General features: G+C 42.7%; 2 protein-coding genes across 7 annotated transcripts in view; one reads left to right on the top strand and one right to left on the bottom strand.

Annotated features, from left to right (window-relative positions):
• LOC129823655 (enhancer of polycomb homolog 1-like) overlaps nt 1-3,254 on the top strand; it is a 51,993-nt gene extending 48,739 nt beyond the window's left edge. For all 3 annotated transcript variants that reach the window (XM_055882536.1, XM_055882537.1, XM_055882535.1), the window contains 4 exons: nt 394-518; nt 694-835; nt 1,202-1,577; nt 1,855-3,254. In XM_055882536.1, coding sequence (XP_055738511.1) covers nt 394-518; nt 694-835; nt 1,202-1,577; nt 1,855-1,927 — 716 coding nt within the window. In that variant the 3' untranslated portion in view covers nt 1,928-3,254. The remainder of the gene's footprint in view (nt 1-393; nt 519-693; nt 836-1,201; nt 1,578-1,854) is intronic.
• An 11,239-nt stretch (nt 3,255-14,493) lies between these two features.
• LOC129823654 (fatty acid CoA ligase Acsl3-like) lies at nt 14,494-37,196 on the bottom strand. 4 transcript variants are annotated; one of them, XM_055882532.1, is made up of 17 exons: nt 36,997-37,196; nt 36,684-36,769; nt 32,568-32,768; nt 31,795-32,338; nt 31,356-31,533; nt 31,138-31,247; nt 30,160-30,298; nt 29,733-29,883; nt 29,324-29,447; nt 29,096-29,167; nt 28,758-28,897; nt 27,083-27,255; nt 26,801-26,875; nt 26,418-26,609; nt 26,172-26,286; nt 21,772-21,929; nt 14,494-21,563 (listed from the first exon to the last, which is right to left on the bottom strand). In XM_055882532.1, exons 4-17 carry the CDS (start codon nt 32,155-32,157, stop codon nt 21,406-21,408), a joined length of 2,148 nt encoding a protein of 715 aa, XP_055738507.1. In that variant the 5' UTR covers nt 32,158-32,338; nt 32,568-32,768; nt 36,684-36,769; nt 36,997-37,196; the 3' UTR covers nt 14,494-21,405. The 4 variants fall into 4 exon arrangements, with proteins under 4 accessions (XP_055738507.1, XP_055738506.1, XP_055738508.1 ...); XM_055882531.1 differs by lacking the exon at nt 32,568-32,768; XM_055882533.1 differs by lacking the exons at nt 32,568-32,768; nt 36,684-36,769.
• Between the last annotated feature and the right edge of the window lie 34,893 nt (nt 37,197-72,089).

The raw sequence follows: 72,089 nt of genomic DNA, 5'->3' as shown, positions 1-72,089 counted from the left end.
ACAAGTGGATAAACCGGTTAATGTCAAGCCCTGCATGTTTTCATGGAATATAGGCCTACATTGAACACCACACATTGGCTGCTACTATAGGCTGAGTGATAGAACACCTATTTCCATGTTATGGGATGCATTCCCCATTTGTTTTTTGATGGTAGGTTTACATTATGATCATCCACAGTAGCCTACTTGACCACTGTCTGAAACTCTAACTTAAAGTGGGTTCAGGGTCACAGTAAACGCACGCTGGAAGTTGCACAACGTTCAAGTTTGTGCTCAGCAGACCTGAAATTTGCACAGTGATAAAAAGATTGGACGGAAAATTGGTTGCACCCCATATTGATGTGGCCGATCCGTGTGACCGGTTCTTTTTTTTCCTCTCTGTTTCTCCTGCAGCTTTCACCGCCCAACAATACCAGCAGCATCAGGAGCAGCTGGCCTTGATGCAGAAACAGCAGCTCGAGCAGATCCAACAGCAGCAACAAGCCAACAGCGCCTCCTCCACTGCCAACAGCACACAGGTTAGCCTGCTCTCTGACCTGGGCTGTTCAGTATTCGATTACTGATCTAGGAGGGACCTGATCCTAGATCTGCACTCCTACTCTTGAGATGCATGTTACATATAGCTCCTCTCGCTGTCCATCTCAGGTAGTCTCTTCAGTTTTGTGTTAATAAGTTCTTGTCCCCCTCTTCTAGGTTTTGGTCTCCAAGATGTTAGATTCTGCCAGTGCCCAGTTTGCTGCAACTGCCCTGGTGACCACAGACCAGCTGCTGGCCTTGAAGACTAAGGATGAGGAAGGGCCAGGCAGTGGGGTCAACGGGGTCCTTTCACCTTCAGGTAACATTGACTGCACCAAAGCGTTTGTATTAAAAGAAGAGCTTGAAAGGAAAGAGAAACTCGCACATTGCTTTTGAGGGTATCACTTTGGACTTTGAAAACTGACCAATGCCATAAGGCCGGTATGTAACCAATGTCAATCCGGTAAGGTTAGTGTGCAAGTTTGTCTTTTTCTTTCAACATATCATCAAATAATTCCCACGCACCTGCAACAAGTAATCTGGCGTGCAAGTGCTTTTCCAATTAAAGGCAGAGTTTTCACAGAAGCAAACAAAAGGTTGAAACTGATCAGAGGATACTGCTTGTATAGCTTCAGCGAGTACCATTCAGACTTAATGATTTGTGTTCTGTTCTCCCTTTCAACAGGTGTTTTCAAGGGCTTGCACCTCACTAGCACAGCATCTCTGTCGCCTGCTGCCCCCACCTCCACCCCTAGCCCTCTGACCACCACTACCCCCTCCTCCCCCTTCCTATTGCCCAGCACTTTCAACAACGGCACCCCCCACACCAATGCTGCCAAGTCCACCGCCACTCAGGTCCTGATGGGGAACAACAGCCTCCGTCTGAGCATGTCTTCCCCCGGGGGTCCCGCTGGGGGGGCCCTCACCAAGCGCCACATACCCCAGACACTAAGCCACGCCCACGTCGCTGTGTCGTCATCTGCCTTAAAGCTGGCCGCCACAGCTAACTGTCAAATGCCCAAGGTCTCCACAAACACCCCGTCAATGGAAATGGTGCCAAGGTGAGGGAATGGATGTGTGTGCCTGTCACATGGCACCCTAATCTCTTCATAGTGCACTATTGACCAGGGCTCTGATAGAGCTGTAGTATACTACAGACGGAATAGAGTTTATTTGGGACACAGTGTAGAGAAATTGACCAGTGTTCAGATCACCGTAGCTTAAACTGCTGCTTCAGGAATATTACCTACCGGTCCATTTGAGTCAATAATGAATGTAGATATTGTTGAACAGTCTCTGTTTTTGATATGTTCATATTTTCTCTCCACCTGCATCCAGGGAAAATCAGGATCAAGACAAGCCAGCACTAAACAGCATATCGGACAACACAGTGGCCATGGAGGTCACGTAGCTTCCGAACACGGGCAGGACTAAGGGCTCAGCCGGGAACTCATTTAGGTGCTATGCATCGTAGAGTTGTGAATGCAAGGAAGGGGCAGTGGTATGCGCACACACAGCATGCAACACTGTCTCCATGGCAACTCTTGGGACTTAATTGCAATGCTTGTCTTTTTCTCTTTTTACTGTTAATAAGAAATATCAACGTCTGTAAATTATGAATATGGCAATTGTAAGTACAGTAGTGCATATTTGTAATACCCTACCACCCTTGTATATAACATTACTTGAATACAGATATTTTTCATTTGTGATGTTTTGCACTTGGGATTAAACATTTTCAAAAGACAAACTGCAAGTGGTGTGAGGAGTTGTACAACAGTGTGTCGTCACGTCAGTGCATGGTGTGGAACCTGCTGTTATCTATTTATTGTGCAGTGTTTAGAATTTCTTTTCAATTCGTTTTTGTTTAATTGTTTTTTTTTGTAAACTCTTCCCTCATTGGTTCCCGTGCTGTAGTCGATGTGTTTAGGTAGCTATGAACTTCTCTGTATTTTGTGTATTGTGAACATAACCAGGCGGTCCTCACTCACAGATTCCTGGTTGTTGGTTCATTGTATCATGTGGAAACAAATGGTGAGATGCATTCATACAGAGTTGGTGGCTGTGGATTTAAGGCATCAGTTTGTCAGTCGGTGGGTAATCGGTTGCTTAAGAACTTCCATTTTTAATTGTTTTTGAGACAAGTAACAAAATGGGGATGACGTTTCTTCTCAGAAGTCACTGTTGTCTGACTTATCTAAGCACTAGTTTGTTTGGGTTAATGCTGCTTTTATGATTTAGCTCTGGTTGTCGGAAAACCTGTGTTTAAGATGCCTTCCCCAATTATTATTTTGTGAATTTTTTTATTTTTGTATCCCCCTTACGTTTGTTTTTGATAATGATTGTATGCTCCTTAATGAAACTTCATTATTTTGTTACTTGTTGATGAAATATAAGGGAGAAGAATGCAGTAACTGTTTGACTACATGTATCATTCCAGTTTATACAGAACAAGGAAAAATGTATAAAAATAAGTTTCTTTGCTTTTAGAATAATTCTCCTGAAGGCTGCCAGGCCGAGGTAAACAAGTATCGGGTGCCTTCCTTTTGGAAATACAAGCTCTCTTCTGTGAAGAGTACGGTACTTAGCAAGGCTACTGGTTAGTTTTTGTACCACAATCTGAATGCCCATTCCAATGGCATAATTTATCCATGAGGTTTTTTCTTTGAGACCCTCTAAATAAAAGAAGAAAAAATCCTCCTGAATTCTCACAAATAAAACCCAGGGCATTGTTTGGACCAGCATGTCTTGTTTTTTTGTCTCAAATTCACATTGTCCCATGTGTTCATGGTAGAGTGACGTTACCCTAGACACTGATCTTGTTTCAGTTTCGCATTTTCCCCATGGTTAAGGTTAGGAAGCTGATTCTAGAGCTGTACCTAAGGGAACCCTCACCCCAGATCCTAGGAGAAGCTGGGTTGTATTCATTTTGCTACCAAAAACAAGGTCTCATTGGACAAGTTCTGGTGTGTTGGTCAGTTTTCTTCTGTCTGATATTTGAGTGCGACCCTGAGCTTAGTGGTGAAGGGTTAATCTAAACTGAACAGTTTAATAGGGATTTGTTGAACTGGTGATAATGACGTCCCAAATGGCAACCCTATCTAGTAAACTATTTTTTACCAGGCCTCAAGTCGACTAGGTGAAAAATCTGTGCCCTTGAGCAAGGCACCTAACCCTAATTGCTCTTGTAAGTCACTCTGGATAAGAGCGTCTGCTAAATGACTAAAACCATTTCCCCCAAACTAGATCCTGGGGACCCAAAGGGCTGCACTTTTAGTTTTTTCCCCCTAGGACTACACAACTGATTCAAATCAAAGCTTGAGATCATTAATTGAAAAACAAAACGTGCAGCCATTGGGGTCCCCAGGACAGAGTTTGGGAAATGCTGGTGTAAATGTAATAGGGCTCGGCTCTGGTCAGAAGTGGTGTAGTGTACAAAACATTAGGAACATCTTCCTAATATGGAGTTGCGCCCCCTTTTGCTCTCAGAACAGCTTCGATTTGTTGGGGCATGGACTCTACAAGGTGTTAAACGTTCCACAGGGATGATGGCCCACGTTGACACCAATGTTTCCCACAGTTGTGTCAAGTTGGCTGGATGTTCATTGGGTGGTGGACTTTATTTAACTTGGCAAGTCAGTTAAGAGAGAATTCTTATTTACAATGACGGCCTACCAAAAGGCCTCCTGCGGGGACTGGGATTAAAAACACATCACGACAATACTACATAGAGAGAGACTTAGACGACAACCTAGCAAGCAGCAACACACGGTAGCAGCACAAAACATGGTACAAACATTATTGGGCACAAACAACTGCACAAAGGGCAAGAAGGTAGAGACAATACATCACACAAAGCAGCCACAACTAAGAGATTGAGATGAAACTGTTGAGTTTTGAGTGTTGCAGCTCGTTCCAGTCACTAGCTGAAGCGAACTGAAAAGAGGAGCTACCAAGGGATGTGTGTGCTTTGGGGACCTTTAACAGAATGTGACTGGCAGAACGGGTGTTGTATGTGGAGGATGAGGGCTGCAGTAGATATCTCAGATAGGGGGGAGTGAGGCCTAAGAGGGTTTTATAAATAAGCATCAAGCAGTGGGTCTTAAGGAGCATTGGTGGCAAATCTGATGGCCGAATGGTAAAGAACATCTAGCCGCTCGAGAGCACCCTTACCTGCTCATCTGTAAACGATGTCTCCGTAATCTAGCATGTGTAGGATGGTCAGTTTGGCAGCTTGGGTGAAAGAGGAGCGATTACGATAGAGGAAACCAAGTCTTGATTTAACTTCAGCCTGCAGCTTTGATATGTGCTGAGAGAAGGACAGTGTATCGTCTAGCCATACTCCCAAGTACTTGTATGAGGTGACTACCTCTCAAGCTCTAAACCCTCAGAAGTAGTAATCACCTGTGGGGAGAGTGGCATTCTTCTTACCAAACCACATGACCTTTGTTTTGGAGGTGTTCAGAACAAGGTTAAGGTTAGAGAAAGCTTGTTGGACATTAAGAAAGCTTTGTTGTAGAGCATTTAACACAAAATCCAGGGAGGGGCCAGCTGAGTATAAGACTATCATTTGCATATAAATGGATGAGAGAGCTTCCTCCTGCCTGAGCTATGTTGTTGATGTAAACTGAGAAGAGCATGGGGCCTAGGATCGAGCCTTGGGGTACTCCCTTGGTGACAGGCAGTCGCGGAGACAGCAGATTTTTGGACTTTATACGCTGCACTGTTTAAGGTAGTTGGCAAACCAGGCCAGAGACACCAATACTCCTTAGCCGGCCCACAAGAATGGAGTGGTTTACCGTATCAAAAGCTTTGGCCAAGTCAATAAAAATAGCAGCACAACATTGCTTAGAATCAGGGGCAATTGTGACATTGAGGATCTTTAAGGTTGCAATGACACATCCATAACCTAAGCAGAAACCAGATTGCATACCTGAGATAATACTCTAGACATCAAGGAAGCCAATCAGTTGCTTATTGACAAGTTTTAACAACACTTGATTATCAGGGCAAAATAAAAATAGGCCTCTAACAGTTAGGATCAGCTTGCTCTCCCCCTTTAAATAAAGGACAAACTGTGGCTGCCTTCCAAGCAATGGGAACCTCCCCAGAAAGGAGAGAGGTTTAAAAAGGTTGGAGATAGGCTTGGCGATGATAGGGGCAGCAACATTATAGAAGGGTCTAAACCAGATGGTTTTTGGGGTCAAGTTTAAAGAGCTCCTTTATCACCTCAGACTCTGACTGATTGCAGGGTGAAACTTTGTAGCGGGGCATGAGAAAAAGAGATAGAAGCATCGGGAATAGTCGCATAAGAAAGGGTGGGAGATGAGGAAATGTTGGACGGGCAAGGAGGCATGGCTGAGTCAAAAAGGAATCCTGACTTAATGAAGTGGTGATTAAAGAGCTCAGCCATATGCTTCTTGTCAGTAACCACCACATCATCAACATTAAGGGACATGGGCAGCTGTGAGGAGGCGGGTTTATTCTTCAGGTCTTTAACCGTTTTCCAGAACTTCTTGGGGTTAGACCCACAGAGGGAACTGCTCCTTAAAGTAACTAACTTTGGCCTTCCGGATAGCCTGAGTGCACTTATTTCTCATTTGCCTGAACGAGAGCCAGTCAGCCTGAGTATGCGTTTGCAGAGCCTTTCGCCAAATGAAATTATTGAGGTGGAGTAACTCTGTAAGATCACGGTCGAACTAGGAGCTGAACCTGTTTTTAATTCTTATTTTCTTTACGGGGACGTTTGATAAACAATTTTTTATATTTTCAGTGCTATTGTTACCAAATTCTTGATACACACAGGAAACTGTTGAACTGCAGTGTTGCAGTTCTTGACACACTTAAACTAATGCGCCTGGCACTTACTACCATTCCCTGTTCAAAGGCACTTAAATATTTTGTCTTGCCCATTCACTCTCTGAACGGCACACACACAATCCATGTCTCAATTGTCTTGAGGCTTGAAAATCCTTTAACCTGTTGCCTCCCCTTCATCTACACTGATTGAAGTGAATTTAACAAGTGACATTAATTAGGGATCAAACATTCACCTGGTCAGTATGTCATGGAAATAGGTGTTCCTAATGTTTTGTACACTTAGTGAATAGGGTGCTATTTGGGATGCATACCACGAATGAGCAATGTTCAATCAGTGAAAATATACGTATATACACACACCAATATGACACTGGTACATAATTATACACACCAATATGACACTGGTACATAATTATACACACACCAATATGACACTGGTACATAATTATACACACACCAATATGACACTGGTACATAATTATTCACACAAATGCCTAAAGTATACAGTGCAGTCGGAAAAGTATTTAGACCCCTTGACTTTTTCCACATTTTGTTACATTAGCCTTATTCTAGAATTGATTAAATTGTTTTTTTCTTCTTCAATCTATACACAATACCCCATAATGACAAAGCAAAAACTGTTTTTTTATTATTTTTTCCATGACTATTCAGACCCTTTACTCGGTACTTTGTTGAAGCACCTTTGGCAGCAATTACATCCTCAAGACTTCTTGGGTATGATGCTACAAGCGTGGCACATCTGTATTTGGGGAGTTTCTCCCATTCTCTGCAGATCCTCTCATGTTCTGTCAAGTTGGATGGGGACAATCTCTGCACAGCTATTTTCAGGTCTCTCCAGAGATGTTCGATTGGGTTCAAGTCTGAGCTCTGGCTGGGCCACTCAAGGACATTCAGAGACTTGTCCTAAAGCTACTCCTACATTGTCTTGGCTGTGTGCTTAGGGTCATTGTCCTGTTGGAAGGTGAACCTTTGCCCGTCTGAGGTCCTGATCGCTCTGGAGCAGGTTTTCATCACGGATTGCTCTGTACTTTGCTCCGTTCATCTTGCCCTCAATACTGACTAGTCTCCCAGTCCCTGCTGCTGAAAAACATCCCCACAGCATGATGCTGCCACCCCTGTGCTTCACCGTAGGGATGGTGCCAGGTTTCCTCCAGACGTGAAGCTTGGCATTCAGGCCAAACATTTCAGTCTTGGTTTCATCAGACCCGTGAATCTAGTTTGTCATGGTCCAAGAGTCCTTTAGGTACCTTTTGGCTAACTCCAAGTGGGTTGTCATGTGCCTTTTACTGAGGAGTGGCCTCCGTCTGGCCACTCTACCATAAAGGCTTGATTGGATTAGTGCTGCAGAGATGGTTGTCCTTCTGGAAGGTTCTCCCATCTCCACAGAGGAACTCTGGAGCTCTGTCAGAGTGACCATCAGGTTCCTGGTCACCTCCCTGACCAAGGCCCTTCTCCCCCGATTGCTCCGTTTGGCCGGGCGGTCAGCTCTAGGAAGAGTTTTGATGATTCCAAACTTCTTCCATGTAATAATGATGGAGGCCACCCTGTTCTTGGGGTCTTCAAAGTTGCAGACATTTTTGGTACCCTGACCCAGATTTGTGCCTCAACAAAATCCTGTCTCGGAGTTCTATGAATAATTCCTTCAACCTCATGGCTTGGTGTTTGCTCTGACGTGCACCGTCAACTGTGGGACCTTATATAGACAACTGTGTGTCTTTCCAAATCATGTCAAATCAATTGAATTTACCACAGTTGGACTCCAATCAAGTTGTAGAAACATCTCTAAGATGATCAATGGAAACATGATGCACCTGAGCTAAATTGAGTCTCATAGCAAAGGGTTGTGTAGATTGAGTACACTTTTAAAAATGTTTTATCCACTTTAGAATAAGGCTGTAACATAACAAAATGTGGAAAAAGTAAAGGTCTGAATATTTTCTAAATGCACTGTACATAAAAATATTGTTTCCTGATTTTTCTTGTATTTTTCATATTTAGGACAGACACGTCAGAACAAACTTTAGATTTTTGAGGGAATATGTTATTCAATGCATTTCTATTGGCTGACAGTGGTAATTGTCAATGGAAATTGGGTGAATCTGAGGTCAATTTCGAGTCTCATAGCAAAGGGTCTGAATACTTATTTACATAAGGTATCTGTTTCTTATTGGCAAACGTAAAAATTAAAGATAAACTGATTTCTCATTATGGAGTATTATGTGTAGATGCATTTTAGAATAAGGCTGTAACGTAACAAAATGTGGAAAAAGTCAAAGGATATGAATGCTTTCCGAATGCACTGTATATGTCTGTGTTTAGACAGGCAGCCCAATTCTGATATTCTTTTCAGTAATTGGTCTTTTGACTAATCAGAAAAATATCAGATGTGAAAAGATCTGACGTGATTGGTCAACAGACCAATGAGTGGAAAAAACGTCAAAATTGGGCGAGGGTGTGTGTTGGATTGATGTTTCGTGTTCTAGCGCGTGTGTGCGTGAGACAAAACATGGGCTGCGTTTACATAGTCAGCCCAATTCTGATATTTTTTTTTACATCTTTTTTTTTTACACAGATCAGCTCCAATGTGATTGGTGAAAATACCAATTAGTGGAACAAAGATCAGAATTGGGCTGCCTGTGTAAACGCGGGTATTTCCCATAGCTTGAACACAAAGCTACCAGAGACTAAATAGGGTTAGTTTTGCAGCAAAGCTTGGTTATCTGACAGTGGTGATGACAGGGCCAGCCAGGTTAAACAGTAAACACTGTTCTCAATGGCATGTCACTGGCCTTCAGTCAGACTCAGCAGCAGACGCGAGGTTCTCAGTCTGCGTTTACACAGGCAGCCCAATTCTGTTATTCTGCCCAACTATTGGCAAAAGAGCTGATCTAATGGGTCAAAAGTGAGAAAAAAATGAAAAAAAGATCAGAATTGGGCTGCCTGTGTAAAGACGGCCTCAGAGTCCGTCTCTCCGGCTGTTCTCTCGCTCTCAAAAAAAAAAGTCTGGTCTCAGCAATGACTGATCCCCATCTCTAAGTCCAGACAACTGACAATGATGATCAGATGGAGATTCAATTAAAAAGAGTCTGTAACAGAGTAAGAAAATATATCCTGTTTAATTTGTGAAGTTTGCCTAAATTAGTTTCATAATTATTGAATTCATTTTCCAATGTCATGTTTTCATTGATTCCTATTGAAATTGTTCCATTCACGGGTACTTGACTGACATCATGTGGTTAGTTGACAGTGTTGCACCTTAGCTTCTCAATTACTGTTGCTCGGCATCTTGAGATTTTCATACTGTTGGAATGAATGGAGTGCGAAATAAATCATTGAAGTCAATTTACATTACAGTCGGTGTTATGTTGTCTGTCATCCCAGAATAAATAATTTTCATGAGCTCCACTATTGTTCAGGGATGCAAACTAGTCACCTTTCGGCGAAATTCGCCGTTTTGAATCCAAAATAGGTGAGCAACGTGATTCGTGTAGATCCGATGAGAAAAGTTTGTGGGGGGGTTGGATGACTACTGGATGTAAAGCGAACGAGTGATGCGAGTTTGGAGCAATACTGGTGGCTGTGTCCAACGCTCAGCCAATCGTTTACATAACAACAGAATGCAGCGCAGCACTCGACTGAAGAGACAACCAATGTACAAGTACAGTATTGTACAATGTACAGCATCAGCGCACACTCTGGAAAGGCTGCTATCCAGTTACAGCAGCGCATCCCCTGAACGATAACGAAGAGGTAACGTTAGGTGAGAAGCCTGACCACCGAGAGCGGGGTGAGAAGGTGATGAAGAGTACTTCATGAGTTGTAACCGAAAAACTACCAGCATTTGGGACGTTTTTGAGGCGAGGGAGAAAGTGTGGTGGAACAAGTAACGTTATTAGCATTGTTAAGTATCTTGCTAGCTGGATTGAATTCCCCGTTAACCAATCAGATAAATGTTGAGCAACATTAGCCAATTGATCTGATAAAATAGAGTTTATGATGTGAAAATTAGCTTGCTAATAAAGTCAGACAGCGAACGTTAGTTAGCTAACGTTACAAAGTCAGATGAGCTAACATTAGTAACCTAACCAATTTGCTCTAGCTGGTATACGACTCCTTGCCGTTCCTCAAGTTAACGCATTAGTTGCTTACTGGACCCTGGCAATCTGTGTGAAATGTTAACTAGCTAACCATTATCTGTTAACTAATGTTTTCCTTCTACAGTATGTGGTTAATTTTCAGAATGAGAATAAGGTGAAAATGATGCGTTGCTTGTGCATTCAGGGGTCAAGTGTAGCTGGAGCTGGGCCTGGCTTAAACTGGATGCCACTATAAAGGTGAAGGGAACACCACACACTTTACCGCTTTCTCACTTTTGCTGGCACATTGTAGAACAGATGTCCACAGGCAGAAAGTGTACAATGTAATAATGTGCAGTGTAGCCCAAATATATTGTTTTTGTTGTGTTGAACTTGACAGTAACACGTGTGAGTGAGGGGGGGTTCAATTTTTTTTTACTCAGTGAATGTTTTTTTGCACACATGTAGCCTTGTGCACTTGATCGATGTCTATAATGGCCACTATATACACTCTCAAGCAGTCAGTAAACAATACACTGAAAAATAGAAAACACATTGTTCAAAACATACAATTGTCAGGGAGAAGTACATTTTTAATCTAAAAAAATATTCATATTTTTCCATCATTGTCTTTTGATGAACGAAAACATGTTCTATCATAGTAGCTCAAAATTGATCAGAAATTACTACTCTGCTTTGCTCTTTGCAATTTTGTTTTTTGTTCTTCCTCCTTGTACCCCTACTTTTACAGTACTGTACCCTGCATCTCACAAACTTGTCCTTTGTCTCTGTGAGACTGTAATTATTGTTCTTTGTTGATATGAACCTGCAACCAGTCAAAATCTATTGAGCAGTCAGTACTGTTAATACATGGAAAGCACAATGTTCAGGGCCATACAATTTGTCCATTATACAGTATACAGCCTACAATGCACTGTACTACAGTATACAGCCTACAATGCACTGTACTACAGTATACAGCCTACAATGCACTGTACTACAGTATACAATACTAAAAGAGACACAAATCAAAGGAGTTAACATGTGATCAATGTGTTTCTTCTTGTCTTTGGGCTGGGTCGGGCCAGAGCACTTCTTCTTGTCTTTGGGCTGGGTCAGGCCAGAGCACTTCTTCTTGTCTTTGGGCTGGGTCGGGCCAGAGCACTTCTTCTTGTCTTTGGGCTGGGTCGGGCCAGAGCACTTCTTCTTGTCTTTGGGCTGGGTCAGGCCAGAGCACTTCTTCTTGTCTTTGGGCTGGGTCAGGCCAGAGCACTTCTTCTTGTCTTTGGGCTGGGTCAGGCCAGAGCACTTCTTCTTGTCTTTGGGCTGGGTCAGGCCAGAGCACTTCTTCTTGTCTTTGGGCTGGGTCGGGCCAGAGCACTTCTTCTTGTCTTTGGGCTGGGTCAGGCCAGACCACTTCTTCTTGTCTTTGGGCTGGGTCAGGCCAGAGCACTTCGTCAACATCGGGTTGCACTCTAAGTCCTGCTTCCCTCATTGTCAGTCCATGGACAAGAACATGGTCTATAACTGTTGCTCGAATTTCATCAGATATTTCCACTCTTTGTCTTCCTCTTCCTTGCCCTCCCCCTCTTCGTCGCCCACGTCCTCATCCTCTCACATTGGATAGAAGAAACATTCTCAGACTTTCTCCTTCCCACCTTCAACAACCTGTATGCTCTCTGAACTGGCTTATATTGGTTGTGTCGCATCATTTGAAACAGGTTAAATCAATTTTGAGTGGTTGTGTTCAATCAATGACATGTGTTCTCTATTTGTATTTGATTGTTGCCACTTGTGTTTACCAGTATGGATGACATGTGCATTAGAGTGCAGAATGTGAATGTGTTTAGAGTTTTGCTGAAAAGTCTAAGTGAGATCTGCAAATTGTGTTCTACCATGTGAAATGGTTTAAGGTATTGACAACAGACTGCATAATTAGCTAAATGAGTCCAGGCAACTGAAAACTTGGTTCAGCCAATGGGTTTTAGTGTTTTAGCAATTGAGAAAAACTGTAATGGCGGTTTTTGAGCAGTGGCCTTTCAGGTTATGTCGATATAGAACTCGTTTTACTGTGGATATAGATAAGTTTGTACCCGTTTCCTCCAGCATCTTCACGCGTCTCCTTCCTGAGCAGTATGACGGCTGCGTGGTCTCATGGTGTTTATACTTGCGTACTATTGTTTGTACAGATGAACGTGGTACCTTCAGGCGTTGGAAATTTCTCCCAAGGATGAACCAGACTTGTGGAGGTCTACAATTTTTTTTCAGAAGTCTTGGCTGATTTATTTTTATTTTTACATGATGTCTAGCAGAGGCACTAAGTTTGAAGGTAGGCCTTGAAATACATCCACAGGTACACCTCCAATTGACTCAAATGATGTCAATTAGCCTCTCAGAAGCTTCTACAGCCATGACATAATTTTCTGGAATTTTCCAATCTGTTTAAAGGCACAGTCAATTTAGTTTATGTAAACTTCTGAACCACTGGAATTGTGATAGTGAAATAATCTGTCTGTAAACGATTGTTGGAAATTACTTGTGTCATGCACAAAGTAGATGCCCTAACCGACTTGTCAAAACTATAGTTGTTAACCAAAAATGTGTGGAGTGGTTGAAAAACGAGTTTTAATGACTCCAACCTATGGGTATGTAAACTTCCGACTTCAACTGTATAAAGAGAGAAATTTTATAATTTATACTGCTGCTCTTGCGTTTCACGAGAGTGGCGCAAGTAGCTTGTCATCAAAGCTGCAACAGGCTCAGTGTGTGGCAAAAGTTAGGAGATATCTAATAAATGGAAGTTGGAATTAAAATGATTGAATTAAAAGTAAATGTTACAACGACCAAGAGCCAACAGGTAGGCTGCCAGTTAGCTAATATTTTGAAAGGAGTTGTTTCAAATAAGGGCTGTGTTTCGTGTAGGCTACCCTGGTGTGCCGTTTTGATCATCGTGTAAATCTCTCGGACAAGGTGACTTTTGTCAATATATTTGTCTCTATTTACTCTGATTCGAAAATGCAAATGAGCATCAAAGTAGACATCATGCAACACTACAAATCCATGCAAGCTCCTGCACGTCATCTGTAGCTGACACCAACAGGTTAGTGTCAATTTAAAACTTGCACAGAATTGTCAATTTAAGAAATGTAGCCAATTTATTCACTGCAACATTTAGCTAACAGTTAATCGACATTTTTACCGGTTTCTTCCAGATCATGACATGTTGTAGTTCTTTATGATAGCCACATTAGCAGTTAATTAGCATTTCATTTTCGGGGGTAAATACAGGCGAATATATTGCCAATAGTCATCTTGTCCTAGAGAGATTTATACTTATCAAAACGTCACACCAGGTTAAGTTTACACGAAACAGCCCGTGAATTGTTTCTAAAAATCCCCTAAGGAAAAAATGAATGGTGGAAAAACTATTGGAACTATTTCCCTGTTTGACCGTTAGGTTTTATGGATAATATGACTCATACAGTGGTACTCTATGGCTGCCATAGCTAGGTTATTTGTCATCAATATGATTACGTAGTACCTGTCTTGACTGCATCAAACCGGGATGCAGGTTAATCGAGGCATGTGCTTTCTCGACCTACACAGATATGTTTCCATAAAATCCCCTTGGACCGCTAGGTTTGATGGGTATTATGACACCTCCACTGCATCCAACAAGTAAGCTTAATTATTGACGAACCACGTTAATGACAGTATCGATTTAGGTTTTAAGTATCAAGGTGTCTCTTTCGGTTAGAAGCATTTGCTTTTTCAACTGCATTTATTATTTTGGATTTGTGTGCACATGAAACTGTTTTTACCAAGTAACATAAGGAGACACAAAATGTTACGTAGTTACACTGCATTTCTGAGATCGCTATATTTAAAAATAAAAAACTCGTGACACAGCTAGATCCAGAATTCTTACATGGTTCAAGTTCAATGTCTAATTTAACTGATTAATGCTTAATATGACAACTTATACTACCAGAAAAGACAGAAAAGTAAATGTTTTATGTCATACGATTTTGAACAAACCGTCAAGACACCGACCATGATAAAGGGTTAAATCAATGTGAATTTTATTGAATATAGCTATGACCCTCCTTAACTTAATGAAATGAAATTAAAAAATAAATGGATTATCAATGACTTAACAGCTGTAACAAGATATCCAGTGTTGGAATTCCTCCGTTGTATCCTAGTTTATATATATTTTAAAAACACTTCCTCCTGGGCTTCGTTGCCATAGAAACGCTAGCTCCAAGACACAATTCTACTCAAACTGGTCATAGCTAATAGGGATCCAGCTTGTCAAATTTACATCAAAAGTTGATATTTTTTTTGCATTTTAGCTAACCCTAACTCTTTTCTTAACCTTAACCTAATTCTCCTAACCTGCTGCCTTAGGACCGTTGTGACGGTCACTCTTTGTCTGTGATGGAATGTACAGGTGTTATACATACATGTACAGAATCACTCATTCAAAAAGACACCCACAAGAATCTATATAATCCCCATAACTATGAATGAAACGGAATTAACACATACAAATATGATCATTTTTATACCAATCACAAACTTGTATTTTCCTGACAAGACCAAATTACAAATAAATAAGGAACGAGACACTTGTGACAAGGCCAGTAACCCACACAAAAGGAGAACGATAGACCCCAAAAACTGGTCAATAACAGAGGTATTACACCTGTACAACTGGTATATTTTCATAAGCTTTGATCATATTAACCCTTCCCCTCCCAAAATATGTACAGTACAAGAAACAATAGGAGTAGTCAAATTCATCTGTACACCACACTGATGTGCCAAAGTAGTTTGGATGACGTCACTACTAGGACACGTTATGTGTATCCTCAGAGACAAACACTCGGACAAAGCACTTTGTATATTCCTATGAACCATGTAGGAATCTTCTGACCCGTGTAACAAGGCAACCCAACAATTGTAGGCTTGTATGGGATAGCAGAGCAGCGGACTGGATCGACTGGTTGGGAGTTGAATACAATGAACCAATGAAATGTCCAGAGAAAGAAATATCAGGAAATGTAAGAAGGGAACTAGCCTGCATCTGGGTTCCCCATTCGTAAACAGTAGCAGTATTTTAGACTACTCTCAAAACAGGGGAGTGTTTGAATGCTGATATATTCCAAGCGATATCAAACCTCTGAGAAGGGGACTTTCTTTGACTTTGTTCATCAAGTTCATACTATCAGTGGATTTGTGAGTGTACCAGAGCTGTGTTCTCACAGATAACGAGAATAAATCATTCAAATTCACCAGACTAAACGGTCTTTAGACTTCACAATATTATTTGCCCAAAATTGTTGCCAAATCAAGTGATGGAATGTTTAATTGGAACAGCTGAAGACTCCAGTTGGGACTGAGGATAACCACTAGTGTTATAGACCCTTGTAAAAAATAAAATAAATACAATCCCAAATACAAGAAATGTAAGTCAATACATTTCAAAATGTACGGCCGTTGACAAAATATTGAATACCCAAGTTGTTCCTCTTCTAGGCTTTACATTGCACAAATCAAACACACTAATTCATTTGCAGACAACAGATACAATATGGCATATACATATGACCCAAAGATATTTTATGTTTTTGATCTTCCTGAAATTAAATCCATAGAAAGGTCCTTTTGGTGAAGGATGTCTGGCATACCTTTGAAATGTGTATCCAAAATAACTTGACAAATACCTAATCAAAGTTGGGAAATGTTGGCCTTATCGATAAATGTAAATATATTCACGAGGAATCATGTAACCCAAATCACTTTCTGTTCACCTGCAGTACCTTTTCCTTCATTATTAGCTAAAAGTTTCCATCCAATTGGTGACAGATTTTCATGCAAATATTCTAAAATCTGCATAAAAAGATGTTGTACAGTTTCCCACTAGTGTTTCCATCAAATTGACTTGTTGTGGACAAAAGGCTGTGCGTGATGACATAGTGCACATAAAAAATACAAAAAATTCCATCGCATTTTAAACTACTGATGGTTTTGTCACAAAAAAAATTGTGTTATATGGTGAATGCGCACACTGGGCTTGGCACTTGCGCTCTAAACAACAGCTTGCAGATAAAGTGCGGGTATAGCCTACACATGAGATTATTAGGGACAAAAGAGTGAGATTATTTTTTATTTGTCGAATGGCAGCCAGTCATCGATAATCAAGTCAAAAGAATAAGATGCTCAATATTTATTGGAAAGGAGCATCAAGCTCATCACTGTGGACTTTCACCACCCTGTGAAGTTCATAACTTATTTCATCTGTAGCATAATAAACTGCATGCTTTTCCGAGTCGTAGTGGGAGGACCACACAACATTCCATTGCACGACTAAGTTTACTTTGACATGATGGTTATTATATCAATATTTGCGCATAAAGGCGTTTCCACCGCCATAATTCGTTTTAGACACAAAGTTCCCACACAAGGCTTATTTAGTTGTCAACATTTGGAAAGTTAACTGACAAATTTCCTGTTTCCATCAGGCCTGTCGTGACATTTTTTATCTGACATGTACTTTACTCGCATAAGAAGCTCGGATGGAAACCTGATTAGTGTCTTTTTCTTTTACATTCACAACATTTAAGGCCAAAATATTAGTCTTCACTACAGAGTTCCCAATATAATTGGGTATCGTCATCGGCACAGTACTTTCACAATCCAGAAAAATTGGTATTTAGTCATAAGTGCCAATAAATTTGATTAAATTTAAGATGATTGAATTCAGATTACATTTCTGTTGGCACTAATATCACTCCATAGAGACTACACTACTACTTGTATAACAATGTTTACTGTCTGCCCATCTGTCTGTCTGGAAAGACATATATTCATACACTGTGGAGGGGCTCTCTCTGCATTTTTCCATTAGATCATTTAGTTTTAGAATTTGTGTTTCGTATATGTATTGCACATTTCAATCAATCATAGTAACAGAGCTGTAACATAGAAATAGGAGGATGTATTACTGTAATATCAGAAGGGTCCGATGGAGTAGACAGTGCTAGTGTATGACACACACAGTCTTCCAAACAGCTATCAAAGAGACAAACAACTACAGATCTGGACTACGATTCATTGGTTGGTTCTCTTGGAGACATGCTTGAGTTACATTGGTCATCATCATTTTCAGGAGTAACATGGCAGGTTTGAGCCAATTTTACGTGGTTTTGTGGTTTACGGAGCCAGATAGTTCATGTGATATGGTTTATGGAGCTACAGACCTGGTTTAGCAGCATACAGTGTAGGTAGGTACCATTGTTTTACTGGAGAAAACATTGAAAGGTAACAGACTGACACAGGTCATGTGAGTGGGCATCCAGAACAAGGGGAACTTGGAACAAGCTCAGGGCAGTGAGTACACACATGAACAAACCCAAACATCAGCACACGCACAAACCACACACACTCCTAGCTGTACGTTTGGACATTATTATATATACACTACTGTTCAAAGGTTTGGGGTTACTTAGAAGGCCAGCATCCCGGATTCGCCTCTTCACTGTTGACGTTGAGACTGGTGTTTTGCAGGTACTATTTAATGAAGCTGCCAGTTGAGGACTTGTGAGGCGTCTGTTTCTCAAACTAGACTTTCTAATGTACTTGTCCTCTTGCTCAGTTGTGCACCGTGGCCTCCCACTCTATCTATTCTGGTTAGGGCCAGTTTGCACTGTTCTGTGACGGGAGTAGTACACCGTGTTGTATCAGATCTTCAGTTTCTTGGCAATTTCTCAGAACAAAAATAGACTGACGAGTTTCAGAAGAAAGTTCTTTATCTCTGGCCATTTTGAGCCTGTAATCGAACCCACAAATGCTGATTCTCCAGATACTCGTCTAGTCTAAAGAAGGCCAATATTATTGCTTCTTTTAATCAGAACAACAGTTTTCAGCTGTGCTAACGTAATTGCATAAGGGTTTTCTAATGATCAATTAGCCTTTTAAAATGATAAACTTGGATTAGCTAACAACGTGCCGCTAGAACACAGGAGTGATGGTTGCTGATAATGGGCCTCTGTACGCCTATGTAGATATTCCATTTTAAAAATCTGCCGTTTCCAGCTACAACCCGGTCTCCCGGGTGGCGCAGTGGTCTAGAGCACTGCATCGTAGTGCTAGCTCCGCCACCAGAGTCTCTGGGTTCACGCCCAGGCTCTGCCGCAGCCGGCCGCAACCGGGAGGTCCGTGGGGCGACGCACAATTGGCTTAGCGTCGTCCGGGTTAGGGAGGGTTTGGCCGGTAGGGATATGTGGATATTGTAAAGTGTATATTGTAAAGTGGTTGTTCCACTGGATATCATAAGGTGAATGCACCAATTTGTAAGTCGCTCTGGATAAGAGCGTCTGCTAAATGACTTAAATGTAAATAGTCATTTACAACATTAACAATGACTACACTGGGAAATTGTGGCTATATTTAAGCAACATCTCAAGACATCAGTCAGGAAGTTAAAGCTTGGTCGCAAATGGGTCTTCCAAATGGACAATGACCCCAAGCATACTTCCAAAGTTGTGGCAAAATGGCTTAACGACAACAAAGTCAAGGTATTGGAGTGGCCATCACAAAGCCCTGACCTCAATAGAAAGTTTGTGGGCAGAACTGAAAAGCGTGTACGAGCAAGGAGGCCTACAAACCTGACTCAGTTACACCAGCTCTGTCAGGAGGAATGGGCCAACATTCACCCAACTTATTGTGGGAAGCTTGTGGAAGGCTACCCAAAACATTTGACCCAAAATAAACAATTTAAAAAGGCAATGCTACCAAATACTAATTGAGTATGTAAACTTCTGACCCACTGGGAATGTGATGAAATAAATCAATCAATCAATCGTTCTCTCTACTATTATTCTGACATTTCATTCTTAAAATAAAGTGGTGATCCTAACTGACCTAAGACAGGGAATTTTTACTAGGATTAAATGTCAGAAATTGTTAACTTAGTTCAAATGTATTTGGCTAAGGTGTATGTAAACTTCCGACTTCAACTGTATGCATATACACACACGCACACACTGGTTAAGTGATAGAAATGAATAAGAGCCTCAGTAGGATTGACAGCCCATGATGACAAGTTGCCCTTAGGCACAGATCAAGGATCAGCTTATCCTCTCCACAACCTAACCTCAACCATAGGGGAGACAAGAAAAACTTAGATCAGCTTTGGGGGCAACTTCATCCTTCTTCCCTGTAGCCACCCTGGACACTTCACCATCATTACTAACCTGGTCCCAGATCAGTTCTTCTTGCTCTGGTTAACTCATGACATCCCAATAATAGTCAGAGGATCTTGGCTCAGACTACATTATTTATAGAGTTGGGGAGAAGTGAACTACATGTAGTTTAACTGCATTTTGCAGTAGTTTAGTGGGGAACAATTCGAATGTAGGTAGTGTTTTCAGTAGTTCATTTTTTTGCCATGTAGTGGTGTAGCTAACTACTGGAACTAGGCTACATCATTTATTTATTTTCACAAATGTATTATGGCGGAAGTAGAAAATAATTTCCTTTTTCAGCATCAGATCTGCCTAATTATCCCTTGAAACAGTTTTTGGTTTTAATAGGCTAATTTACACATTCTGTTAACATCTGACTCCAGAGTGATCTGTCTTGCAATTTGTAGTCACTGACATTTCAGATTTAGATATGCTAACTTTTTACTAAGTAGTTTGGATGTAGTGAACTACTTCAGTTAAGTAGAATATAGTTTTCGTAAGGGTAGCTTTAGTGTATCATAACTTCTTCCAGTATGAAGTAATTGGTAACTTGGTAAACTATATTTTCAGAGTAGTTTCCCCAACACTGATTATTTATGACAAACAGGTTCTACGAGCCAACCCAGGCACATCAGCCCATAGCCAGCCACAGAGGAACAGAGCCAGAAGGAGATTACATCACTAACACACAGTAAAAGAGTGACAGGACTTCATCTAGTCAAATCACTAAACACGTACTCTTCCATAGAATAGAACCAATAGAGAAATAGAATAGAACCAGGAGAAAAAACAATATAAATGATAAACAAACCGTTCAGAAAAATATAAGAAAAGCAAATTAAGAACACGAGTTGCTTTAAAAAGAATCTTTCATGGCTTCGCAACACTGATTTCTCTCAGACACAAGATGTTCATTGAATGGGCTTCGGAAGCGAATGAAGACAAACCGTATACGTTAAAGAACCGTAATGAAACATGAACAGAACAACAAATATCACTACACCCAAAAAAATACACAAGAAAAGAGATCCCTGTATAGACTCAAACCTGAATATGGGACATTTAAACCGAAGGGACTCCTTTTTCAGGGTCGTATTCATTGGTGTTTACTGTTGCAAAACATTTTGCAACGGAAAACAAGTGTTTCTTATTGGACACTTTTTGGTAGTCGTTCCCTGTTTCAGGTAGTTTTCTTCCGTTTGGTGCCTAATGAACACGACTCAGGCCACAGTAACACAACAACAAACCAGTCTCCCATCAGGTGTCTGGACTACACACACATGCCAAAAGGGGGGAGGGGAGGGGGGGGGGGGGGGGGCATGGACATAGTGCCGAAGCAGTCTTTTGTACAAACTTGTCATTTCCTGTGCGTCCGCCGGGTCATGTCAACGATGCCACCGTCATCGTAGCAACACAGACCCAGAAAAACCTTTGAAGAGAAGCAACGGATGTCGCTCCAACTGGCTTGGCCTCTCCGTCTTTGTTGGGGGTCTGGATTGACTGACAGTAATTTTCCAGGGTTATTTTCTGTTTGATTGTAACTAGTCGGAAGGGAAGTCAAGAGGTTGAAGTACAATGGGTCGTTCCTTCTCTCTGTGTGTGTGTGTGTGTGTTTAACTTGCCGCCGTACATCCTCTCCAGTCTCCATGTCATCTTGGTAGTGTTTTTTAGATTCCTTGCATATGTCTTTACCTGTGTGTGTCTTAGAGAGAGTGTGTGTGTTACTTGCCACCGTACATCCTTTCGATGTCATCCTGGTAATGTGATTTGAGCTCTTTGCGTTTGAGTTTGAATGCGTCCGTAACCAGGCCAGTCTCTGGGGTCCAGGGCTCTGCACTAAGACGGATCTTCTTAGGGATCTCAAAGCGCTCAAGTTTGGCTGTGGGAAACAACACTGGACTTTAGAGACGTCATGACCATGAAGATGGGTGAGGGTTAGGAGGAGAAACAATACTCTTGATACAACCAGAAACCCCTTTCCTCCCTCCATCAGTCTCCCATTTCTCCATTTCCTCTTCCCTCCCTCCCCAGTCTTCCCTAACTAACGCTTACTTTCCTCCCTCCATCCCTTCCCACCCCTCTCCTACCTGACAGTGCAGCCTCTGTGATGATGCGGAGGACGTCTCTTTCCATGTCAGGGTTGTTACAGATCTCCTCCCAGCTGCCCCGTAACCCTCTCTGCTCCGCCAGCACTGTCAGCTGCTTTTGATTGGGCACCACAAAGCCAATCACATATGACTGGTCACTAAGAGAGGAGAGAAGTAGCATTAGTTTTATTAAGCCAATACAGTAGATCTGTATTTCCTTTTTATATTATTAGAATAACAAGAATACTATGAGTTAATAAAGGTAGAGATTGAGAGAAATATGAGTCAGAATAGGATAGAGCAGTGGTTCCCCAACCTAGGGGTCGCCAAAGTGTCCTGGGGGAATAGCAGGGCCTCATTGATTTGAAGGGGGGGGGCTTCACTTTGAATGGAAATTACAATATTACAACATATTCGGTAAGGAAATAACATAAAATATGGGCAAGAGGATTATTCGAGAATTATTACCATGTAATAGCATACCCAACAATAGATATGTTAAACTACGTAGAATTACAGTAACTTGGTGGTGCATTTAACACATCTCATTGAAATAGGGGTCCATGGGGGGAAAAGGTTGGGAACCCCCAGGATATAGGATGGAGAGAAAGAGAGAACATGGATGGCACAGACAGGAGATGGAGACATGGTGATGGAAAGAGTTGAGAGACAGATAAGGGGATAGCAAATAAGTCTGACAACACAGCACACTGGCAAACACAGTAAATTGAGAAATCACGTAACTAAACAAAAATAAATGATCTAAAGAATGATAGTAAAAAGCTCTGGAGTACTTTAAATTAAATTCTAGGCAAAAAAGCAAACTCAGCTCTATCCTTCATTGAGGCAGATGGCTTGTTCATAAAACCCTTTGATATTGCTAACCACATTAACTTTTTTGTTGACAAGATTAGCAAACTTAATTTGACAGGCAAACAACAAATGCTGAGCCTTCATATTCACGCATAATGGACCAAATAATGAAAGACTAGCACTGTAGTTTTGAGTTCCAAAAAGAGGGTGTGGAAGAGGTGAAACAATTGTTGCTATCTATAAATAAGGACAAACCCCCTGGTACCAACAACCTGGGTGGTAAATTGCTGAGGTTGGTAGCGAAATACATTGTGACTCCTGTTTGCCACATCTTCAATTAAAACCTAGAAAACAGAGTGCGCGCCCAGACAAGGAAGGAGGCAAAGGTCACCGCTACTCAAGAATAGCAGAGCTCCCTTTAATGGTTCAAACAGCCTGTTACAAGTGCTTAGTAAACTTTTGGAAAAATGTGTGTTTGATCAAATAGAATCTTATTTTACAGAAAACAAATTAACAACAGACTTTCAGCATGCTTATAGGGAAGGGCACTCAACAAGGTCGGCACTGTCACAAATGACTGATGATTGTCTGAAAGAAATTAATAGTAAGAAGATTGTGGGAGCTGTTTTGTTAGAATTCAGTGCAGCTTTTGATGTCATTGATCATAACCTATGGCTTAAAAAACATAGGTGTTATGGATTTGCATCTTCTGCCTTAAAATGGATTGAGTTACTTATCTAATAGAACAGAGGGTTTTCGTTAATGTAAGCCTCGCTCATGCATATTCAGTTGACTGTGGTGTACCGCAGGGCAGCCAGCTTGGACTATTATTGATTTCTGTTTTTACAAATGACATTCCGCTGACTTTGAATAAAGCCTGTGTGTCTGTACCCTGATGTCTCAACAGTATACGCGTCGGCAGTAGTAGTAAAATAAATAACTGAGGCACTTAACATAGAGCTCCAGTCAGTTTTAGAAAGGGTAACTAGCAATAGGCTGGTGCTAAATATCTCAAACTAAAAGCTAGCTAACAATAAAACTACAAAAAAAAGATAAAATACACCTTACTGCACAAAGGGGACTGTGAAGAGAGACAGCCATTTTATATATATTGTATTGTCATTTGCACGGTACTATGTATTAGACCTAGATAGTGTGTCACTTTTCCCACATTTTGTTACATAACAGCCTTATTCTAAAATTGATTAAATACATTTTATTCCAGTTTCCATTGATCATCCTTGATGTTTCTACAACTTGATTAGAGTCCACCTGTGGTAAATTCAATTGATTGGACATGATTTGGAAAGGTACACATCTGTCTATATAAGTCCCACAGTTGACAGTGCATGTCAGAGCAAAAAACCAAGCCATGAAGCTGAAGGAATTGTCTGTAGAGCTCCGAGACAGGATTGTGTCAAGGCACAGATCTGGGGATGGGTACCAAAAAATGTCTGCAGCATTGAAGGTCCCCAAGAACAGTGGCTCCATCATTCTTAAATCGAAGAAGTTTGGAACCACCAAGACTCTTCCTAGAGCTGGCTGCCCGGCCAAACTGAGCAATCTGGGGAGAAGGGCCTTGGTCAGGGAGGTGACCAAGAACCCGATGGTCACTCTGATAGAGCTCCAGAGTTCCTCTGTGGAGATGGGAGAACCATCTCTGTGGCACTCCACCAATCAGGCCTTTATGGTAGAGTGACCAGACGTAAACCACTCCTCAGTAAAAGGAACATGGCAGCCCGCTTGGCACCTAAAGTACTCTCAGACCATGAGAAACAAGATTCTCTGGTCTAATGAAACCAAGATTGAACTCTTTGGCCTGAATGCCAAGCGTCTGGAGGAAACCTGGCACCATCCCTACGGTGAAAAAAAAGATGTATACATTTTTTTTAAAGCATGGTGGTGGCAGCATCATGCTGTGGAGATGTTTTTCAGCAGCAGGGACCGGGAGACTAGTCAGGATCAAAGGAAAGATGAACAGAGCAAAGTACAGAGAGATCCTTAATGAAAAACAAATCCAGACAACGACCCTAAGCACACAGCCAAGACAATGCAGGAGTGGCTTCAGGACAAGTCTCTAAATGTCCTTGAGTGGCCCAGCCAGAGCCTGGACTTAAACCCGATCGAATATCTCGGGAAAGACCTAAAAATAGCTGTGCCGCGACACTCCCCATCCAACCTGATCGATCTTGAGAGGATCTGCAGAGAAGAATGAGAGAAACTCCACAAATACAGGTGTGCCAAGCTTGTAGCGTCATACCCAAGACTCGGGGCTGTAATCGCTGCCAAAGATGCTTCAACAAAGTACTGAGTAAAGGGTATGAATACTTATCTAAATGTTATATTTCAGTTATTTATTTTTAATACATTCTTTTAAATTTCTCAACCAGTTTTTGCTTTGTCATTATAGGGTATTGTGTATAGATAGAGGGGAAAAAACAATGTAATCCACTTTAGAATAAGGCTGTAACGTTTTTAAAAAATGGAAAAAAGGAAAGGGTCTGAATACTTTCCGAATGCAGTGTAGGTACTGATATGCAGGCTTTGTGACACGTTTTAAATGGAAGTATTTCAGTCCTTGACTAATAATGTTTTGTACTATGTACTTTGTCATGTTTCATGTGGAGCCCAGGAAGAGTAGCTGATGCTTTGGCAGCAGCTAATGGGGATCCTAATAAATACCAAATCCCCTATGTACAGTATATATATGGACAGTGAAGCTAAAACTTTTAATTTGGTTCTGTACTCCAGCATTTTGGATTTGAGATCAAGTGTTTCATGTGAGGCAACAGTACAGAATGTCACCTTATATTTTAGGGTGTTTTAACACCTATCTGTTTGGAAATAAATGCACTTTATGTATCTAGTTTATGTACCAATTTGAAGGATTCAAGTATTTGGACAAATTCACTTGTAGTTTATTAAAGTAGTCAAAAGTTTAGTATTTGGTCCCAAATTCCGAGCACGCTACACATGGGATGCATTTGCAGTTTGTTTTGTTTGCGTTTCAGATTATGTCATGCCCAATGCTAAATAATGTATGTAATCAATGATGATTATCCGTAATCATGGTAGCATCTACACTAATGTACAAGTGTTCAGAAACATTCTATTCTTATTTCCAATAAAAGTGACTCAAATGGCTCAATACATTATTTACCATTCATTTCTATTGGGCACAAAATAATCCGAAACACAACCCAAACAAACTGAAAACGCATCCAACAAGTTTGCAGAGTCACAAGCTTGATGTAGTTATTGCCTGCAATGACAGTGGAAACAAAGTCAACTTTTGACTACTTCTAAGTGAATTTGTCTTAACACTTGACAGCTTCAAATGGGGGGACTAGATACATAGTGCTTTCATTTCTAAACAGTAAAACAGATATTTATGAAAATACCCTCAAATATAAAAGGTGACATTCTGTACTGTCTCCTCATATGAGACCTTGATGTCAAATCCAAAATGCTGAGGTATAGCGCCAAATTAAAAGTTTGTTTCACCGTCCATATAAATAGGTAGGGGAGTGTATATATAGAGTCTAGTCACACGGGTAGTATATACACAGTAATATGTGCATTGTTACCTGTTTGCGTAAGCACAGATGTTGTCTACGAAAGGGCAGTTCTTCAGCATGGCCTCCACCTTCCCCAGAGACACATACTCCCCAGCCTGGAGCTTCACCAGGTCCTTCTTACGGTCTACACAAGAGGAACACACTGTTAGACACACACACACCACAATCCCCATTCCACTACTGATGAGATAACATGTTCTGCGCCTAAGCTTGGTGTCTAGTCTAGAATATTCTCTTGGTCGCCTGGTTTGTCACCGATGATCTTGAGGCAGCCGTCAGGGTGGAGCTCCCCGATGTCTCCCGTACAGAACCAGCGCTGGCCGTCGCTGTCCACGAAGAAGTCCTCGCGGTTCTTCACCTCATTCTTGTAGTAACCCATGGTCACATTGGGCCCGCCGATCACAATCTCACCTCTTGGGTTGGGCTTGTCTGTGCTGTAGTAACCGCCTGGGGAAGAGAAGGAGAAGAAGATGAGGGCTATCTTCAGCGCCACCCCTTCCAATTCACCCAAGCCCCCAACCCCACTAACCTCCAACCTCCCGGCCCAACCCACCGAAATCCACCCTCCAGTCTCACCTGTACTCTTCCCAGCCCTCCCTACTATCACCCATTCTACAGTCCCAATGCCATGTACTCACCCTCTTCCCAGTCCTTGAGGGTGATCTCAGAGCAGACCAGAGGAGCTCCGACCCGGCCTGTGCTGTAGTCCCACACTGACACAGAGAGAGTGAAAAAATAAGTGTGAGAACATAGCATAGCACTAGTGTGTACAATCACTTGGCTTTCTCTCTATCATGCCCCATCCCGCTCTCCCAGGCAGCGGGAGTCTACATACTACCCTCTCCTTCATCCTCCCTCCCTTCTTATTAGACCTCCTCCATCTACCTTCCCTCTAACCCTCCAGCTACCCTCCCTCTTACTCTCACTGATGGTGCCAGCTCCGCAGGTCTCAGTGAGGCCGTAGCCCTGGCCCACGGGACAGCAGAGGCAGATGTTCATGAAGCGCTGGGTGGCGGCAGAAAGGGGCGCTCCGCCCGACAACAGCACCCGCATGTGACCTCCTAACAACGAGCGCACCTTCCTAAACACCAGACTGGAGAGAGAGAGCGGTGGGGGGAGAGAGAAAATAATAAGACTGAAAAGAGGATATGACAGTGAGTCAGAGGATACAGAGCCTTCAGAAAGTATTCACACCCCAGACTTTTTCCACATTTTGTTGTGTTACAACCTGAATTAAAAACTAATTCCATCGATTTTTTTTTTTGTCACTGGCCTACACACACAATACCCTATAATGACAAAGTGGAATTATGTTCTTTGAATTTTTTACAAATTCATAAAAAAATGAAAAGCTGAATTTTCTTGAGTCTAAGTATTCAACCCCTTTGTTATGACGACCCTAAATAAGTTCAGGAGTAGAAATGTGCTTAAGTCACATAACAAATTGCATGAACTGTATGTGCAATAAGTGTTTAACATGATTTTTTTGAATGACTACCTCATCTCTGTACCCAACACATACAGATAATAGTAAGGTTCTTTAGTCGAGCAGTGAATTTCAAACACAGATTCTACCACAAAGGCCAGAGGTTTTCCAATGCCTCGCAAAGAAAGGCACCTATTGGTAGATGGGCATTTTTTTTTTATATCCCCTTGAGCATAATTAAGTTATTAATTACACTTTGGATGGTGTATCAATACACCCAGTCACTACAAAGATACAGGCGTCCTTCCTAACTCAGTTGCCGGAGAGGAAGAAAACCGCTCAGGGATTTATTTCACCATGAGGCCAATGATGACTTTAAAACAGCTACAGAGTTTAATGGCTGTGATAGGAGAAAACTGAGGATGGATCAACAACATTGTAGTTACTCCACAATACTAACCTAAATGACAGTGAAAAGGAAGCCTGTCCAGAATACAAATGTTCTTGAGAGGCTGAGTTACAGTTTTGACTTAAATCTACTTAAAAATCTAATGGCAAGACCAGAAAATGGCTGTTTAGCAATGACCAACAACCAATTTGACATAGCTTGAAGAAATTTGAAAATAATAAATGGGCAAATGTAAAATAAAGGTTAAATAAAAAATAATTTAAAAAAGTGGAAAGCTCTTAAGAGACACACCCAGAAAGACAGCTGTAATCGCTGCCAAAGGTGCTTCTACAAAGTATTAACTGAAAGGTGTAAATACTTACGTAAATTAGATATTTCTGTATATACAACAAATTCTAAAAACATGTTTTCACTTTGTCATTACGGGGTATTGAGTGTAGATGGTTGAGAAAACATTTTCTTAATCCATTTTGAATTGGAATAAGTCAAGGGGTGTGTATACTTTCTGATGGCACTAACTAGAACACCAAGGCAAACAACAAGTCATTCACCACACAGTAAAAATGTGTGTGAACCTTATGTTTCTTTAATGCAAGAACCCCCCCACAGCAACGCCCCAAGCTATATCGAGACTATTGGTTTGTTGTGCGCACCACTGAGCAAGTGAAAGGGAAAAAGTGGAATTATAGTCTATCAATCATTACTCACTGTGTGTGTGCGTGCACATGCATTTGTTTGCTGTGCAACGGGTGTGTGTTACCTGTCACAGAGCGGGGTCCTGTAGCCCTTGGTCATCTGTTCCATCTTATAGTTGTAGGCCAACACAAACAGGGTTCTCTGCACACTGCTCATCTCCTCCACCTTGGTCATCACATTCTTATAGATGCGATCCATGATTTCCTATAAGAGACAGAGGGACAGAGAAGGAAAGGAAAAATACCACTTCAATTAAAGGGGCCATGCCAAAACGTTCTGTGTATCTTACGCAGGTCATAGAATTTGCACTGGTGTTTCATTTAACTGAATATTAACCGTTTATATATTTTATGCTAGCTTTGGAGACAAGGACATGTAAAAGAGGTCTGATTGGGTGCTTACCGGTACAGCAGCCATAAGTGTAGGCTTCAGAACACTGGTGTCTCCTTTACTGCCCTTCTTAATCTTTGTCGACTGGGATGGAGAGAGAAGAGACAGAAGAAAGAGAGAGTGGATCAGTGAGAGGACAGAGAACAGGAGGAGAGCTTAGAAGAGATCTGGTGGTGGTGCTTGGCATGCGTGGGATTGTTTCTTGGCTTGTGTGTGCTTGGTATGTGTGTGTGTGTGTACCTGGTCTGCTAGCGTCTGTGGGGAGGAGTATCCGATGCGGCAGCCGTGAGAGATACACACCATCTCTGCACTGAGCTCCAGAACATGAGCCAGCGGTAGGTACCCAATGTAGGTGTCTGTCTCACTGCACGAATGGAAACAAAACCTATTTATTCAACAGCCAAACATAGACACACAACATACTACAGAGGGAAGGAGATGCTGAGGAGGTGAGAGACAAGAGGAGAAAGAGAGAGAGAGGTTGACATACTATAGGGGAAAAGGTGGCAAAGAGAGAGAGAGAGAGAGAGAGAATAATGAAAAGAGAAAAAGAGAGACAGTGATCAGGGCATATGAGGGGAAAGAGGCATTGAGAAAAAAAAAAAAAAGGAGATAGAATCTAGAAGACACCCTAGGGCTCTGTACGTACTCCAGGTCTGGGATGCGCTCTGCCATGCCCGTGATGCCCGCGATGATGTTGCTATGGGAGATCATCACACCCTTGGGGATGCCGGTGGAGCCGCTTGTGTACATGATGACAGCGATGTCAGAGGGCACAGGCTGCCGGCGTGCCACCGCCACTACACACAGCCACATAGAGGGGAGCAGCAGGGAGGTTAGAGGTCACACAGACCAAGAGCTTCGGGTCAGAACAATGCACAATGCGGGAGCATCGGAGTACGGATATCAAGAGGGCACGCACAGGGCTAATACAATCTGATAGGCTATGACAGAGAGGGTACATATCGCCATATGGGTACAGAGTCACTAAGAACACAGGGCAGAAGTACTGTACCGTGTCAGACATCACATAGACCCCAACATACAACCTACCCACCCACACTCTCCCTCCTTACTGTTGTCGGGTCTAGAGCCCAGCTCCTGCACCGCGACCAAGTTGTGGACCATGATGCCGCGGGGGAAGCCAGGCCAGCTGGTTGGCTTACTGTCCACCACGATAATGTGCTGCAGCCGAGGCACCTCTAACAGGATGGCCTGGGAGGAGAGGGGAGGAGGAAAGGAGAGAGTAAGTAGCTATTAACTGAGTAAGTCAAATGCGTGTTTGAGATCGACTACATTGCAGTTGGACAGACACACACACACAGTTTTAAGTACTGTTAACACGTCAGGCATTGTAAATACGTGTGACTATAGGAAAGAAAAGAACTGGCTCTATGGATACAAAGAAATGTTAAACTTGTCCAACAATGTTATGAAATTCTGTAACCATCTGTACTGTTCAGAGAACTTCACACACACACCTCTTGCATATGCAGCCTACATTTGAAGCATCTCTTTGAGTATCCTACTCCTTTTCAGTTCTTCCTGTGCCAAATGTGTGCATAGCCTAGTCAGGGGACAAGTTATCAGGTTGCTAGCTAGCATATGACCAGCTAGCTAAACAAATCAAAAAAAGAGCGGCTCACGAGTAGTTTAAAACGACCCGCGACACACGCACGAATCCGAAGAAAAAACATCGGTCCGGTAATATTTGGCATAACTTACATGATTGTGGCTAGAGGCACACGATCTTCAGCTCTTAAAATGGTCCGTGCGGAAACACGTACGCAATTAACAGCATCCCAAAACATTCAGCTGATAAACATGTCACTTTAACAGCCCTAGTTCCAATGCATATTTATGGGTGAAACGTATTCATAATGTGGGCATATTTTCACTATAAACATAAAGCTGGTGTGTGTACCATCTAGTTTGACATAACAGGACATGGGGTAACACCATTTAAAATGTGGGCATATTTCAATATCTGGCTAGTTTGTACTGTCTCATATGGCATTGCAGGAAGTGATCAGGACAAGGTGAGCAGAGCCTACCTTGAGACGGCTGTGTAGCAGGTCTTTGCTGGTGATGATGTGGGTGATCTCTGTTTCGTTGAGACCGTGGGCGATGGCCGCTCCGCCCAGAGTAGAGTACAACGTCACCACTGGTAGAATAACACACTGGGTTAGAGATTCATCCTACGAAAGAAGGTGTGTGAGTGTGTTTCTGTGCTGCTATAATGTGTGTTACGGTCTGTCACATAACCACTCACATGGGAAGTTGTATATGAAGCAGGCCTGTGCTGCTATCATCCACTCAGCCCTGGTCTCACAGAAAATGGCGATGTTACACTGAGGCCTCTGGCCCAGCGCAGCCAGACCACTGCCAAAACACACTGCTGCCTGGTAGGTCTCCTCGTACGACATCCACTGATACTCCCCTAGGATCACCTTCACAAATAACACATACTAGTAGTGCACTACTAAACAGTCACACACCGACAGCACTATTATCCCAGAATTAACTATAAAAACCAGAGTCATACACAACCTCTGCAGCCTTCAAACGTGGTCAGACAGTGCCATCTAATGTTCTCCTAGTACTACTGCAACAGTAGTGAGGAGGCTTTCTCATGCACAACTTAAAACACAACATATCACACATTACATCCAGAAAGCTATTCAAATCCACTTTTCCCCTCTCTTCCTCACCTTCTTGAAGACCTTCCCGTTGGGTTGGAGCTCGTCCTCCTCGTTCAGCACCTCTCTGGTGCCCAGGCAGTCCCTCTCTGGAAACCTGGTCGCCCCGTGCACCATCACCTTGTCCAGGGTGTCCACCCCCAGGTGCAAGGACAACACCAGCTTCTGATGGATACCGCCCGCCCGGTTGGTCGCCCGGTAAGGGCCTGCTGGACGCCCGCTCACTGACCGCGCCTTGACCCGCCGTGCCCGGTCTAGGTTGGTGCCGGCACCCGAGAGGAAGTACCATGGCAGGAAGGTAATGAAAGAGCAGACCCAGACCACTGAGCGGAAGACTTGCAGCAGCAGCGGGTTCATGTCCTCTTTCAGTTTCATCTTGCAAGTAAGGGTTCAAGGGTCAGGGGGTGGTGTCAGTTGAGGTGGGCAGGAAGGGTGAGGGACACACCCAGATACTTCTTTTGGAGACTGGTTGTGTTCCTTGTCATGCACTGGTGGTCCCTTTGGTGGATCTGCTTGATGAACTAACAGACGCTGCTCGGTAGAAGAGTCAGGTTACCTGTAGGGAGAGAACAGACAACACACGTCAGAGATGAAGACAGGCGGTGGAGCGGGAGGGATGGACAGATCAAATGTTTTGTTTTTAAATGAGACTCAAACAAAACATTAGTAACGTACCAATACTGGTAGTCATGCTAGGCAAGCAGGTATCAGAAAACACCTAATCAACGGTGAACCTACAAAACAACCAATCAACAATATGGCATGCAGACAAAGCTCTACCAAACTGTATTGTTGGGTTGTGTATCTTGCACCATCCTGTGTTTGGGTCTGTATCCTATCTGTACCAGCCAGCTGCAGGGACAGGGTGAAGATTGGCAGGAAAATGTGATAAATCAATGTCTGGGGAGGAGGCACATCCCTATCCTCTCCTCAGCCTCTTCCTTGGTCAGCAGCACTATTCCTGTTCACTTCCTCTCTCGCTCTCTCTGGCACAAGAACACAAAAGCCAGGGGTGGGTGGGTCATTCATTTGGCACCAAATGAAATAAACAGGGAGGGACTACCTAAACCTGTCCAATAAGAAATACAAATGTTTGTTTTCCGTTGCAAAATGTTTTACTACGATGTTCCCTAACAAATACGACCCGGGGTTGGGTTGGGCTTGGTGGGTCTCCGTTACGCAAAGCATCACTGTGGTTGAAATAACAAACTGTTTACAAAGGATATTCAGCCACTGCTAGTAAACAAATAAGTGGTCTATTGCAGTGGAATAACAAACAAAAAACTTTAGGTCTACCCATGTCCATCCACACCTCTCTAAACCTTATCAGCAAATATTGCCTACTGTACCCTGGGCCTAACATCAGAACGACACTTCTTCAAAAATGAACGATGTGAATATCCCCATTCCCCAATAGGCTACATGTCAGTCCAGTCCATTATTTAAAGATTGAATCCGCATTTGGGGAAAACATTTCTATTTGGTATTAAACAGATTGGCAACCTGTGCTACCAACCTTCTTTGTAATAATAACAACATTTTCTACTACTACTACTAGGCTACTATTACTAGATAAGACTCCAGTGCATGGGGCTATGCTATTGTTAATGGTTTGTAGAATCTCGTACTTATCTTTACGGTATTACTACCATCACAAATGCTTCATTGAAGAGATAACAGATTATACCCAAGATAACAGATTATATCCATACAGCTGTGATTCAACCCTCTGTGGTTGTTTTGATCACATTTTAGTATCTCTTTCTGCAATTGTCAAACCCTTTGCCTTATCTCAGTGTTCATGCTTCAAAACTAGGATTGGGTTCCATAACACATTGAGAGCATTGCTACTATACTTGAGCTAGATTTCCTCCCAAGAGATTTTGTTCCATAAAAAGTAATTAACCTCAAAGGAGACTATAGGCCTAGTTGTGCATGTAGAGAAGTAGAATACCCCTGTTACACACACTTCCCTTAATAAGTAGGTATTCGTCCACGTTGTGTGGGATGCTAGGCTGAGGCTAAACTAACCCATGACCTTTCAGAAGAGAACTCTATCTGTACCCTGGTCAATGATCGTGCATTCTTGACTCTTAAACCAGCAGCCTATGATGTTGAAGCACACATCACCAAGTCAGAACACTATAAGATAGTCAAGCTACTGATGCAAAGTACCATAGCTCTTCGTCAAATTTCTGTTGATTCATTCACCAGAAATTCAAGGCTTTGTCACCCGAGACCAGATATACAGGTCCAGCCTCTATAGTAGAGAGGCTAGAACAATTACATGGCCACGGAGTGACACTGTGATTCAGATTTCTCACTTTTAAAATGTATGTCAAGCAAAAACCACTGATTGCAAAGTTCAACAAACACTACAACTCTGCACATGGACAACTTTTAACAATTTCCACAGAAATGTGTACACAAACACATTTACTTGAAGACCAGTGCAGATGCAAAGTTTGATAACAGAATCACAGCACAAACAGCCATTCTGTTACCAAACCTTGCATCTGCACCGTGTTCAAGTAAATGTGTTTTTTGTTACATTTTTTGGAAATTTGCAATCATTGGTTTTTACTTGACATACAGTGCATTTGGAAAGTATTCAGGCCCCTTGACTTTTTCCAGATTTTGTTACATCACAGCCTTAATCTAAAATGGATTAAATTAACTTTTTCCACATCAATCTACACACAATGACAAAGCAAAAACAGGTTTTTAATATAAAATATAAAAACAGAAATAACTTAATTATATATTAGTATTCAGACCCTTTGCTACGTGACTCAAAATTGAGCTCAAGTGCATCCTGTTTCCAATGATCATCCTTGAGATGTTTCTACAATTTTGTTGGGAGTCCACCTGTTGTAAATTCACTTGATTGGACATGATTTGGAAAGGCACATGCATGTCTACATCAGATCCCACAGTTGACAGTGCTTGTCAGAGCAAAAACCAAGCCATGAGATCTAAGGAATTGTCCGTAGTGCTCCAAGACAGGATTGTGTCTAGACACAGATCTGGGGAAGAATGGTCCAAAAAATATGCAGCACTGAATGTCCCCAAGAACACAGTGGCCTCCATTATTCTTCAATTGAAGAAGGTTGGAACCACCAAGACTCTTCCTAGAGCTGGCTGCCCGGCCAAACTGAGCAATCGGGGGAGAAGGGCCTTGGTCAGGGAGGTGACCAAGAACATAATGGTCACTGACAGAGCTCTTCTGTGGAGATGGGAGAACCTTCCAGAAGAACAACCATCTCTGCAGCACTCCACCAATCAGTCCTTTATGGTAGAGTGGCCAGACGGAAGCCACTCCTCAGTAAAAGGCACGTGATAGCCAGCTTGGAGTTTGCCAGAAGCCACCTAAAGACTCTCAGACCATGAGAAACAAGATTCTCTGGTCTGATGAAACACAGATTTAACCCATTGGCCTGAATGCCAAGCTTCACGTCTGGAGGAAACCTCACACCATCCCTACGGTGTAGCATGGTGGTGGCAGCATCATGCTGTGGGGATGTTTTTCAGCCGCTCCAGAGAACTCAGGACCTCAGACTGGGGCGAAGGTTCACCTTCCAACAGGAAAACGACCCTAAGCACACAGCCATGACAATGCAGGAGTGGCTTCAGGACAAGTCTCTAAATGTCCTTGAGTGGCCCAGCCAGAGCCTGGACTTAAACCCGATCGAATATCTTGGGAAAGACCTAAAAATAGCTGTGCCGCGACACTCCCCATCCAACCTGATCGATCTTGAGAGGATCTGCAGAGAGGAATGAGAGAAACTCCACAAATACAGGTGTGCCAAGCTTGTAGCGTCATACACAAGATTCGGGGCTGTAAAGGGTCTGAATACTTGTGTAAATGTATTATTTCAGATATTTATTTTTAATACAATTTCAAAAATGTCTAAACCTGTTTTTGCTTTGTCATAATGGGGTATTGTGTGTAGATTATTTTCTCCCTCATCAATGTAATCAATTTTAGAATAAGGCTGTAACATAAAATGTAGAAAAGTCAAGAGGTCTGAATACTTTCCGAATGCACTGTACATTTTAAAGTGGAGGAAAAAAAATCTGAGGCTCAGTGTCACTATTACTGTGGAATTGTCTGCTAATAACTGCCTAAGGACATACCTCAGAAGACCAACCAGTCAAGTTTTTAGGCTACTCTGTGTCTCCATGTACATGAGTCATGACACAGTAATAATGGCTGGCGGACCATGTGTCTTAACGGGATGCAAACTGAAATTCGGGCCTAACAGCACAGAAATATCTAGTTAGGCCTACTCCTGTAAATGTATACAAATGAGTCATTGTTTTTCGTTATGGTTAGGGAAAGCCTAGGTCAAGTCTGGTTCTGCTCTCAAAAACAGAACTCTCAATCACCCAGAAGGCATGCTCTGCTGTGTAAACTGTCTACCGTCACTCACCAGAAAGTAAAGACAACATTCCTAGAGACTTTGAGAGAGAGATAGTGTCTGTTGTTAATTAAAAACAAAAAAAGGTCATAATCTGGAGCAATCCCCCACTGTCCACCAGCGTCATCATAAACACAGTTTGCACAACAGTTAACAATATGTGAACTATGGCTCATGTGGTGCCATAGCATTAGTTGCTGGCATACTGGCATAGGTTAATCAAATCAAAGTACTTGACCATCCTAAATCCTGAAATAGGTCTCAGTCAGGCCATAGCCATCTGTTATGCTACCGGTATGTTAGCTAACGTTAGTTGGATAAAACACAAAAAAAACAACCTACGTTAGTTAGCTAACAAACAACCCTAATAAAATGCAATCAAACGTGACATAAATGGGTAGATCAATACACTCAAAATACCATGAAGATTTCCTTTTGTTACAACCACCGTCTATGCTAGCTAGTTACATAGCAGCTTACTTTAACGCTGCCAGACAGGTGGAGGGACGCAAGACAGTTAGCATCGACGTTAACATCACCATCATCAGCCCGGCATTACAGGTGTGCTGTGGATTAGAAAGACACACGGCTAGCTAACTAATACCAACAAAAAAAAACGTTTGGACCAAAGCCAGATGGCATTAGTCTCATTTCAATTACAAAGAATAACATTTGATTATCGGTCGAGAGATAGGTGGCAAGCTACGAAACAGCATTACTAGCCAGCTAACGTTAGCTAGCTAACATTGCAGCACATCTGCAAGAATCGAGAGCACAGACAATGCAATCTCACCTCTTTCTCGCCCGCTATTCTCGCGGCTTTTGAAATAATTTCGTCAATACACCAAAATCATTTGCTGACTTTTGTCATCATGTCAAACATAAAAGCTATGGTGCCAATGTATACATCAAACTAAGAGATTTTAGTGGAAATCTGCGGGCATCTATGGCCCTTGTTATCAGCCCGGAAGTGATGGGGAAAAAGTTATCAAGACAGAGGCAGTTCTCCTGTCTGCGATTGGACCACTGAAAGTGGCGCGTGGTTAGGGCAGCAGTGATGTCAACGGGGTTACTGGCGTTCAGAGAGGAGGCCCTGCCGAATGTGCCGATAGTGATGATGATGTACCACTTCACGACTTTACGAGGGTCAGCACGCCAGAGCAAGGCCAGTGCAATGATCTGATGATCTATAAATGCCAACTTATGCTTGATCTGAAAATGTGGGCCAGAGGCTCCATATGGAGGGTGTGACATAATCGTGGAGCCTCCAGAGGCTTGCAGAGGCCCAAATCGAGCTCCATACCACATTGCCATGAGTCACAAATTTTGCAACAATGTGGAGGGCTCCATATAGCTCCACATTAACATGATTGGTTGAAGGTAGGTGGAGGTGGGAGGTCCTGTATAAACACAAACTCACTTCCAAGACAGCTTCCTTAACAACAGTTCTGCTCTGCAAAGCACAAGTATGAATGCTGAGGCCAAACCACAGCAAATGCTGTACAGTCACTGCAGATGTCTGATTGACCATGCAGAGTCATTTACTGTGATACAGCCTCTGCAGAAGTTAGGGCATTCCTACTTCTTGCGCTTCATGGAGCAGAGCAGAGCTGTTGTGAAGCAAGTTGTCAAGGAAGTGTTGTCACAACCTGTTATGGAACCTCCAAACCAGGCATTAATTGGCTTTTACAATGTGGAAGGCTCCATATAGCTCCGCATTGACATGATTGGTTGACGGTAGTTGGGGGCGGTACATCCTGTATAAACACAAACTTACTTCCTTGACAACTTCCTTGACAACAAACATGGAGAACTTTGATCGAAAGTCTGTAGACAAAGACAGTACAGTATGAAGATAAAACTGCTTCTCCAAATAAATCCCTGATTACACTTGTAGGAGATGTAATGTCGACATTGGCTAACTAAGCTTATGTGTAGAAACACATCATCGGGTCTAAAGGTCATCTTGCGCCCTACTGTGCATATCCAGGCCATCATGTCAAAGGCACTCCTTTGATATAAAATTGTTTTTGACGAAAATGAAAACGTGTCAGTTTGTCACTTTCACAAGGTTGGAGTAATAACATGTTCAACTACTTAAGACATTGGCTCGAATTTAGGTTGTGCCTTTAGATTTTGAGAAAATGTAGAACTAAGGAATACTTTTTTACTTCTCTCATTGACTTCTCAAACCCTAAACCCTGGCTTGGTCTATTTGGTCTCTTTCACAAGCGTTCCTGGAAGTCTCGCGATGTTGCACCTCTGGGTTTAGAAACTCTGTGCTATAGACCCCATTTCATTACATCACACATGGATGCAGGTGACTTTTGGCTGCAGTAAAAGGCTTTGCATGGTCATCTGATGTCTGCAGTGGCTGTACAGCGTTTACTGTGATGTGGCCTTTGCGAAAGTCAGAGTATTCATACTTCTTGCGCTTCGGGAACCTGCCATACGCATCCAATAAATTGGTCTGCACTGCACCGCTCTAGTGATTCAGGGCTAATTGCTATAGCCATCCAGCTAATTACAAGCAACTGGCTAAATGAAAAGACAAGACCATACCTCTTCTGAGATGTTGGAGTCCGTTTCCTAGTGCTTGACATAGGAGCTCAGACAAGATAGCATGAAGTAAAAAGACTGCACCTTTTTCCAAGCTGCATCTCCATCCCAATTCTCCCCATTGCCATCCAGCAAAATTAACCTACAATTAGGCTATTGTTTATATGTCTATTTCACACTATGTTCAGGTCAAATTTGAAGTATAATGCTTGTATGGATGTCAGCCCCAATACATGTTTATGTCATCGTCATCAATCAACTGCATTACAGTTAAAAACTGCTTTGACTACCACCACTAATTTCTGTATGCTAGCTATGCTACCAATTTATATGAATGGGAGTTAGCATTTAGCAGTCACGTTTTCTAAAATTCGAAATGTTACGAAGCAAAAACAGCCAAATATAGTCAAATCGGATTTTAGTAACCATATTGTGGGCCTGTTACAAAACATCAATAATGACGGATTAGACAAATATCCATTTGTTAGATCAGATTTGTTGAATGTGCGCCAATCCTTCTATCCCCGATGGTCTGCATTGCATTGACCTCTTTACCGCATATATCCCCATTCCCTCATATTCATGTCTTTGAAAACCCAACACGAGGTATCATAACAATGTTTTTTTATTTGAGGACTTGTTCTGATAGCCTTTCGTCAAAGTTCTCCATATTTGTTGTCAAGTAAGTTGTCAAAAAGTTGAGTTTGTGTTTATACAGGATGTACAGCCCCACTAACCGTCAACCAATCATGTCAATGGGGAGCTATACATGTGGAGCCCTCCGCATTGTAAAAGCCAATTTATGCTTGATCCGCAAATGTGGTCTGAGGCTTCCTATGGAGGGTGTGCCGCAATTGTGGAGCCTCCGGAGGCATGCAGATGCCAAATCAAGCTCTGTACCACTTCGCTGTGTGCCTCTCAAATGTTGTAACAATGTGGAGGGCTTCATATAGCTCCGCATTGACATGATTGGGGGCGGTACGTTCTGTATAAACACAAATTCACTTCTTTGACAACTTCCTTCACAACCGCTCTGCGCTGCTCTGCGAAGCGCAAGAAGTATGAATGCCCTGACTTCTGCAGAGGCCCTATCACCATAAATGCTGCAAGGCCAATGCAGACACAGATTGGCCATGCAGTACCTTCTAAAGCCAATTCATGCTTGATCCATAAATGGTCTGAGGCTTCGTACGGAGGGTTAACGCAATTGCGTAGCCTCAGGAGGCATGCAGAGGCCAAATCAAGCTCTGTACCACATTGCTGTGTGCCTCTCAAATTTTGTAACAATGTGGAGGGCTCCGTATAGCTCTGTATAGCTCCGCGTTGAGAAGACTGGGTGACCGTAGGTGTGAGTGGGAGGTTCTGTATAAACACAAACTCACTTCCTTGACAACTTCCTTCACAACAGCTCTGCTCAACAGCTCTGCGCTGCTCCTATAAGCTTCTGTAGAGGCCTTATCCCCGTAAATGCTGCATGGTCAATGCAGATGTTGGATTGACTATGCAGCTCATTTGGCCTCCTTTCAAGCCTCGGGAGGTTCCGCAATTGCGTCACACCCTCCATATGAAGCTTCTGGAACGCATTTTCAGAATTGGCTTTAAATTGGATTTAACTGCTGGACAACAGGGATGGCCGAGCAATTTTTTGACATGGGTGTAGGGCCTCCTATGTGATTTTTTTAATGAGCATAATGTACAAATGTATTACCTTTTAATGTGGCACGAACACAACCAGGCATGATGTTTTTTATCTGATTGTCAAACAAATCACTTTGAAAAGCAGGCTGTCTGTGCACGTTCGATCCACTCTATAATGATTTCAGCATCTAAAATAGTGCACTGTGCACACGCCATTTGATGAATGTAAAGAGACGTCTATTAAAACATGAAAAGTGTAATGAAAAGTGACATTCAGCGATTGTCATTAGGCATACTTGTATTGAATTGAATTGTATTGTATTGAATTGATTGATGTCCACTGCCTTCCGTGCACGTCACGGTCCCTGCCAGTCAACTCTGCCTAATACTTTCGCCCATATTTTATACACTGCTCAAAAAAATAAAGGGAACACTTAAACAACACAATGTAACTCCAAGTCAATCACACTTCTGTGAAATCAAACTGTCCACTTCGGAAGCAACACTGATTGACAATAAATTTCACATGCTGATGTGCAAATGGAATAGACAACAGGTGAAAATTAGAGGCAATTAGCAAGACACCCCCAATAAAGGAGTGGTTCTGCAGGTGGTGACCACAGACCACTTCTCAGTTCCTATGCTTCCTGGCTGATGTTTTGGTCACTTTTGAATGCTGGCGGTGCTTTTACTCAAGTGGTAGAATGAGACGGAGTCTACAGAAGAACTGGAATCACTGCGGGCCTCCTCAAATCCAGTGGCTAAGACAGATGCCTCTCTGTTATGGATGTTGTCGGCCACTTTAACTGGTCAAATTTCAGCTGGGAGGGTCACTTTTCCATGATGTTCCGCCTCGATTGTGGCACTAGAGGCACCAGATACGTTGTCCATTACTAGGTGATAGATTGCCCTTGTGAACATTTTCTTAGTATCATCGTGAATCTGCGAGGAACTGCCAGACACCAGAGAGCTACTACCATCTAGGACAGTCACTTGAGAAGTAGTGGAACTTAAGCTTCGGTGGCTTGATGCTCTGGATGGAATATCAAAGGAAGCAGCAGTCGCTTCACTGACTCCTCAGTGAACATTAGATGAGTTTGGAGGAGAAGGGCTTCCCCGCTTGGTTTTCTCTCCTTGTGTAGTTAAACAGTCGAATGCCACCGATTTGATAAGTCAGATGCTGTTCTGCCCCCGAATGATGCTCTCAAGTTGATTCACAATGTCATGACGCAATATATGAATCTTCTCCCTTGAGATAAGTTCTTCCAGCCTTGTTAGATCAGAGTCTGGAGAAGGAATCTGCTGCTGCACTTCAGGATTTTCAATGATAATGCTCACCACGTCATTCATGGTTTTTCTTGGGCCACTCAATACATGTGCTTCTAACGATTGTCCAGGAAAGTTATTGTCCAGCAACTCAGTTTATATTGGAGTTCCTGGGATTATTGTCAAATTTCTGCAACCTTGAGGCCTTTGACACTGTAGATAAACGAGATGAACGCCTTTGAGGCTCTTGCCAATCCCCCTCTTTATTGTCCTCATTGCAAACTAGATCCACACTTACCAGCACCATTCCCACAATGTCATGGAGTCGCACCAGCTCCCCTGAGGTCATCAATTCCTCCGATCTGGTCATGTCCTCTTGGATGGTATCCATCGTTTGTATGATGCTTTTCTTGGCTTGTGCCATCGATGCAACAGTGGTTTTCACATCCAATTGCGGCTGCTGACTTAAAAACTCTCAGGTTTTTCCGCAGGTGCTGATAAATAGTCTGTGCTATGGACTAACGTTTTAAGTCAGAAATGGCAGCACCACATTGGAAGCTCTTGTTTGAAGTCTCAGAAGAACCTCTTGATATTGAGGCTTCTGACTTCAGGTCAACACTAGAGAATTTCTCAATGGTTGACATTACAGGAGATCCAAGCATTTTGTCAGAAGGTGAAAGTATGAGATTGTTTTGCCTCAACTTGCTGCCAGAGTATACAATCGCTTTCAGAGATTTTTTGCAGATTAAGACCACCAACACAATCCCGTAATGCCAAAATACGTACTTTGTGTGTGACGTCACGAACACATCCATTGTTACTTGCTCTTTCCTGGCATTCGCCGGAGTCAACCATGACACCCATGATCTCTCCTGACAATGGTGTAAGGCAAGCCTCAATGTCCCTGTCCTCCTTAGATTGTCACGGATCGCTAGGAATGGTGGGTGTGGAGTCAGGCGCAGAGAGCAGTGCTTCCAATGAATACGTTTTATTCAGCTGGGTCCAGCCAACAACCAGGCAAAATGACCAATAAACCGATAAGTCCCCCAACCGGGGAAAATAACGGACAGCAAACACGTGAGAGCAAAACAATAATACACCACTGACATAAAGGATAAGCCCGCACAATGGCAAGCGGGACCTGGGAGTTTAAATAGCCCCTAAATAACAACAAATAAGATACAGGTGAAAACAATCAAGACAAAACCAACAGAAAATAAAAAGGAATCGGTGGCAGCTAGTAGACCGGTGACGACGAGCGCTGAGCGCCGCCCGAACAGGTAGAGGAGCCTCCTTCCGTGGAAGTCCTGACAGTACCCCCCCACCCTTCACCCGCCCCACCCGCCCCTGGTAGCCCAACATGCACTGAAAAGGCAACAGGTTCGTGGAGGAGTGGCGGAGTGATTTTTGGGCCACCTCCGCCCATGGGACGTACCTCGCCCATTCTCCTGGCCGGTCCTGGCAATACGACCGCAAAAACCTACCCACCTCCTGGTTCACTCTTTCCACCTGCCCATTGCTCTCGGGGTGAAAACCTGAGGTCAGGCTGATCGAGACCCCAGACGCTCCATGAACGCCCTCCAAACCCGGGACATGAACTGGGGACCCCGATCAGAAACTATTTCCTCAGGCACCCCGTAGTGCCGGAAGACGTCAGTAAACAGGGCCTCCGCAGTCTGCAGGGCCATAGGGAGACCGAGCAACGGGAGGAGACGGCAGGACTTCGAAAACCAATCCACAATGACCAGGATCGTAGTGTTCCCCTGAGACGGGGGAAGTTCGGTGAGGAAGTCCACCGACAGATGTGACCAAGGCCGTTGTGGAACGGAGAGGGGCTGTAACTTCCCTCTAGGCAGGTGTCTAGGAGCCTTCCTCTGAGCGCACACCGAACAGGAGGAGACATAAAACCACCTCCCATACCACCGGTGCCACCAGACATGAGGCCGGAAGTATGGGAGTAGGATCGATGGACCGCTCCTCGGTATCATAGAGACGGGACAGCACGTCGGCCTTAGTGTTAAGGGAACCTGGTCTATAAGAGATGGTGAACTGAAATCTGGTGAAAAACATGGCCCACCTTGCCTGGCGAGGATTCAGTCTCCTCGCTGCCCGGATGTACTCCAGATTACGGTGGTCAGTCCAGATGAGAAAAGGGTGTTTAGCCCCCTCAAGGCAATGTCTCCACACATTCAGAGCTTTTACCACAGCCAGCAACTCCCGGTCCCCTACGTCATAGTTTCGCTCCGCCGGACACGTCCACCTCCACTATGAATGCCAAAGAGGGGTCCGGATGAGCCAATACGGGAGCATCGTAAACAGCATCTTCAGACGACTAAAAGCTCTGCCCGCCTCCGCTGACCACCGCAAATGCACCGGTCCCCCCTTCAGCAGTGAGGTAATGGGAGCAGCCACCTGGCCAAAACCCCGGATAAACCTCCGGTAGTAATTGGCAAACCCTAAGCACCGTTGCACCTCCTTTACCGTGGTCGGAGTCGGCCAATTACGCACGGCTGCAACGCGGTCACACTCCATCACCACCCCAGATGTGGAAATGCGATACCCCATGAAAGAGACGGCTTGTTTGGAGAACACACATTTCTCAGCCGTGACGTACAGGTCATGCTCCAGCAGTCGCCCAAGTACCCTGCGCACCAGCGACACATGTGCGGCGCATGTGGTGGAATAAATCAGAATGTCATCAATGTAAACCACCACACCCTGCTCGTGCAGGTCCCTGAGAATCTCGTCTACGAAGGATTGAAAGACGGCTGGAGCATTCTTCAACCCATGCGGCATGACGAGGTACTCATAATGACCAGATGTGGTACCTAACGCGGTCTTCCACTCATCTCCCTCCCGGATACGCACCAAGTTATACGAGCAATGTCTGTGTCTGAATATCTGTATCGTGATAGCCTGCTTGCTCTGCTCCTTTAACAAACAGAAAATGCTGTCAGTTTGAGACCTAAATATCCCTGGATAAGCACTCAGTAATGTTAGTATTTACCAGTCATATAGGCCACGAAGTTACTTACTCAATGGAAAAAGTTGAATTTCTCCTCGGACACGATCTTGTGGATGTCGCATGAGATCGGTAGCGATTTTAGCATGTAAATCTTGCTTGGGAAAACCCCCCAATTTTAGATGCATGCCAGCAAAGCCACTCCACTCCACAACACCAAACAATACATTAATTGCATAACGGTGACAAACAGTGCCCAGAAACCGTTAGGACCTACATAAAGCTGTCCCAACAGCAGAGATTTCTTTTCAGCATCATGGAGTGAATCCTTACCACTGGTACACCTGGCTATCAGAGGAGCCTTGTCTGGCAGCGAAACAGTTAATTCAGCCTCATTTACTGCATGTTTTAAAAAGAAAATAGCTGATATGGCTGACTTGCTTAATCAAATGTGGTTCTACTGACAATTGAGATGTTCAAACTATAGCATAAGGGAAGGATGAGCGGACAAGAGGCAATCCGTAATTTTGATTGAGACATTAATGAGCGAGCTAAGATCCACCGTGAGATGGATGTGATTTTGATGCTTAGGCACTCCTCGATTGACTTATGTGAAAGCCGGTTCCTGTCGTGAGTTTATATTACGTTCATATAGAAAAATGAGGACTCGCGTGTGTAAGTCGATCCAAACGTTGTTACCACATAAAATGCAAGTTTCTTTATGTGCTGTATTCCCCTGAGCATGTCACCCAGAACGCGCACAAGGACTCCGCACTCCTGAGCTCATCCCTCATCCTGGCTCCGTGTCTGGAATTCAATCAGCTCAGTTTGAATTTCGGCCTCATCCAGCGAAGGCATCATTTTATTGGCAAAGAAGGATAATTTAATAACTTTAATTGAATAACTTTTAATAATGTCACTTTAATAATCTTTACATATCTTGCATTACTCATCTCATATGAATATACTATATTCTATACTATCTACTGTATCTTAGTATATGCCGCTCTGACATTCCTCGTCCATATATTTATATATTCTTAATTCCAATCCTTTACTTAGATTTATGTGTATTAGGTATTTCTTGTGAAATTGTTAAATATTACATGTTTGATATTGCTGCACTGTCGGAACTAGAAGCACAACCATTTCGCTACACCCTGTCACGATCGTCTTTTGGAGAGAGTGAGGACCAACATGCAGCGCGTGGAAAATACATCTTCTCTTTATTAAAGAAGGAAAAAACGAAACAACAAACGTGAAGCTAAGCAAGGACTAAGTGCACAACATGCAACATAGAACATCGACAATTACCCACAAATGCATGATGCCTATGGCTGCCTTAAATATGGCTCCCAATCAGAGACAAATGAAAGACATCTGTCTCTGATTGAGAACCACTCAGGCAACCATAGACATACCTAGAAACATACACTCCACCATAGACACAGCTAGACTTCTATACTAAACATAAACCCAACTACTCTAATAAACCCCCTAAACCTTACAACCACCCTAGACACTACAAAAACCACATACATTCCCCATGTCACACCCTGACCTAACTAAAATAATTAAGAAAACAAAGAATACTAAGGCCAGGGCGTGACAACCAGCAATAACATCTGGTAAACACATGTATGTAATCAATTAAATTTGATTTGATTTGAATTCTCCACCTGGGTGGACTGTGAGAGAATCACGTACAAACGCAATGATATCCTTGGGCATACTGTAGTCTTCAAATCTGGTGGAGAAGTTGTCCCTCAGCTGCTTGATGAAATCTTCCATCACCTCTGTGACAATGCTGTGGCCTGGTCCCTCTGCCTGTCGTTTCTTCAGTAGTCTTCCAGATTACAAGTCCAAATCGAAAACCTCAAGCTTCCTAATAAAAAAGGCCTCAAATTTTTCCACCATGTCCACGACTGTTTTCCCTCCTTGTAACTGCATATGTAACCCGTTTAAGTGACATGACATGTCAGCCGTGTGTGTAGCTTGCAGTTAACGCTTCAATGTGTCTGCGTCCGGCCCCTGTCTGAGGCGGGAAGGCCACTTTGAAAGTACCATGCTAATAATGATGTCTTTGCAAACAGCAACATTTTCATTGCAAATAAGACATGGCTTGGCATTGGGAAAAGATGGTAAGATGAACGCATATCTCTCTGTACATTATTCCCTGAAACTTCGAATTTTATTATCTCCCTTTCTTTGATACTTTTTGAGTAAATTTTTGTCTTGCTATCAAGCTAATTGTTTTTGAACGAATGTTGACGTAAAAAAGTAGTGTAGACTTAGTAGGCTACGTAGATCTGTTTTCCCCACCAACGCACAAAGAAATAGACAAAAATAATAATTGTAATAGAGACATGGTGATTTTATGTGCGTAATCAGATCGAAATTATTATGTTATTGTCTCTGAATTTATTATGCACTAAACAGATGTGTTACAAATGTTGTTCAATTTGTAGTGTAGGCAAATTCATTGTGATAATATTATATACTAATTATGTTCTGGCCCGCCAACTATTATCTCAGAAAAAAATTGTCCCGAGGCCAAACCTATAGTTGACGAACCCTGGACTATTGTATAGATAATAGAAAGAAAAGTAACGAAATGTTTAAGAGATCTGATTTTTGGTTTATAAATACTTTGCTACAATGACACCCATAGTTATCTACCTACCTCGTTCCTTTCTTATTCATGTGCACGTAGTAAGTACACCATCATGCTTTTGGGATAAGCGTATTTTCAGATTCCACAATGATTATTTAGTTGTGGACACTACATCACCACACTCCCTCTCTTGGTGTTGGTCCTCATCTTCGTAAGTCACCTTGATTTTGCACCTTTGTGTTCTATCAGTTTCTTTATGAAATTATTTTGTTAACTCCATGACAGTAGCTAAAGAAAGTGGCAATAGCAGCACACATGTAGACTACAAATGCATGCTGGACCGGGCATGTCCTGAGCGGGTGAAGGGAGCGCTACAGGAGCGAAATGGAGAGGGCTAGAAGGCTGAGGCTCCAGCCTTTGAAATCTTGCTCCATGCTCCAGTCAAATTGGGCATGCTCCGCTCCTTGCTCTGCTCCAAGTTCCGTTCTGCTCACATACTCTGACTGGGGAGCATAGGATAGGCTATTCCATGGCAAGCTTAATAAAATATCAATGCACAGTTCAGTCATAGGCTAAGTCAACCAAATAAAAATAGTTGTAATCAGGGGTGATAATAGGGGAAAATATTCATTCCTGGAACCCTCCGGTGTAAAATCCATGAATTCAATGTAAAAATGTACATTTTCAAAATGTAACTAGGTCCATCATGATCTTGAAGCCTTATGGAAATATGGGTCACAGAGCAAAATACAATTTTCAACTCTGATTTGCATTAGGCCAAAATAATGGCACTGAAGGGGATGGCTGCCGTTTTACAGCTTCTAACCAACTGTGCTATTTTGTGTATTTTTTCGCATTGTTTGTAACTTATTTTCTACATAATGTTGCTGCTACCGTCTCTTCCAGAGCTTCTGGATATCAGAACAGTGATTACTCATCTTGAACTGGACAAAGATTATTTCTTTAATGAGTCACCAGGCCCAAATCACCATCATTTGCGTGAAGAAAAGACGGACGTACAGGGGGCGGAGATCAGGGTGCTTTATGATAATTTGTCGGTGAGTGGGTAACCCGCCTCTATCATCCATTCTATTGTCCAACGTGCAATGACTGGATAATAAATTGGATGAGCTCCGTTTGAGACTATCCTACCAACGGGACATTAAACCTTTTAATATCTTATGTGGCTGAACGACAACACAGATAATATACAGTTGGCTGGGTTTTCCGTGCATCGGCAGGACAGAACAGCTACATCTGGTAAGATGAGGGGTGGTGGTGTGTGTCTATTTGTCAATAACAGCTGGTGCGTGATGTCTATACTAAGGATGTCTCAAGGAATTGCTCGCCTAAGGTAGAGTACCTCATGATAAGCTGTAAACTACACTATTTACCAAGAGAGTTTTCATCTATATTTACCACCACAAACCGATGCTGGCACTAAGACCACACTCAACGAGCTGCATATGTCCATTAGCAAACAAGAAAATGCTCATCCAGAAGCGACGCTCCTAGTGGCAGGGGACTTTAATGCATGCACACTTAAATCTGTTTTACCTAATTTCTACCAACATGTCACATGTGCAACCAGAGGAAAAAAAAATCTAGACCACCTTTACTCCACACACACAAAGCTCTCCCTCGCCCTCCATTTGGCAAATCTGATCGGGAATCTATCCTCCTGATTCCTGCTTACAAACAAAAACTAAAGCAGGAAGTACCAGTGACTTGCTCAATACAGAAGTGGTCAGATGAAGCGGATGCTACGCGACAGGATTGTTTGCTAACACAGACTGGAATATTTTCCCGGATTCATCCAATGGCATTGAGGAGTACACCACCTCAGTCACCGACTTCATCAATAAGTGCATCGACGACATCACCCCCACAGTGACCGTACGTCAGTGGCGACCCGTCATTCAGGCAGAGCCCCACGTGTTTTGAACCCCACATTTTTAGCAATTAAATTATATTTTTTATATATATATAAATATATATACACACACACACATTTCTTTTTTTGGGGGGCTTGCCTGTTTTGCATGTTATTTTGGCATTAATATGTGTCACAAAGAATGTAAAAATAATATATACCACTGAGTTAATAAAGCCGCATACAAACATGGTCTCTTTTTTGTTTTCTTGAGTAAGGCAGCTCCAAAATGCAGGTGTTTCAGCCTAGCTCAGGGTTGGTGGGGCAAGCCAGCAGAAAATATGGAGCATTGCGCAGTGATTGGCTCAGTGTTCTGTCACTCATGGGGACTTTACGTCACTGCCAAGGGTAAGAGTAGACCTTGAAAATTCTAGCCCTTCGGCTGCTGCCTTAGAAGTGCTCATCCAAGAAGGCTCAAGATCATTGGCCACAGATAAAATGATGCCAAATCATGTTATATGTACAGTGGACTGATCATGTCAACATCATACTTTCAAAATCTTAGCTAGCAGTCATCATCATGAATCAAGTCGACAATCTACTGGCAAATCCTTTTTACTCCTTGACATATGAAGAGAAATGATGAAGAGAAATTATAGATAAACCGTATCGGTGCTCATCGGCCATTGGACATAAACATTACACAACAAGATGGAAATCGCAAATTCAACGAGTGGTTTGGTAGGAATCAGTGACAGTGGCTGTGTGGTCCCAAATCTGGGATTAAGGGGCTCTTTTCCAAGTTTAAAATTATAAACATTCAACATTGGCCATGCTGTCAATGAAGCATGATTTGTGCCGCGCTCAAAACAACTGTTAACTTGGAGGACCGCCGCACCACCTTCCTCTTCAAGTGAGACGAGCACAACAATGTGAGCCCAAAAATGTATTGTATGCTGCTTCATAAATTATGTAATATGCCAGGGTGATATGTATACTGTAGCTAAGAAAGTAATACAAAGTGTATGTTGTTTAGTAAGATGTTAGTACCCTATGTGCCTCACCCTAATAATTTCCCCCTCTTAATTTCATCTACTGTTCTGACTGTTCTACTGCAGCCTATAACCTGTTTTAGAGAAATGTAATCATTGTGTATTGTAAGAGCTTTCATTATCTGCTTACATGCCCCCTTTATTTATCCTACGGTTCTAACTTGGTGTACAGGGAGAGCACTGTAAGAACGGCCATTGTCCTGAATTCTGTCGCTGTACATTTCAAAAGTGCTAAACAAATAGTTATATTGACAAACGTTACGTCCGTCCTAGCTCGCTCATTGTCTTAATCGAAATTACGGATGGCCTCTTATCCGTTTGTCGTCCCCTTATGCCATAGTTTGTACATCTCAATTGTCATTAGAAACCACATTTGTTTTAAGCAAGTCAGCCATATCAGCTATGGTTTTTTTAAAGGCATTAAATGAGGCTGAATGAACTGTTCACTGCCAGACAAGGCTCTGCAAATTGCAGTGGTAAGATGTTGGGACTGCTGTTGGGACAGCTTTATGTAGGCCCTAACAGTTTGTGGGCGCCGTTTGCCACCATTATAGTGCAATTAATGTATTATTTAGTTTTGTGTTGTGTAGTGACTTTGCCGGCATGCATTCCACTTTTGTTTTTTTTGCCCCACCAAGATTTACATGCTAAAATTGCCATTGCCATACGTAAATATACCAAACAGAAGCCATGAATTACAGGCAACATCTGTACCAAGCTAAAGGTTAGAGCTGCCGCTTTCAATGAGCGGGACACTAATCTGGACACATATAAGAAATCAAACAGGCAAAGCATCAATACAGGACTAGGATTCAATCCTACTACACCGGCTCTGACGCTCGTCGGATGTGGCAGGGTTTGAAAACTATTACAGACTACAAAGGGAAACTCAGCCACGAGGTGCCCAGTGAGACACTAGCCTACCAGACGAGCTAAATTACTTTTATGCTCGCTTTGAGGCAAGCAACACTGAAGCATGCATGAGAGCACCAGCTGTTCCGGACTACTGTGTGATCACGCTCTCCGTAGCCGATGTGAACAAGACCTTTAAACAGGTCAACATTCCCAAGGCCACGGGGCCATTTGGATTACCTGGACGTGTACTCATTGCATGCATGGACCAACTGGAAAGTGTCTTCACTGACATTTTCAACCTCTCCCTGACCGAGTCTGTAATACCAACATGTTTCAAGCAGACCACCAAAGTCCCTGTTAAAGTGAAGAGTACCTGCCTAAATGACCACCGCCCCGTAGCACTCATATCGGTAGGAAGGAAGAACATAGACACGGGAATATAAATTGATAGGCTGGCTATTAGTTTAAAAATGTAACATTTATAGGATCATTTCAAGATCCAACCAGGCATAATAAACTGTAAATAATTTACAGTGGGGTCTGAAATGATTGACACCCTTGATAAAGATGAGCAAAAATGACTGTATAAAATAAATAATTCAAATACTGAGCTAAAATGTATGCAAAAGAAATTGGGGAATTATATTATTTCATACTAATACAAGTTCTCAGTGAAAGTAATTTTGTTTAAAAAGGTAGGGGTCAACATTATTGGCACCCCTGTTTTCAATACATTCCAATACCTCACCTTGTGAGGATAACAACACTGAGCCTTTTCATAAGATGGTGTATGAGTTGGAGAAGACATTCTCATGAGTTGGAGAACACATCCTCTATAACGAATCCTTTGTACATCATTGATATCCTTCGTTTGTGCATATGGAGTCCTGCCCCTATGGGTTTCAAGTCCGGAGACTGAGGTGGTGTCACGTCTGCTCCCGCCCCCTGGCGCTGCCCTGCATCACGCACTCCTTTCATCCATTACGCACACCTGCTTTCCCTCGTCACGCGCATCAGCGATATTGGACTCACTCATCACCTGTTTGTTACCTCCCCTATATTTGTCAGTTCCATTGGTCTGTTCCCCGGCTGCTACATTTGTTTTTTTTGTCTGTGTTTACTCGTATGCTGACGCTGTTCCTTTCTCGTTCCATGTCCGTTCCGTATTAAATGTTTGACTCCCCGTACCTGCTTCGTCTCTCCAGCGTCAGCACATATGACAGATGGCCATTGCAAAATTTTGATCTTGTGACCAATTAACCATTTCTTTCTGGATTTATAGTACCATTCAAAAGTTTGGACACACCTACTCATTCAAGGGTTTTTAATGTTTTACTATTTTGTACATTGTAGAATAATAGTGAAGACATCAACTATGAAATGTCACATGTGTTATATACGCAATCATGTGGTAATTAAAAAAGTGTTAAATCAAAATATATTTTAGATTCTTCAAAGTAGCCACCATTTGCCTTGATGACAGCTTTACACACTCTTTACATTTGTTCTATGATATGAAAATTGAGCCCTTTGGCCACGTACGCCATCTCAGTCTCCGGACTTGACACCCATTGAAAACGTGTGGTTAGAATTGAAGACGGCAGTCCATACGCGCAGATGAAGGATATCAAAGATCTTGAAGGATTCTGTACGGAGTAATGGTTAAGATCCCTCCCAATGTGTTCTCTAAACATGAGAAAAAGGCTCAGTGCCATTATCCTCGCAAGGTAAGGTATTGAAAACAGGGGTGTCAATAATTTTGACCCCTTGCCTTTTTGAGAGAAAAATAATTACTTGTAAACAAAATCTCTTTCCCTGAGCAGTATTCGTAGGCCTATAATATAATTTCCACATTTTTGTTGCATACAATATAGTTCAGTATTTGAATTATTTATTTTATTCAGATATATTTTCTCATCTTTATCAAGGACGTCAATAATTTTGATTCCCACTGCATATTTTAATGCCTTGAGCCTCTCAGCTGCGGGAGGGCCTAATCTTAAAATTATGCTCCAATTATCTTCATTTTACTAACAAAGGAAGCACGTTCTACTCTTACATGCCACTTGCCACTTTATATACCGATGTGTTTCCCATTTTTTTTGTGTGTATTGACTGTTTATTTGAGGCGAATTGCTCATGCAATTTTCTGTGGTTGGATGTAAATTATGAAGGACGGTACAAATAAAAAAGGTTAAGTGCTGTTACAAGGTGAGGTATTGAAAGGTATTACAAACAGGGGTGTCAATAATTTTGACCCCTACCTTTTTGAGAAAAACGAATATTACTTGTTAAACAAAATCTATTTCACTGATCAATTGTATTAGTAGCCTATAAAATAATATAATTTCCCCAAAATGTTTGCATACAATATAGTTCAGTATTTGAATTATTTATTTTATACAGTAGGCACATTTTTGCTAATCTTCATCAAGGGCGTCAATCATTTCGGATCCCGCTGTATATTATAATACCTTGAGCATTTCAGCTGCGGGAGGGTCGACTCCTACAATTATGCTCCTATTTTACAATCAAAAGAAGCGAGTCGTCCTCTTGCATGCCCTGTTTTTGTGTTAAGAATGGCACAGTTACTATGGGAGATTGTGTCAATTTTGAATCTTTAAAATGACTACCTTAACCATAACGCTAATTGACTGGACGTTCAAAATTGCCATGGCAATTATGCATCGCAATAATTATACTATGGTGTAGGCAGGGCCTTCTAATGTGTCACCGGTGGATTCAAAATTAGTATGAATTAATTACATGGCCCCAGTTGCATTTGCAAACAAATATTTTTTTACAATGGCTTATTAATAGGCATAAATAAATTGTAGGCCTATTCCTGTGGTTTCATTCCTCAAAGATTGAATTGCATTGAATGAAATGAATCATATCCAATGATTTAGGCTACCGCCCGTATAGGGCGGGGTGCCGCTATTGCTTATGTGGTAATATGTACAATATGATGATAAAGAAACAGCAGAACAACAACAACAATGCTCAGAGGGGAATGTAGGCTATTGGAGCGTGATTTAATCATTTGGTCCACTTGCCACAGAAAGTGCAGTTCATTCGGGAAAGTATTCAGACCCATTGACTTTTTCCACATTTTATTACGTTACAGCCTTATTCTGAAATGTATTAAATAAAAATTTTCCTCATCAATCTACACACAATACCCCAGAGTGAAAAAGCAAAAACTGTTTTTTATAAATATTTTTCTTTGTTGAAATACATTATTTACATAGTAGATGTCAAATTGAGCTCAGGTGCAATAGAAGTTAATTTGACTCAAATTGAGCTCAGGTGCATCCTGTTTCCATTGATCATCCTTGAGATGTTTCTACAACTTGATTGGAGTCCACCTGTGGTCAATTCAATTGATTTGACAAGATTTGGAAAGGCACACACACCTGTCTAGATAAGGTCCCACAGTTGACAGTGGATGTCAGAGCAGAAACCAAGCCATGAGGTCGAAGGAATTGTCTATAGAGCGCCGAGACAGGAAGGGTACCAAAACATTTCTGCAGCATTGAAGGTCCCCAAGAACACAGTGGGCTCTATCGTTCCTAAATCTAAAAAGTTTGGAACCACCAAGACTTCCTAGAGCTGACAGCTCGGTCAAACTGAGCAATCGGGGGAGAAGGGCCTTGGTCAGGGAGGTGACCAAGAAGCTCCAGAGTTCCTCTGTGGAGATGGGAGAACCTTCCAGAAGGACAACATTCTCTGCAGCACTCCCCCAATCAGGCCTTTATGGTAGAGTGGCCAGACGGAAGCCTCTCCTCAGTAAAAAGCAAATGACAGCCCGCTTGGAGTTTGCCAAAACGGCACCTAAAGGACTCTGTGTCACGTCTGGAGGAAACCTGGCACCATCCCTATGGTGAAGCATGGTGCTGGCAGCAACATGCTGTGGGGATGTTTTTCAGTGGCAGGGACTAGTCAGGATTGAGGAAAAGATGAACGGAGCAAAGTACAGAGAGATCCTTGATGAAAACCTGCTCCAGAGAGCTCAGGACCTCAGACTGGGGCGAAGGTTTACTTTACAACAGGACAACGACCCTAAGCACACAGCCAAGACAACGCAGGAGTGGCTTCTGGACAAGTCTCTGAATGTCCTTGAGTGGCTCAGCCAGAGTCCGGACTTGAACCCGATCAAACATCTCTGGAGAGACCTGAAAATAGCTGTGCAGCGACGTTCCCCATCCAACCTGACAGAGCTTAAGAGGATCTGCAGAGAAGAATGGGAGAAACTCTCCAAATACAGGTGTGCCCAGCTGGTGGTGTCATACCCAAGAAGACTCAAGGCTGTAATTGCTGCCAAACAGGGCTTCCACAAAGTACTGAGTAAAGGGTCTGAATACTTACGTAAATGTTACATTTCAGTTGTTTTTTTTTAATAGATTTGCAAACATTTCAACAAACCTGTTTTTGCTTTGTCATCATAGGGTATTGTGTGTACATTGACAAGGGAAAAAACAATTTAATCCATTTTAGAATAAGGCTGTAACGTAACAAAATGTGGAAAAAGGGAAGGGTATATGAATACTTTCCGAATGAACCGTAGGTAGGCACTATACATGTGCAATGTTCTGATATCTGGGCAGGGCAGGTCTATTTGTCTCTCAGACATTCATCAATTGTAAGGAGATTAATCACCCGTCACCCACTTCTGAGAATAAAATCATCAAATTTTGAGTAGAGATAAAAGATGTTGAACTTCAAGTTAATTGACTGTGGGCCAAATAATGCATTTTTAGGTAAGATATTGCACGTTTCTGAGACTTTTACAAGGCATAAATTGAACATAAAAGACATTCAGAGCCATTATAAAAGTACTTGCCTATCAAATTAAACTTTATTTGTCACATATGCCGAATACAACAAGTGTAGACTTTACCGTGAAATGCTTACTTACAAGCCCTTAACCAACAGTGCAGTTCAAGAAGAAGAAAATATTTACGAAGTAGATAAAAAGTTAAAAGTAACACAATAACAATAACGAGGCTATATACAGGGGGCACTGGTACCGAGTCAGTGTGCGGGGGTGCAGGCTAGTTGAGGTAATCTGTACATGTAGGTGGGTGTGAAGTGTCTATGCATAGCAAGTAGCACAGCGAGTGGCAGCAGTGTACAAAAGGGAGGGGGCGGGGGGTCAGAAGTCTCATGGCTTGGGGGTAGAAGCTGTTGAGGAGCCTTTTGGTCCTAGACTTGGCACTCTGGTACTGCTTGCCATGCGGTAGCAGAGAAAACAGTCTATAACTTGGGTGACTGGAGTCTCTGACAATTTCATGGGCTTTCCTCTGACACTGCCTATTATATAGGTCCTGGATGGCAGGAAGCTTGGCACCAGTGATGTACTAGGCCGTTCGCACTACCCTCTGTAGTGCCTTACAGTCGAGAGGGCAAGCAGTTGGCATACCAGGCGGTGATGCAACCAGTCAGGATGTTCTCGATGGTGTAGCTGTAGAACCTTTTGAGGATCTGGGGACCCATGCCAAATCTTTTCAGTCTCCTGAGGGGGAAAGGTTTGGTTGTGCCCTCTCTGACCTCCTCCCTATAGGCCGTCTCATCGTTGTCGGTGATCAGGCCTACCACTGTTGTGTCGTCAGCAAACTTAATGATGATGGTGTTGTAGTGTAGCATCCGCATCATCTGACATCTTCCGTATTGAGCGAGTCACTGGTCCTTCCTGCTTTAGTTTTTGCTTGTAAACAGGAATCAGGAGGATAGAATTATGGTCAGATTTGCGAAATGGAGGGCGGGGTAGAGCTTTGTATGCATCTCTGTGTGTGGAGTAAAGGTGTCTAGGATCCCCCCCCCCCCCCCTGGTTGCACATGTTAAATGCTGGTAAAAACTTTGTAAAACTGATTTAAGTTTGCCTGTATTAAAGTCCCCTGCCACTAGAAGCACTGCTTCTGGGTGAGCATTTTCTTCTTTGCTTATGGACTTATAGAGTTGGTTGAGAGCGGTCTTTGGGCCAGCTTTGTTCTGTGGTGATAAATAGACAGCTACAAATAATACAGATAAACTCTCTTGGTAGATAATGTGGTCTATAGCTTATCATAAGGTACTCTACCTCAGGCGAGCAATACCTTGAGACTTCTTTAATATTAGACATCGCGCACCAGCTGTTATTATCACTTGGTGCTGGGAGCCATGATATACACTTACAGCTTACAAAAGTTTTGCACCTATCATCCAAGAGAGAATCGAAATACACAAGGGATAAAGTAAAATTGTCATTTCAATGAGCAAAAAAAAACAGTAAAAAATAACTACACACCCAAGCCTCATGTTGTTGTGGTTCTGGTTTCAGTCTCGTTGTCTGAAACTGAAGGCTCTATTGCTGAAATGCATTTCCTTTAAAATATAATTATTTTTTCGAAATTTTGGTCAAGTATCATTCTGATCCAATCCATTATATTTAAGAGTATATGAACTTTTGGAAAATGAATTGAGTGTAAATTTCTATTGCATAAGAGCTTGAAATGTTGCAATGCAGCTCTCGTACCTCTAGGTGGCATGCTCCCTCACAGCTGTACAGCTGATACAATAGAACAAGGTAACTGTGGTCAGAGAGAAGAGATCCATTTGCCCAACCATCAGCCTATTGACCCACACCAGAGGCTCCTCTAATCCACCTCTTCCTCTTCTTCTTCTTTCCATCTTCTTCCTCTCCCCTTTCTTCTCCTAATTTCCCCCAGAAAGGCTGGGGTTTCACTCCTGCAGGGTGGCTCCTGAAAAAAGAGAGGGAGGGGTTCATACTGGGAGAGAGGAAGTAGAAGGGGGAAGCAGTAAAAAATAAATGAAGGAAGAGAGAGGGGAGAGGATGGGTGATAAAGCAAAATAGGCAGTGTTGTGTTCGAGACCACCTAAAGTTAGACCGATTCAAGACCAAGACTGAAGGGGGGGGGGGACAAGGGGTCCGAGACTGAGTCAAGACCGAGACCAGAAAAATGCGAGTCCAATTCAATAAGAGTTGAAAATGTCCAGTATTTCTGTGTTCCTATTTCAGAACAACATATGGATTCTTTAGCCATTCAGAATAGTTAATAAATGCATGCTGAGGTAAAATAGAGAGCCACTCTACAAATTATTGCTAACCCAAACACAGTGGGGAACAATGGGCCTTCTACACCTTCAGAAAATCTCTAAGGATTCATAAAATAATGATTATAATAATATAATAATAATGATAATTATATTTTTATTTTTTAATAAAGTTCTGATTTAATCTCTTCAGTTGTTGTTGGAAAGGAAAGGGTTAACACTGAAGAGCAAAAATATCCAATCAGAATTTGTCTTTGCTGGTCTCTGGGGAGATAAATTTAGCTAGCTATATCAGCCATTGGCTAGGCCGTCAGAATCTAGATAAAGGCCTGTGCCATTCAACTGTATAGGGGAACATTGTGGAGTGACAGTTAATCAACCAATCACATTTTGACTTAATGGATGGGACCGCTTTTACCAAAATTTATGGAAACTGGTCACTGCGCAATAGCAGTAGTTTTCCCATGGTCTAGCTAGCTAGCTTTTGTTGTATGCTAGTTTGCAGCAACTACAGAAGGTGTTGCCAAAGAGGATGTTGATGCTAATTTTTTAGCTTCTCCCCTTTCAAGAATAACTTTCAACAAGAAGTTAAGTTTAAAATGATAATCATCTGGTGAGTGGAACTGTTTTTTTCTTTTGCAGCACCCTTGCTGTTAGCCATCTCTTTGAAAACAACTTATGTGTGTGAAACATTGTTGCATTTAAAGTGGAATGTTAGCAACATGAATATGACACTTTTTCAATCGTTTTCTGACAAGTGACCACTTAGATATGGTAATTTTCATAAATTCTTAGAATGTTTGGGAATTAAGTATAAATTCTATAGCAATATAGAGTAGGAAGCGGCCGTGGGTTTGGACAATTAATAGACATTGAGGTAAAATAAAACCGACCCCCCCCCCCCCCCCCCCCCCCTGCCAGGACCTGCCATCATTCACTTTGAACTGGACTGTGTGTTTACAGGCAGTAGGACCTGACATCATTCACTTTGAACTGGACTGTTTGTTTACAGGCAGTAGGACCTGCCATCATTCACTTTGAACTGGACTGTGTGTTTACAGGCAGTAGGACCTGCCATCATTCACTTTGAACTGGACTGTGTGTTTACAGGCAGTAGGACCTGCCATCATTCACTTTGAACTAGACTGTGTGTTTACAGGCAGTTGCAACAGCGCGACTTTAGATCATTAAAACGCATTCGCCAAAAGCCACAAAATACACCTGAATGGATTTCTGCAAATATGTAAACACCACAGTAGTCCTCTTACATTTGGGAACTTTACGGTCCTATTGATCAACCACACCATGAAAAGGTAGGCTCTCTCTCCCTCAGTTATGCACATCAACAACAACAAGATCAACAACAAATGCTAGCTAGGGCAAGATGCCTGCAGCATACCACCCTGCATCCCACTGCTGGCTTGCCTCTGAAGCTAAGCAGGGTTGGTCCTGGTCAGTCCCTGGATGAGAGACCAGACGCTGCTGGAAGTGGTGTTGGAGGGCCAGTAGGAGGCACACTTTCCTCTGGTCTAAAAAAATATTCCAATGCCCCAGGGTAGTGATTGGGGACATTGCCCTGTGTAGGCTGCCATCTTTCGGATGGCATGTTAAAAGGGTGTCCTGACTGTCTGTGGTGACTAAAGATCCCATGGCACTTATTGTAAGAGTAGGGGGATTAACCCCGGTGTCCTGGCTAAATTCCCAATCTGTCCTTCTCCTATTGCCCCCTGCTATAGACCACCCTCTGCCCCCAGCTGTGCTCTGGATACCATATGTGAACTGATTGCCCCCCATCTATCTTCAGAGCTCGTGCTGCTAGGTGACCTAAACTGTGACATGCTTAACACCCCAGCCACCCTACAATCTAAGCTTGATGCCCTCAATCTCACACAAATTATCAATGAACCTACCAGGTACAACCCCAAAGCTGTAAACACGGGCACCATCATAGATATCATCCGAACCAACTTGCCCTCTAAATACACCTCTGCTGTTTTCAACCAAGATCTCAGCGATCACCGCCTCATTGCCTGCATCCGTAATGGGTCACCAGTCAAACGACCTCCACTCATCACTATCAAACGCTCCCTGAAACACTTCAGCGAGCAGGCCTTTCTAATTGACCTGACCCGGGTATCCTGGAAGGATATTGACCTCATCCCATCAGTAGAGGATGCCTGGTTATTTAAAAAAAAAAGCCTTCCTCACCATCTTAAATAAGCATGCCCCATTCAAGAAATGTAGAACCAGGACAGATATAGCCCTTGGTTCTCTCCAGATCTGACTGCCCTTAACCAACACAAAAACATCCTGTGGCGTTCTGCAGAAGCATCGAACAGCCCCCGTGAAATGCAACTTTTCAGGGAAGTTAGAAACCAATATACACAGGCAGTTAGAAAAGCCAAGGCTAGCTTTTTCAAGCAGAAATTTGCTTCCTGCAACACAAACTCAAAAAGGTTCTGGGACATTGCAAAGTCCATGGAGAATAAGAGCACCTCCTCCCAGCTGCCCACTGCACTGAGGATAGGAAACTCTGTCACCACCGATAAATCCACTATAATTGAGAATTTCAATAAGCATTTTTCTACGGCTGGCCATGCTTTCCACCTGACCACCCCTACCCCGGTCAACAGCACTGCAACCCCCACAGCAACTCACCCAAGCCTTCCCCATTTCTACTTCTCCAAAATCCAGTCAGCTGATGTTCTGAAAGAGCTGCAAAATCTAGACCCCCACAAATCAGCCGGGCTAGACAATCTGGACCCTTTCTTTCTAATATTATCTGCCGAAATTGTTGCAACCCCTATTACTAGCCTGTTCAACCTCTCTTTCGTGTCGTCTGAGATTCCCAAAGATTGGAAAGCAGCTGCGGTCATCCCCCTCTTCAACGGGGGGACACTCTTGACCCAAACTGATACAGACCTATATCTATCCTACCCTGTCTTTCTAAGGTCTTTGAAAGCCAAGTTAACAAACAGATCACCGACCATTTCGAATCCCACCGTACCTTCTCTGCTATGCAATCTGGTTTCAGAGCTGGTCATGGGTGCACCTCAGCCATGCTCAAGGTCCTAAATGATATCTTAACCGCCATCGATAAGAAACAATACTGTGCAGCCGTATTCTTTGACCTGGCCAAGGCTTTTGCCTCTGTCCATCACCACATCCTCATCGGCAGACTAAACAGCCTTGGTTTCTCAAATGATTGCTTCGCCTGGTTCACCAACTACTTCTCCGACAGAGTTCAGTGGATCCCTCTCAAGGGATTAGATATTGTGCTGAATTTACAGCAGATGACTCATGAAGAGCTGAATGGCAGTTTGATCATGACAACACTATTCCCACAGCTTTACAAGTATTCACTGAATTTGACTACACTGATCATACTGTATTTTCTTACTGTATGTTTCTTTGTGAATGGCAATTTAAGTTCTCTTAGCTACAGATTGTTACTCCAGAATGTGATTTAACCAAATATTTTTGGTTTCCATTACTGGGAGTTACAGGATAAGTACAGTTTGGTGTAGCACAGAGAATGTTGACCAACCTTAGCGCTGCTGTCTTCGTCCTCAAGTCAGGGAGACAGGTGTCTCATAAAATGTCTGTGTCCAGTTTCAAGGGATCAGTTTGAATTTAGAAAATGCTCAGTTATTAAAATGAATATTTTTTTGCACCATGAGGTAATCCAACAATATGTGTACGCCATCATCTTGTCTTTTTGATCGAGACAGGTCTCTGTCATCATGACATGCAGCCCTTTTGGGTGGACACCCACCTGTCTTGATCAATGAGAGAAGACTTGAGATAGACCACATGTCGGAAAAATCTTTGGGTATGTCTGGTGTAGCAACCTGTAGCTACAGTTCTTTGCACTTGTGTTTCTCTACACATGCGACAGACTCGGACACACTGAACAGTACTATACCGTGCATACCTTTTTTTGTATGTTACTTTTACCAAATAATATTCTTGTTGAATACTCAGCTGTCTTGAGCTAGCATTAAATAGTGTACACACTCCTGTATTTTAGATTTTGACAAATAAACATTCTTTGGATATCTGAATGGCATCTGTTTGATGCCTTGTACAGCTTACATAAATATCTTCTGTGAATGCATAAAGGAACATACATTTGGAAGATTGATAGAAATGATCCATATGTATTTATTTTACCTTGTTCCTGGAGACCTTCCGCCCTGTAGGTTTTCACTCCAACCTCAATCTAGCGCACCTGATTCCAATAATGAACTGATTGCTAAGCTGAACCAGGTTAGTTACAACTGGGGTTGGAGCGAAAAATCTACCGGAGGGTAGCTCTCCAGGAACAGGTTTGGAGACCCCTGTTCTACTTGGTCTTATGCTGAGCCACACTGGCTGTGTTTACACAGGCAGCCCAATTCTGATATTTGTTCCACTAATTGGTCTTGACCACATCAGATATTTTCACATCAGATCTTATTCAGAACTGATCTGATTGGTCAAAAGACCAATAAGTGAATTTTTTTAAATCAGATTTGGGCTTCTGTACACTAACAATGTTGTTCGGCATGCTGGGCTGGGGAAGCTGAGACTCTTTGTTCTCATGGCTAATGGCAGGGTGCAACTTTGGTTTTGGAAGTGGGGAGGACATATCCTGGTGGGGGTCTGGGGAGGATATTTTTTGATTCAGCAAAATCTTTGAAAATGTTGCATGTTGTGTTTATATTTTTGTTCAGTATAATTCATATCATAGGCCCAATAATACTGTAGAGCTGTTTTTACTTGCACACAATATAGCTGGATCACACTTCTGGATCGCACCCTAAGGGTCCACCATCCTGCAGCTCCCCAACCCAACAGACCCCACTCAGCTTTAGGATCTTAGTGAAACATTCATTATTGGTTTTGGATGTGTTAGGCTAAGGCCAGAGTGACAACCCAGAGAACGGAAGACCCCCAGGGCCAGGACTGAGCAGCCCAGCTTCTAGTCATTGGCTAAATAGATATCTCCCCTGACGTGGGCATATTTTCAATACAGACTTCTTTTGTCGTACTGTATTCCATATAAGGCATACAGACCATATGAAAGTTACCCAGTATACTGGTTGCCCAGTAATCTGGTAATTAATCAAATCTAGTGATCAATTACGTGACATTTTTGCCATCCATTGTGACATTGTGGGAGGATAACTAACCTTCCAAATAATGGCAATGCATTTCTTAGCACCTATGAATGCTTGGTTACACAGTTTCTTCTGATAACAGTCTCCAGTATCAACATTTCCAAGCAAACAAAAATGGAGAATCTGTAGACATGCTGAGATAAAAGAACAGACTCTTTGCCAGAATTCAGCCACCCTTCACAAGACCATAACATATGCAAATATGTTCCCTTCTGTGTTTTCCACCTCCAGCAGAGGAATTACACTTCTAAGTGCCTGATATTCAGTTTCCCTGGAATATAGTACTGTAACGACCCTGGGTTTATAAGCGCAGATATCGACTCTGCTGCTTGAACATGCTTTTGCGTGTTCAGTCGATAGCGCGCTGGACTTCGGGCTAGAAGGTCAAGCGTTCGAGACCTGCTCCCTGCTGTTTCATTACAGTACATTCTATGGATGGTCTTAATCTGCAGTAATTTATGTCTGAGATTATATGAACATGACTGGGAATTCTAACATATCTGTATGTATCCATTCATCATCATTAGGGCTGTGGCGCTAGCCGGTTATTGTCTAGCAAATAACTGTTGGTCTCACGGTAATTGACCGTTAATTAACATAAACACATTTAGCATCTCCTGGCTTCCACACATAGCCTACAAGCCATTTTAAAAAGTCTAATAAATCCACATAATATAGCCTACACATTCACAATTCATTTGCGCTTTTCTGTGAAGGGAGTAGTACACAGCGTTGTATGAGATCTTCAGTTTCTTGGAAATGTCTCTCATGGAATAGCCTTCATTTCTCAGAACAAGAACAGACTGACGAGTTTCAGAAGAAAGTTATTTGTTTCTGGCCATTTTCAGCCTGTAATCGAACCCACAAATGCTGATGCTCCAGATACTCAACTAGTCTAAAGAAGGCCAGTTTTATTGCTTCTTTAATCAGGACTACAGTTTTTAGCTGTGGTAACATAATTGCAAAAGGGTTTTCTAATGATCAATTAGCCTTTTAAAATGATAAACTTGGATTAGCTAACACAACGTGCCATTGGAACACAGGAGTGATGGTCGCTGATAATGGGCCTCTGTACGCCTATGTAGATATTCACTTAAAAATCTGCTGTTTCCAGCTACAATAGTCATTTACAACATTAACAATGTCTACACTGTATTTCTGATCAATTTGATGTTATTTTAATGACAAAGTTGATTTTCTTTCAAAAACAAGGACATTTCTAAGTGATACCAAACTTTTGAACGGTAGTGTACATATTACCTCAATTACCTCGACAAACCGGTGCCTCCGCACATTGACTCTGTACCGGTACCCACTGTATATAGTCTCGCTATGGTTATTTCTTATTTGTATTTTTTAAACTGCATTGTTGTATTCGGCGCGTGTGACTAATTCAATTTGATTTGATACTTCACTTGGAATTTGACTGCCTTCATGACTTGTGACTGCCAGTGTGACGGTAATACGGTCACCGCAACAGCCCTAGTATCATATCACTTCTCAGCTGTCGTCGAAATAGATTCCCCATCACATCAGCCATAAAATCCCTCTGATAATCTTAGGTCACCGTAAGGCCTATCATTCTTGATAGACGGCAAGCCACTGGCAGCATCGGGGTAAATCTCTGGTAGGTAGAAATGTGAAAGATAACTCATTTTTGTGCTTCTTTGTAATTAGCGCAGCCAGTTACAGAACACCACAAAGCATTATGACAAACGTTAGTGAAAAACAAACATTGTCCCAAAAAATCTTGCCTGCAGAAGTTCTGAGTTTGCGTATGTTGTTCGTTCGAAGAACACAATGCCCTTATCCACGTTTGTGGGCACGCCGCATCACCCTTAGCGGGCGGTATCTGCATTCGCTATGAATGCCTTTGTGGTTCACTATAAGCAGTTAACTTCCCGATTCTACCAGTGAAATGAAAATGTGCTACTTCTAGCTGGTGATTTGGATAATTGTGATGTTAATGATAAAAAGGTAATGATGTTAATATAGTAATGACTATGTGCCGTGGCAGAGCCAGGGTGAAATTCCCCTTTAACACAATCAGCTCCACCAATGCCAGTATCCTATTATGGGTATTGTAGTTATTTGCTAGAGCTGAAATATTAATGTAGGGATGTGTGTTACATATACAGTACCAGTCAAAAGTTTGGACACACCTACAGTTTTTGGTTACTACATGATTCCATGTGTGTTATTTCATAGTTTGATGTCTTCACTATTATTCTACAAAGTAGAACATTTTTGAAAAATAAAGGAAAACCCTTGAATGAGTACAGTACGTGTGTCCAAACTTTTGACTGGTACTGTATGTATGTTTTTCATGTTGTAGTTTATGTGGGAACTGCCCTCTATGGGTTCCATAGGCATTTATGAATAGATTTTATTACAAGACGAGCATCAGTCACCAAATGTTTTGCATGAAACAGTATTGTGACATCACACGATCGCAGCCATCAAAATTAATGACTGGTCTAAGCTAACATGTGGCTTCCTGATTCAAAGAAGAAACCGTTTCCGCCCCGTTTATGATTGACAGCCTACAATAATCCTGCCCACCATGGGGTCTCAGATTCCCTGGCCAGTGTAATCCTAATGTAAGGCTCTGTGTGGAGCGAACGCCTGTCGCTCTCTCCAAAGGCAATCATAAGTGGTTTAGGACATGCCTCTATATCCCACAGAGCCTGCTCAGTAGGGGCCAGCTCAAGTGTCATTTTCTTTAGACCAGTGTTTCCCAACTCCAGTCCTCCAGTACCCCCAACAGTACAATCCCAGTCCTCCAGTACCCCCAACAGTACAACTCCAGTCCTCCAGTACCCCCAACAGTACAACCCCAGTCCTCCAGTACCCCCAACAGTACAACCCCAGTCCTCCAGTACCCCCAACAGTACAATCCCAGTCCTCCAGTACCCCCAACAGTACAATCCCAGTCCTCCAGTACCCCCAACAGTACAATCCCAGTCCTCCAGTACCCCCAACAGTTCAACTCCAGTCCTCCAGTACCCCCAACAGTACAACTCCAGTCCTCCAGTACCCCCAACAGTACAATCCCAGTCCTCCAGTACCCCCAACAGTACAATCCCAGTCCTCCAGTACCCCCAACAGTACAACTCCAGTCCTCTAGTACCCCCAACAGTACAATCCCAGTCCTCCAGTACCCCCAACAGTACAATCCCAGTCCTCTAGTACTCCCAACAGTACAACTCCAGTCCTCTAGTACCCCCAACAGTACAATCCCAGTCCTCTAGTACCCCCAACAGTACAACTCCAGTCCTCCAGTACCCCCAACAGTACAACTCCAGTCCTCCAGTACCCCCAACAGTACAATCCCAGTCCTCCAGTACCCCCAACAGTACAACTCCAGTCCTCCAGTACCCCCAACAGTACAATCCCAGTCCTCCAGTACCCCCAACAGTACAATCCCAGTCCTCTAGTACCCCCAACAGTACAACTCCAGTCCTCTAGTACCCCCAACAATACAACTCCAGTCCTCCAGTACCCCAACAGTACAACTCCAGTCCTCCAGTACCCCCAACAGTACAATCCCAGTCCTCCAGTACCCCCAACAGTACAACTCCAGTCCTCCAGTACCCCCAACAGTACAATCCCAGTCCTCCAGTACCCCCAACAGTACAACTCCAGTCCTCTAGTACTCCCAACAGTACAACTCCAGTCCTCTAGTACCCCCAACAGTACAACTCCAGTCCTCCAGTACCCCAACAGTACAACTCCAGTCCTCCAGTACCCCCAACAGTACAATCCCAGTCCTCCAGTACCCCCAACAGTACAACTCCAGTCCTCCAGTACCCCCAACAGTACAATCCCAGTCCTCCAGTACCCCCAACAGTACAACTCCAGTCCTCCAGTACCCCCAACAGTACAACTCCAGTCCTCTAGTACCCCCAACAGTACAACCCCAGTCCTCTAGTACCCCCAACAGTACAACCCCAGTCCTCCAGTACCCCCAACAGTACAATCCCAGTCCTCTAGTACCTCCAACAGTACAACTCCAGTCCTCTAGTACCCCCAACAGTACAATCCCAGTCCTCTAGTACCCCCAACAGTACAACCCCAGTCCTCTAGTACCCCCAACAGTACAACCCCAGTCCTCTAGTACCTCCAACAGTACAATCCCAGTCCTCTAGTACCTCCAACAGTACAACTCCAGTCCTCTAGTACCCCCAACAGTACAACCCCAGTCCTCTAGTACCCCCAACAGTACAATCCCCAGTGGTCTAGTACCCCCAACTGTACAACCCCAGTCCTCTATTACCCCCAACAGTACAACCCCAATCCTCCACCCCCCCAACAGTACAACCCCAATCCTCCAGTACCCCCAACAGTACAACTCCTGTCCTTCTTTGGACACTGTGTTAACAACCCTCCAGACGAGCTTCAATGCCATACAACTCTCCTTTCGTGGCCTCCAACTGCTCTTAAATACAAGTAAAACTAAATACATGCTCTTCAACCGATCGTTGCCTGCACCTGCCCGCCCGTCCAGCATCACTACTCTGGATGGTTCTGACTTAGAATATGTGGACAACTACAAATATCTAGGTGTCTGGTTAGACTGTAAACTCTCCTTCCAGACTCACATAAAACATCTCCAATCCAAAGTTAAATCGAGAATTGGCTTCCTATTTCGCAACAAAGCATTCTTCACTCATACTGCCAAACATACCCTCGTAAAACTGACTATCTTACCAATCCTCGACTTCGGCGATGTCATTTACAAAATAGCCTCCAACACCCTACTCAACAAATTGAATGCAGTCTATCACAGTGCCATCCGTTTTGTCACCAAAGCCCCATATACTACCCACCACTGCGAGCTGTACGCTCTCGTTGGCTAGCCCTCGCTTCATACTCGTCGCCAAACCCACTGGCTCCAGGTCATCTACAAGACCCTGCTAGGTAAAGTCCCGCCTTATCTCTGCTCGCTGGTCACCATAGCTGCACCCACCCGTAGTACGCGTTCCAGCAGGTTTATCTCACTTGTCACCCCCAAAGCCAATTCCTCCTTTAACCGCCTCTCCTTCCAGTTCTCTGCTGCCAATGACTGGAACGAACTACAAAAATCTTTGAAACTGGAAACACTTATCTCCCTCACTAGCTTTAAGCACCAGCTGTCAGAGCAGCTCACAGATCACTGCACCTGTACATAGCCCATCTATAAATAGCCCAAACAACTACCTCTTCCCCTACTGTATTTATTTAGCTCCTTTGCACCCCAGTATTTCTACTTTGCACACTCATCTACTGTCAAATCTACCATTCCAGTGTTTTAATTGCTATATTGTATTTACTTCGCCACCATGGCCTATTTATTGCCTTTACCTCCCTTATCTCACGTAATTTGCTCACATTGTGTATACAGACGTATTTTTCTACTGTATTATTGACTGTATTCCATGTTTAACTCTGTGTTGTTATATGTGTCGAACTGCTTAGCTTTTTCTTGGCCAGGTCGCATTTGTAAATGAGAACTTGTTCTCAACTTGCCTACCTTGTTAAATAAAGGTGAAAAAAAAAAAAAAAAAAAATCTCTCGCTGTGTATAGCTAAAAACCAGTCACTCACCCACTCCTCCAATGGCATGACATGACATCCTCCTAGGAGATAGCTAGCTAGCTAACGTTAGGCTCTGTGTTTTTAGCTTGCTATATAAATAGATACGCTAGCCTATTAGCCATGTTATGACTGACTTGTGATCATTGACCTTGTTAGTTTGATTGTATTGACATTCCCAGCCTGTTACATTTGTCTGTTTTTTTTGTCCAGAATATTGAGTCATTGAAACTGAAACAGTGCACCCTGAATGGAGGCAGCAAACAAAGGGAAATACCTAATGAGTGTGTTTTTGTATTCTTATGATTGGGACCTACTGGCTTATTATGTCAGAGTTTATGGACTTCTTATCCTTTAACATCATGCTGTGTGTGACTGCTGTCTTCCCATCAGCCCTACACAGGGGTGTAGTGGTACCTGGAGAAGTGGGTATACTCAAATGTTGCCATAAAGTTTCCAAATGGCCCGCCCAGCGAAGGAAAGGCACCCTGTTTTTTTTTTTTTTTTTAAGTATTTTATTTTTGCATTTTCCAATTAACAACATTCAAGACAAACATGACAAGATATTAGACAACAATAGGACAAAGTGACAATAACAGATGAGCGTAACAAAGAAAGAAAAAATAAAACAAATTATAATTATATATACAGACATACAATAAAAAATAAAAATAATAATGAGACATTGGATCATAAGGTCACCTGCCGTAGGCTACATATTATACGTTACGTGTGAAACATTATATAAGGATAATCTAGAGGTTCATTCAATGTGATGTGGGGGGAGATTCTCCATATAGTCAATAAAAGGTTGCCAAGTTCTGTAAAATGTATTTAACTTATTCCTCAAGCGGTAAGTAATTTTCTCCAGTGGGATACAACTATTAACTTCTGATAGCCACATTGCAACTGGCAGGGGGGAATCCAATTTCCATTTCAAGGCGATACATTTCTTGGCAATCGCTAACAATATTTCTGTTAGCTTTATAGTATGGCTTTGCCTAAGATTGGTGTTAGTAAAGTTGCCCAGTAGACAGACCTCCGGGTCTAGAGGGAATGCAACCCCATGAATTGAGGATATGGTATCGCATACCCCCTGCCAGAAACTGTGTAGTTTTGAACACTGCCAAGTGGAATGGAGGAATGTTCCTTCATCTGAGCCACATCTAAAACATAGGGAGGAGATATCAGGGTTGAACTTGTGCAGTCTAGATGGGGTGATATAAAGCTGATGGAGGAAATTAAACTGAATCAGTCTGTATCTGGAGTTCAATGTGGATGTAACACCATCCCTGCATAGGTCACTCCATAGACCCTCATCGAGATCAATACCCAGATCTTTTTCCCATCTAAGTCGGGGTTTATCTAGCCCAGGCAGTGTTAGTCCTGACATAAGAGCATCGTAAACACGGGAAATGGTCTTGAACAGTGGTTGGTCTGCGTGGCAGAGTTGTTCAATAGGTGACATCTTAGGTAGGTTCCATTGTCCCTTGAGAGACACCCTAATAAAGTTTCGTAGTTGTAGGTAGCTAAAGAAGTCCCTTGTAGGCAAGTGGTATTTCTGTTTCAGCTGATCAAAAGACATAAGAACTCCCTCCTCGTAACAATGCTCCAGAAGGGTGATCCCCCTATCAGACCATGGTCTAAAGTTACTATTCTGGAAAAACATAGGAATCAATCTATTGTTCCATAAAGGGGTTTTAGGGGAAAGGAATCCCCCTCGTCCGAACAGCTCATGTAGTTTGCCCCATGCCAGGACAGAATGTATGATTAAAGGGTTGTCTGTGATGGTTTTTATAGATTTTCTGTCCCATTTGTAAAACAATTCTGCCCCAGTGTCATCATTTACCTCAAGCTTTTCAATGTTCAACCATGAGGGAGAGGGACCCTTGTCAAACCTCTGAGCCAGAAACCTAGACTGCGCTGCCCAGTAGTACATTCTAAAGTTGGGGAGGTTTAAGCCCCCTTGACTGTAATCAAGGGTCAGTTTATCCAGGCCAACCCTAGGGGTTTTGCCGTGCCAGATAAACCGTCTGGTCATCTTGTCGAGAGAGGAAAAGAATGCTGCGGGAACAGGGATAGGGAGAGATTGAAACATATATAGAAATCTGGGCAGGACATTCATTTTAATTACATTGATTCTACCCAGTAGAGTGAGAGGTAAGTCCATCCATTTACAAAGGTCACCCTCCACCTTTTGCAACAAATTGGCCAGATTGAGTTTATAGAGGTTGTTCAGGTTACCATCCACCATTATGCCCAAATATGTGAAGCCCATAGGCGACCATCTAAAAGGAAACTTGTGCTTGATGGTATGATGGTCAGAGACAGACAACGGTAAGATTTCGCTTTTATCTAAATTTACCTTATATCCAGAGAAAGAACTATAACACTGTAGTAGGATCTGCAAGTGAGAGAGGGAGTGTTCTGGGTTTGTTAGAAATAAGATAAGGTCGTCCGCAAAGAGTGATAATTTATGGGTATGGGGGCCCACCTCAAAGCCATGTATGTCAGGGCACGTTCTAATAGCCTCAGCCAACGGTTCGATGGCGAGGGCAAAGAGGTGGGGGCTAATTGGGCAACCTTGTCTGTTCCCCCTATAGAGAGGGAAAGAGGAGGAAGTAATCCCGTTGGTAGCAATCCTAGCTTTAGGAGATTTGTAGAGTGATTTTATCAAATTTACAAACCCGGTACCTAAACCAAACTTTTCCAAGACGCGAAAGAGGTATGGCCATTCAACCCTATCAAAGGCCTTTTCAGCGTCGAGGGAGACTGCGACACTAGGTATTTTGTTTTTGTTAGCAAGGTGAATTATATCAAAGAACCTTCTGAGATTGTTGGAGGACAATCTATTAATTATGAAGCCAGTCTGGTCTGGGTTGACCAACAGGGGAAGACATAACTCCAGTCTCTTAGATAGCATCCTGGTGACCAGTTTACAATCTGTGTTAAGGAGAGAGATTGGTCTATATGAGGCGCACTTCAGTGGATTTTTCCCTTTCTTGTGGATTACAGTAATCACTGCTTGAGAGAAAGACTCTGGAAAGCAGTTGTCTTCCCTGGCTTTTTTAAGTACCTCCATAAGGTAGGGGACCAACAGCTCCCTAAATTCTTTATAGAACTCTGGAGGGAAGCCATCCTCCCCAGGAGATTTATTAGAAGGTAAGGATTTAATGGCCTCCAACAATTCAGGAACTGAGAAGTGTTCACTCAGGCGCTCGCTGTCTTCCCCTGACAGGCATGGGAGGTTGAGAGAGGAGAGAAAGGAGTCGATCTCT

This window comes from Salvelinus fontinalis, chromosome 26 (genome assembly GCF_029448725.1).
Source record: "Salvelinus fontinalis isolate EN_2023a chromosome 26, ASM2944872v1, whole genome shotgun sequence".
Lineage (NCBI taxonomy): Eukaryota > Metazoa > Chordata > Actinopteri > Salmoniformes > Salmonidae > Salvelinus > Salvelinus fontinalis.
This window is presented reverse-complemented; position numbering and strand designations above follow the sequence as displayed.

What these genes read in the sequence shown, in the direction of transcription:
- LOC129823654 (XM_055882532.1), bottom strand. Translation starts at nt 32,157, where the DNA reads ATGAAACTGAAAGAGGACATGAACCCGCTGCTGCTGCAAGTCTTCCGC. An exon ending in TGCTACACAGCCGTCTCAAG is followed by an intron (nt 30,299 to 31,137) that starts GTAGGCTCTGCT and finishes CTCTCCTCCCAG; the next exon opens with GCCATCCTGTTAGAGGTGCC. An exon ending in ATCTGTGCTTACGCAAACAG is followed by an intron (nt 21,930 to 26,171) that starts GTAACAATGCAC and finishes CTCCTCTCTTAG; the next exon opens with TGACCAGTCATATGTGATTG.